Source organism: Lepidochelys kempii, chromosome 4 (genome assembly GCF_965140285.1).
Source record: "Lepidochelys kempii isolate rLepKem1 chromosome 4, rLepKem1.hap1, whole genome shotgun sequence".
NCBI lineage: Eukaryota > Metazoa > Chordata > Testudines > Cheloniidae > Lepidochelys > Lepidochelys kempii.
In genome coordinates, this window is record NC_136383.1 from 28,456,515 (window position 1) to 28,528,603 (window position 72,089).

The following is a 72,089-nucleotide window of genomic DNA, read 5'->3' on the forward strand; positions in this document are numbered from 1 at the left end:
TTAAGAGCAGGTTGGAAACACGTGCCAGTGAGGGTCTAGGTAATACTTAGTGCTGCAATGAATGTATGGGACTGGACTAGACCTCTCTGGAGGTCCTTCCAGTCCTACAATTCTATGATGGAAGTTCACACATCAGGACTATTATTTCAGGCTGTCTGCAGACCAAGGCAAACAACACTTTTGGAAGCCTACCTTTTTGATAACCATGAGGACTAGAAATCTTATTTAAAAAACAGTTTAGATTTGGGAGAATCTGACTCTGCCACTGCATTCACAAATGTGTCAAAAGGGCAATGTGTTTGACACTTCTGCTCTGCAGTGAGTGACTCTTAAGTAAATTAAGTCCTGATGTCTCCAAGAAACAAAATAGAGCTTGTTTTATGTGATCACAATTTATCTTGGACTCCTGTATGATCTTCAGAGAATGGGGTCAGGAGAAAGTCAAGACTCTGGAGAAGGCTAGGTGCATGGTGCATATAAGAGGCTCCTCTGAGAATGGAACATGAGGTCCCTTTAGGGTGACCAGACTCCCAATATTAGGGGCTTCATCTTATATAGGCAACTATGCCTCCCTCCAAAAAAGTGTTCCAATTTTTTGTACTTGCTATCTGGTCACCCTAGGGCCCTTGCAGCAAGAGCTGGGAGGATTCTGGGAATGGTATAAGAAGCCCTCTGTAGGAGGTCAGGTATGATGCTGAGACTTGGCTTATTCATTTTACAAGACCATCAGAATAGTAAAGCCAAAAATACAATTGTATGCCTGCCTCTTTAGGGGGAAGAGCTGTGACTCAAGCAAATATTTAAGAAAGAGTCTGCACTCTTCCAAGATTTTGAAAATGACACCTACTTCAAGCCTTATGTCCATTTCTGTTCTAGGAACAGGGGGTGGTACCTGGATCCTCAAGCACTTAGAGTCATTCTCTCTGGAATTAACTTGATTATCACACTGAGATCCATGGACTACTGTAATTCTCCCAGAACACTTTTAAATGACCCATGAAACTGCTGCTTTTATCCTGGTGGAGTAACTGGTCAGTCTTAAACATTGATGCTTCCTGTCTAAACGTTGATAAAGCCTTTTTTATATAGGTAATTCAGAACAAGGCTGCTTTCTAACTTTGTATTAGATGCTTCTATTTGTGTAAATTCAATCATACTTAGATTTTTGAGGCAAGAACCTCACCCCATTTTGGTGAGGTAGCAAACATATAAGAGGACAAAATCAAACTGCAAACTGACCTGGAGAGATTAGAGCAGTGGAGTTTTCAGGAAATTATGGGAGGTTTACTATTAACAACTGTGATGTCCAGGGAAAAGAAATAACCAGCATAGATACATAATTGAGGAGCATAACCAAACAATCATATCCATTTCAGTGATTTGAGTTTGTTTTCATTATGTTGTCTTTAGTATTGCTCTGTTATTACTTTTCTGTGTACCCAAGGAGTCTAGTTACTGCAGAAGAGATGTGGGCCCAGGAGGGAAAGTGTCCACAAGAAAATCTCAATCTTTAAAAATGTTTCCCAGTATAAAAAAGTTTGAGAAGAACTGGGTTATAGGGCAAACACATTGAAAATAATATTCTGCCTTATAAAATTAAATGTTTTTTAATATGGGACTGATATGTGGCTGTTAAGGGATTTTAGCAAGTGTGGCCCTAAGAAAAAAATGATGTTTTTCTGTGTGATAAATTTTACCCATTCTAAGCATCTTCTTTGCTCCTACTCCTTTTGTTACCCAGATGCTTGCATCAGCACTACACCATATAATCATTATTACTGCGGTCCAAACCACATCTTTCATTAATGTCTCTACATTGTTTTGGGCCATCACTACAGAATACCTTACTGTTACTTATAGCTTGTTGTAATCCTGAAAGTGAATAATTTTGGAGAAATAAGTAAAATTCCAACTATCCATTTTTGAAAAATTTTCACTAATTAACAGTTTTTAGACACTTTTTTAATGTAGAATACTCAAAAATTGTTCTATTTTGAAATCTGAAATCTGATTAGGCATCTTTGAGGATGTCATGCTTTGCTATTTTACAATAAAATGGTTGAGAAATACATTATAAATGAGTGAAAATATAGCATACATCTCTGTAATTTTTCTTGCTCATTTAAGTGTGCAAGAATAGTTATCCTGGTAAACATCTTGTTTTTGTGTGCTATTTCAAAGATCACACATCAAAATAAAAACATATTTGAAAGTGTGATCTCATGTACTTGTGATAAAATAAAAATAACTACTGAGTGGTTTCATGTGTGGTCATTGGTTTGTCATAGATTATCATTTCTGTAAATAAGAATATATTGTCATGTTACGTGAATATACATGATGAAATAAAAAATAGGTAGTTTGTATACTCAATAGTTTTTATTTAAAAGCAATTAAATTAAATACATTATAGTATGTTAATGTAACATGATACTTGAGATTTTAATTCTAAAAAGGCAAGGACATTTAAAGTTATGTTATTAATTTATTTAGAGTTATAAAAAAATAAAAACAGGGCACTGCCCAAGGTTTTAGCTCCCCTGCCATAAATTACAAAAACATATAATAATAAACACTGGAAGAAGAAACTCTCTCCTACCAGTCTGATTTCTCTCAAATCTTTTAGCAATGTTATATATATATATATATATTTATCAGCTTTCAAAATTATCATGAATATTCAGTAACTCTTCGATCTCAACAAGAATAATTAGATTAGTCTTTACTAACGTGCAAGTAAGGGTTTGCAGGTTCTGGCCCTATTATGAAAGCCTGTGCAGAGCTTTGCAATGCTGACATAAAGTAATGAAGATAACACCATATGAAGTAATGGAAAATACTAGTGAGACAAGTTATGATTGCTGTAGGAACAATGAATATGGATTTCCTGATTTACATACATTTAGCATTTCAACCTTAATATATTTGCCCTGATCTGCTGAGGTTGTACTCAAGTGCATTGCAAAATTGGCTCCTTGAGTGTTTTCTGGTCAGAGAATTTCAGGATTTTATTCTAATTGCATTTACACTGATTTTATTCCAATATAAAGCCACTGACTTCAGTTGAGTTATTCCTGATTTAAGAACCAGGCCCAGCGTGTCCAAAGAGTTCCATAGAGCTTTCAGGCCAGATTATGCTCTCAGCTACACCAGCATAAATGTGGAATAAATTCAATTATTTCAGTAGAGTTACTGAAGGTTTACACTAGTGCAACAGAGATCAGAATTTGACCTTGCATTCACACTTGTGTAAATCCAGAATAAACCCATTGAAGTGAAGGGAGTTATACAAATGTAAAACCAATGAGAGATCAGAATCAGGCCCTTTGCCTTTATATCCACCGGTTCCAAATCAGCATTCCTCAGCTTGGTACTTGATTCAGTTTAATGAAGCATTTGTGATATTTAGTATCTTGTTCTGCCTTAATCTAGGATTGTTGCAATTTGGTTTAGAGAGTGAGGATAATTTCATTGGTAGTTTATTCAAATGCTTCTTACCAGGTATCATGGATCCTACAGGCCCGGTGCTCTCAAACAGCTCTGTAATAGCCCCCAGGAGAACTGCCTTCAGAGGTCAATCCTCAAGGGTTGCACGCTTTCTCTGTGGTAAGTCCTGTGGCTTCACTGGCTCTGGGGACTGAACCTCAGAGCCTTCAGCACCCTTCCTTCACACCGTGAGATCCCCTCAGCAAGTCCACCTGAATTGGATACATGGGAGAGAGTTACACACAAAGGGAGCAATGCACCCCAACTTAATCTGGAGTGACTCTCAGCCAGCATTGTAAAAACAGTTTTGTTTTGTTTTTTGGTTTGTTTTTAAAGATATACGGAACATAGCGTAGGAAGCCCTTAGGTTAGCATAGGAAACAGGAAGCTACAGCGAAGTCCAGCTGGGTCTGTACAGAGCCCAGGGCTCTCTCTCAGCCCACAGTCGAGAAGTGTCTCTGCTTCCAGCAACCCACACTATACAATCCCCCACCTGGCCCCTCCTCAGTCCTTTGTTCTTCTTCCTGGGCAAACTTGTCAACTGGCTAGCCACCTTAGTTTTTTGTTCTCCAGCTGGTCCAAACTGGCCGGCTTCCTGAAGAGGCAGTCCATGGTCATTAGTTGATAGGTACCTTTGTCTTCTGTGAGATCACAGATGAGTAACAAGGGGGTTAATCCCGTGCTCAGGGTCAGTGCTGCCAGACCCGGCACTGGGAGTGAGAGCCTGAATCAGGAATCTCTAGAGCACTATTATTAAAATCAACAGCTTAACATAAAATGACTTATCCTAATAGCACAATGCTACTGGTCATACTTATCCAGCAGTTACTTTGAACTGAGTTTAGGTGCGTTGTGGAGATCATATACTCAGGCTTCAACAGAGAAAGCTAATACTTGCTTGAGCTATTATTAGTCCCTGCCATTCAAATCACACTGCACTGCAGGAACTGGCATTCTCACCTTTGATGTCCCATATAATGCTACAATAATTGGCATTTTACTTCACAGGGAACTTTAAAATTAAACAATGGTACATATTATTGGTATGGTACAGTAGGTACTAAGGCATTTTATAAACAGAGCACCTACTTTTAAAATATAACAGTTCCATTGTAATAATCCTGAACAATAGCCAGACTAAATAGTAATATAATCTTGCTCAGGTTTTTCAGGTAGGAATTCTTCCCTTATTATATTCTAAAATAATGTAACAGTAATTTTATAATTTTCTACTTAGAATATATCCATTATTTATATTACAAATAATAACGTACAATAGTTTTTTGCTATAGCCTCTCAGTTATGGAGTTCAGTAAGGAATACTGGATATTTGCAATGAACATTAGTGGAAGTCACTGGATACAAATCCAATGGGACTCATTTTTTCATTTTATAAGAATGTCAGAGATTCTTTTACTTCATATCATCTTAAAAAAATAGGGCTGAAGAACAATTTTTTGTTCTATCATTGGAATGGACCAGTTTGTACTAAATGAACCAGGGGGTTATCTTTTATTTTTCACAAAATATCCTACAGAGGAACTTTCCTATTGTCCCTATGGAAACCATTATCTTCTACTTCAACCTGAACACTGTGCTGTCCTAGAACACTGCGTTACACACTCAGTGAGAACAGGCGTTCGCATGGCACTGTTGTAGCCAGTGTTGCAAGGTATTTATGTGCCAGACGCGCTAAAGATTCCTATGCCTCTTCATGCTTCGGCCATCATTCCAGAGGACATGCTTCCATGCTGATGACGCTCATTAAAAAAATAATGTGTTAATTAAATTTGTGACTGAACTCCTTGGGGGAGAATTGTATGTCTACTGCTCTGTTTTACCTGCATTCTGCCATATATTTCATGTTATAGCTGTGTAGGATGATGACTCAGCAAATGTTCGTTTTAAGAACACTTTCACTGCAAATTTGACAAAATGCAAAGAAGGTACCAATGTGAAATTTCTAAAGATAGCTATAGCACTCGACCCAAGGTTTAAGAATCTGAAGTGCCTTCCAAAATCTGAGAGGGATGAGGCGTGGAGCATGCTTTCAGAAGTCTTAAAAGAGCAACACTCTGATGTGGAAACTACAGAACCCAAACCACCAATAAAGAAAATCAACCTTCTCCTGGTGGCATCTGACTCTGATGATGAAAATGAACATGCATCGGTCCACACTGCTTGGCTCGTTATCGAGCAGAATCCATCATCAGCATGGACGCATGTCCTCTGGAATGGTGGTTGAAGCATGAAGGGACATATGAATCGTTAGCGCATCTGGCATGTAAATATCTTGTGATGCTGGCTACAACAGTGCCATGAGAATGCCTGTTCTCACTTTCAGGCGACACTGTAAACAAGAAGCAGGCAGCATTATCTTCTGCAAATGTAAACAAACTTGTTTGTCTGAGCGATTTGCTGAACAAGAAATAGGACTGATTAGACTTGTAGGGTCTAAAGTTTTACATTATTTGAATTTGAGTGCAGGTTTTTTGGTACATAATTCTACATTTTTAAGTTCAACTTTTATGATAAAGAGATTGCACTACAGTACTTATATTAGGTTAATTGAAAAATACTATTTCTTTTGTTTTTTATAGTGCAAATATTTGTAATAAAAAATAAAGTGAGCACTGTACACTTTTTATTCTGTGCTGTAATTGAAATCAATATATTTGAAAATGTAGACATCAAAAATATTTAAATAAATGGTATACTATTATTAACAGTGTGATTAATTTTTTTAGTCGCTTGACAGCCCTAATAATTATCCCTTCTAACTGATCAATCTTATACTTCTATAATCCTACAACTTAACTCTATTTAACATACAATGACATGACATGTTAATTAAACATAACATCACAATAAATGAATAATAAACTAAAGTCATTACACTACTCAGTATAAATGTTTCCTGCGAAGTGCAGTTCAATATGTTATTTGAGAAGCCTCAGTTGGAATACTGTGCCAGTTCTAGGCACCACACTTTAAGACAGATGTGGAGGAACTGGAGAAAGTCCAGAGGACAACAACATAAATGACAAAAAAGGTTTAGAAACTTGACCTATGAGGAAAGGTTAAAAAACAACTAGGTATGTTTAGTCTTGAGAAAAGAACACTGAGAGGGGACCTGATAACAGTTGTCAAGTATGTTAAGGGCTGTTATAAAGAGGACAGTGATTAAGTGTTCTCCATTTCCACTGAAGATTTGGCAAGAAGAAATTGGTTTAAACTGCAGCAAAGGAGATTTAGATTAGATATAAGGAAAAAAACTTTCTAACTATAAGGATAGTTAGATACTTGAAAAGGTTACCGAGAGGTTGTGGAATCCTTGTCACTGGAGGTTAAAAACAAATTAGACAAACACCTGTCAGGGATGGTCCAGGTATATGTGATCCTGCCTCAGCACGGGGGAGATGGACTAGATGACATTTTGAGGTCCCACCCATCCCTACATTTATATGATTTTAAAATTATCTTTTGGAGGTGTGAGTCTTATTTGTTTTCTGACTTATTTTATTATTCATGTCATTAAAACACGACTATTGGAACAAACTGCCAAACAGCAATTCAGTATCCAAAGTATTTTTTAAAATAAGGTAAGCTTGTTTAGTTATAAATACTCTGTGTCTCTTGAACTAACACTGAATTTATCAGGGAACGTTCTCAAATGTTATGGGCTAAATAACAACACTGCTGCTAATAACATATGTTCGTAAATTAAAGGACATTACTATTTACAACAATATGCATATTTTAGTATTGATTATTCTGGTTCTGTTCTACTAAGCTAAGTATTTGGAATATGCATATTATTATTTCTACTACAGTAGAACCTAGAGATCCTATCCACCATGAGAGCTCCATTGTGTACAAACCCATAGTAAAAGAAGAGTCTTTGCCCCAAAGATCTTACAATGTCATAGGCAAGACAGACAAAAGATAGCAAAAAGAGTTAAAACATACAAGCAGAAGATTGGAAACTGAGATAAACAGATTAAGGGTTTGTCTACATGGGGAAATTTACCAGCGTAATTATTCTGGTATAATTATACAGCTATAGTTATACTGGTATCATTTCCTGTGTGGATGCTCTAATTCCAGAATAAGAGTGCCTCTTTCTGGTTTAGTTTATGTCACCTTGAAAGCAGTATAATCTAACCCAGAAAGAAGCACTCAAAGGGTATGTCTACACTATGAAATTAGGTCGATTTTATATAAGTTGATTTTTAGAAATCGATTTTATACAGTCAATTGTGTATGTCCCCACTAAGCACATTAAGTCGGCAAAGTGTGTCCTCAATACTATGGCTAACATCGACTTACAGAGCGGTGCACTGTGGCTAGCTATCCCATAGTTCCTGCAGTCTCTGCTGCCCATTGGAATTCTGGGTTAAGCTCCCAATGCCTGATGGGACAAAAACATTGACGAGGGTGGTTTTGGGTACATGCTGTCAGTCGCCCCTTCCTCCCTCTGTGAAAGCAATGGCAGACAATCGTTTCAAGCCTTTTTTCCTGGGTTACCCGTGCAGACGCCATATCACGGCAAGCATGGAGCCCGCTCAGCTCACCACTGCTGTTGTGAGCATTGTAAACACCTCACGCATTATCCTGAGTATGTGCAGAACCGGGCTAAGAGATGCCAGCATGAGGACGATTGTGATGAGGACATAGACACAGACATTCCTGAAAGCACGGGCTGTGGCAATTGGGACATCATGGCGGCAGTGGGGCTGGTTGATACAGTGGAACACCGATTCTGGGCCCAGCAAACAAGCAGAGACTGGTGGGACTGCATAGTGTTGCGGGTATGCGATGATACACATGCAAAAGTTTCGCAGCCACTGTGAAAGGCCACTTTCCTTGAATTTTGTGAGTTGCTTTCCCCCACCCTGAAGCACTAGAATACCAAGATGAGAGCTGCCCTGACAGTTGAGAAGCGAGTGGTGATAGCCCTTGCAACACCTGACTGCTTCTGGTCAGTCAGGAATCAATTTGGAGTGGGCAAATCTACTGTGTGGACTGCTGTGATCCAAGTAGCCAATGAAATCACTGACGTTCTGCTATCAAGGGTAGTGACTCTGGGAAATGTGCAGGTCATATTGGATGGCTTTGCTGCAACGGGGTTCCCTAACTGTGGTGGGGCAATAGCTGGAACACATATCCCTATCTTGGCACCGGGCCACCTTGTCAGCCAGTATATAAACTGCAAGGGGTACTTCTCAATGGTGCTCCAAGCACTGGTGGATTACAAGGGATGTTTCATCGACATCAATGTGGGATGTCCAGGAAAGGTGCATGACGCTTGCATCTTTAGGAACTCAGGGCAGTTTGAGCAGTTGCAAGAAGGGACTTACTTCCCAGACCAGAAAATTACCGTTGGGGATGTCGAAATGCCTATAGTTATCCTTCGGGACCCAGCCTACCCCTTGCTCCCGAGGCTCATGAAGCTGTACACAGGCAGCCTGGACAGTAGTAAGGAGCAGTTCAACTATAGGCAGAGCAAGTGCAGAATGGTGGTAGAATGTGCCTTTGGATGTTTAAAAGCTTGCTGGTGCTGTTTGCTGACGAGGTTATACCTCAGCACAATCAACATTCCCATTGTTATTGCTGCTTGCTGTGTGCTCCATGATATCTGTGAGAGTAAGGGGGAGATGTTTATGGCAGGGTGGGAGGTTGAGGAAAATCGCCTGGCGGCCGATTTTGAGCAGCCAGACACCAGGGTGATCAGAAGAGCACAGCTAGGCGTGCTGCGCATGAGAGAAGCTTTGAAAACCAGTTTCATGACTGGCCAGGCTACGATGTGACAGCTGTGTGTGTTTCTCCTTGCTGCAAACCTGCCCCCTTTGTTGATTTTAATTCCCTGTACGCCAACCACCCTCCCCCCTTCAATCACAGCTGGCAAAGGAAATAAAGTAACTATTGTTTTGAAACCATGCATTCTTTCTTTATTAAAAAAAAAGGTAGCCCAGGTGGGGTGGGGTGTGGGAGGAGGGAATGACAAGGCCACATTGCGTATTGCAGCCACACTACCAATCCAAACTGTTTGAATGACAGCCTTCTGCTGCTTGGACCATCCTCTGGAGTGGAGTGGCTGGGTGTCCAAAACCTCCCCCACTGCGTTCTTGGGCATCTGGGTGAGGAGGATATGGAACTTAGGGAGGAGGGCAGGTGGTTATACAATGGATGCAGCAGGGGTCTGTGCTCTTGTTGGCTTTCCTGCATTTCCTCCAGCAGATGCTTCATCATGTCCGTTTGCTCCCCGATTAGCCTCAGCATCGCCTCCTGCCTCTGCTCTTTGTGCTCACTTAATGCTTTCCTGGCCTCTGCCACTAAATGCCTTCATGCATTAAGCTGTGCCCTATCAGTGCGGGAGGACTGCATGAGCTCGGAAAACATGTTATTGCAAGTGTGTTTTTTTTGCCTTCTAATCTGCGATAACCTCAGGGACAGAGATGATAGGGGGAGCATAGAAACATTTCCACCGGGGGGGGGGAAGGAATAAAACGGAGAGTAAAATTTATTATACGTTTCTGAGAACAAAAAGGAGACTCTTTCACAGTGAATCAAGCACAAGAGACAGCACATGTGCTTTAGGTACAAGGTCACATTTTGCCTTTTACACTGAGTGCCTGCCGGTATGGTGACACATCACACACGGCTAGGCAACAGAATTTGGTTTCCTAGCAGCCATGATAAGCCTTTTGGTATGCGGGGTTGGCTTCTTCCACCTTCATAACATGTGGGAATGGTTTCAAACTGCAGTGCCATCCTTTCCCATAGCAAGCAATGCCGGCTCGGTTTCACATTTAAAAAGGGGGGGGCTGCGGTTTTCAGTACACACCTCCCCCCACCCCACTGCACGGCTATTCTCCCTTCACCCCTCCCCCCACCGCGTGGCTATTCTCCGGGATGATCCCTTTTAGCCAACAGCAAACAACCCAGCATGAATAGGGTCCTTTTACTGTTCCCTGACAAAAATTCCCCTATTTCAACCAGGTGGCCATGAATGATATTCTCCTGAGGCTAACACAGAAAGATAAAGACCAAATGTTGCTTGAATGTGACCAAAACCCAGGACCATTCGCTGCCATGCTTTGTGCTGCAATGATTCCAGACTACTTGCCACTGGCTTGGCTTAGTAAAGTGTCCTACTGTGGCAGCCCTCCCCAGAAACCTTCTGCAAAGGCTTTCAGAGTACCTCCAGGAGAGCTTCATGGAGATGTCCCTGGAGGATTCCCGCTCCATCCTGACACGTTAACGGACTTTTCCAGTAGCTGTACTGGTCGTGAACTCATCCCAATTCAGGGCAAATCAAACATCAAACACTATTGCTTTTAAACCCTGTACTGTAGTTACAAATGTGCACTCACCAGAGTTGCCTTCTCCGGCTTCAGGGTTAGGGATCCCGCCTTGGGAGTTGCCTTCTCTGGCTCCAGGGTGACGAAAAGGTTCTGGCTGCTGGAAGAATGAATTCACTGCTTGCCTGCTACACATTCTCCTCCTCCACAAAATCCTCTTCCCTGTTGCGTGAGACTCCCCCCTTGCAGGTGTCCATGGACAGCGGTAGGGTAGCGGTAGGGTCCCCCCCAGAATGCCATGCAACTGATCATAGAAGCAGCATGTATGGGGTTCTGACCCGGAGCAACTATTTGCCTCCTTTGTCTTTTGGTAGGCTTGCCTGAGCTCCTTAACTTTCACGTGGCACTGCTGTGTGTCCCTGTTGTAGCCCCTCTCCACCATATCCTGTGTGATTTTGGCATGCATATATATATTAGCATTTCTTCTTTTCGATCGGAGTTCGGCCTGCACAGATTCTTCTCCCCATCCAGCAATCAGATCCAGTGTCTCCCTTTCAGTCCATGCTGGAGCTTGTTTGCAATTCTGGGGAGACTGCATGTCACCTGTGCTGCTGAGCTCACCACGCTGACCAGACAGGAAATGAAATTCAAAATTTCCCAGGGCTTTTACTGTGTACCTGGCTAGTGCATCGGAGTTCAAAGTGCTGTCCAAAGCGTGTTATACCAATAAAATAAAAACCAGCAGGATCTTATTAAAGGGAAAAAGGCAAAATACCACATTTATTGTGAATACAGAAAGAATCATAGTAAGCAGTTAGTTATAGCTATAACATTCCATTCAATCTCATATTTATTCACACATTCATTCATACAAACACACACACACACACCCACACACACAGGTTCTGCAAGGTTGTTATCATAGCTACCAGCCTTAGAGTTGCTCATGCCAAGCCACTGGCCAGGTGGCCTGGACATGAGGAGGGAGCAGGGCCTTGTCAGATGCTCATCTGATGCTCCTGGAAGTTGGTTTGCAGAATCAGACCCCAAAGTTCTCACTTTCTAGAGTCTATTTTTATAGGAATTTCTTCCTATGCCAGTCTATGGGAATTGCTTCATCATGCTGTTGCTGAATCAATCAGCAGATAGCACATTCCTGACGGCTCCAAGATGTTATCTTGTTCTTTGGTTCTCCCATTCTTGAGGCTGTTGGGTGGATTCCAGTCTGCCCTCCGGGGGCGGAGGGTGTCCTCTGGTTATTTCCACTTGACGCCTTCTTCAGCCGATGGACACTGGATTCTTAGGCTGGCACCTCCCTGATCAGTCAGTTATTATCCACACCAAGCATCCATCCACATACATCCTCTATCTCTATTTTAATCACAATTGTTAATACAACAAAAGGGCGGGGAGTCTCTGGGTGCTGTTTCTGTTGTTAGAGTATTGCTTTGAGTCTCTCTCTCTGTGAATTGCTTTGAGAACAGACTCTGTCTTCGAATGTACTAACACAATTAGCAGCTTGCAAGTTTCACACATAGAGGGAGAGAAACAGTACCAAAAACCAAGAGACCTCTTAATTAGTAATACCCTGGAATTTAAACTCTGGGGAATCAAACTCATTTGTGATTTTAATACAGAACTTCTTTAATATGATCCAACAAGCGGTCATATTGGAGCACTCTGGGATAGATCCCAGAGGCCAATACCGTCGAATTGTGTCTGCACTACCCCAAATTTGACCCAGCAACGTTGATTTTAGCGCTACTCCCCTTGCCGGAGAGGAGTACAGAAGTCGATTTTAAGAGCCCTTTAGGTTGACAGAACAGGATTGGTTGTGCAGACACATTCATTTTAAAATTGATCTAACATGGCTAAATTCGACCTAACCCCATAGTGTAGACCAGGGCTAATAATTCTTGAAAAGCATTCACACGGGAAGTTATACCAGTATAACTACAGCTGTATAATTCTATTGGTAAATTTTTCTTTGTAGGCAAGCCTTAATACCATGATCCTACAAAGAGCTCCATGCAGATAGACTCCTGCATGGAGCCCCATTCACTTACGCCAGGCTCTGAGCCTAAATCTTCCCCCATAAAGTCACACAGGAAGTCTTTGGCAGACCTGGGGACCAAACCCAGATATCCTGAGTCCCAGCTGGGGGAGGGAGGGATAGCTCAGTGGTTTGAGCATTGGCCTGCTAAACCCAGGGTTGTGAGTTCAATCCTTGAGGGGGCCATTTAGGGATCAGGGCAAAAATTGGGGATTGGTCCTGCTTTGAGCAGGGGGTTGGACTAGATGACCTCCTGAGGTCCCTTCCAACCCTGATATTCTATGATTCTATGAGTTCACTACTTCATTCCAAAGACAATCCCTCACCTTCCAACTGAATATAGAATCCCATTCAGACTTTATTTTCTTTATACATTTTTCCATAAGTGCATGACTCCATGCTTTTAAAATAACAAAACCACTCAACACAAATTTGTGTATATGATGTGTATACAGACAGGTGAGAAGCAAAAAGTGCAGTATGTCTAATATCTCTGCAGTGAGTAGAATGCAGAGTACAACAGGACGCAGGAGTTTCAGAGAAACGTTAGCAGTGCTCTCCGTTGATCACAGTCAGCATCAAGAAGAGATAGAGCGAAGAATGGGGGTGGGGGGGAGCAGAAAGGAGAGTAAAGATACAGCATGACAACCCAGTACTGACTTCAGTTTGAGTGTTTTGCTTGATTTGAAGCTGCAAGTGTAGGCCCTGAGAAAGTTCCTTCATCAAAAAGTTGCAGTAGGAAGGTTATACCACAACAAATCTGATTTTTAACCTTTTTCAAACTGTTCTAGCCTTTAGCTCTTTCATTATCTGCATAACAGGATCTTATCCAAAAGCAAAGGAATCATTTTAGGATCTAGCCATAGTCAAAGTGAGAGCTTCAGGTCAGGTAATGAACTCAAGGATACACTCAGAGCACAGGAATAAACTAATCACCTGAAAAAAAAAATGATGGTGATGTGGTGGAAGGTGTTAATGGTGGCCAAAGATGGGAGCTTAGGAAGGACAGTTAACAGGACCCCAAAGGATACAAACAAAATAGGTTTTGCTTGCTTAACACAGGCTGTCCTGTTTAAAAGCATGCTTGGCTCTGCTTTAGCTCTATCTTATGGGTTATTTTAAAATATTGTTTGATGGTCACTTGTCATTGGAAATGAGACACACTGAAGATTAAAGGTGAAAATGACTCTCATGGATGAAACCTGAAAGAATTTCAAAGTGATCTAAAGGTTTATCTTGAATAGGATTTAAAGCTGTGATGTTAGATATTAGCCCTAGTTAAACCCTAGTCAAGACAAGACAGGTTGTACTTTAGTACCTGCTAATCTAATCAAGTTAAATTGCAAGAAGGTGCCTAGGGTTTAACTTGAATAGGCTAATGGCTTGTCTACACTGGCAATGTTAAAGTGCTGGTGCGACAGGGCTTTAATGTGGCTTGTGTAGTCACGGAACAGCACTGGGCTCTTAAAGAAAAGAGCAAAACCCCACCTCCACAAGGAGCACAGCTCTCAGCACTGCCACATTACAGCACGGAAACGTGCAGCGCTCAGGACTGTTTTTTCACATCCAGATCATTAATGAAGGTGTTGAACAAAACTCACCCCAGGACTGATCCCTGGGGCACTCCGCTGGATACCGACTGCCAACTAGACAGCCAGCCGTTGATTGCTACCTGTTGAGCCAAACAATCTAGAAGCAGCGAGATCACGGTCATGGCTGGTTTGTCTTAATTCCATTTTTCTCCTTACATTCGGTTTTTATATTACTCTATCACTGCCCTTAACTATGTCTTTTCTTTCACCAGTTTCATATTATTTTATAAAATAGTATTATCTCGCCTTGCCTATTCCCTTTCTACTTTTGCCTTTTTGCATTTTAACCCCACTTTACTAACGGAATCTACCTCACGCACCTTCCAGACCTTTGCTTACGTTTAAGCCCCCTGCAATATTCTGCACAATTGTGCCAATCCAGTCCCGTGATTTGGGAAAGTGGGGTGGCATTTCTGCCCTCCTTGAGCGCCTCCCGCCCCGTCACACGGCGGGAGCCCGCTGCCCTCTGCGAGGCCTTCCCCGGGGCGGCGCTCGGGGAGCTCACACCCGCGCCCATCCCGGCCCCACGTCGGGCCGCAGTCCTGCTGCAAACGCTCCCCGGGATGCCCCGCTGTACGCAGGCGAGTAGCTCGCGGGCACAACCTCGCTCGTGCGCTTAACGCCCGCTACGTCACCGCAGGAGCCTAGAGCTCGCGGGGCTCAGAGCCGAGCCCCCGGCACGCTGGCGCAAGAGAAGCGCGCGCCGCCCTCAGCGCAGGCGCGTCACTTGCCCAGTGCGCACGCGCACGAGCCTCCAGCCCGCCGCCGGCGGCCCGCGCCGTCCGCACATGCTCAGTAGCGGACACCCCCCATTCCCCCCTGCTTGGAGGAAGGGCACCGTTGTGGCATGACAAGGGAGAGGGCGGGGAGGCCGCCGCGTAGCGCCCGTCCCCCCACGTCGCCATGCCGCTGGAAAGCTTGGCTCGCATCATCAAAGTGCAGCTGCCTGCCTACCTCAAGCGCCTGCCCTTGCCCGAGAGCATCAGCGGCTTCGTCAGGCTGACAGGTACCGCGGGCTGGCCCCCCTCTGCTAGCCCCGCCAGGATCCAGCCTCCCTCCGGCCCTGGCCTTCCCCTATTCCCTCCCCCCCCCAGCCCATTCCTTCCCCTTCCTGCCTCATCCTATTCCCCCCTTCCCCGGCGTCCCCCACCTCTTCCCTTCCCAGCTCCCCATCCAATTCCCCAGCCCTCCCTCCCCATCCCATTGCTTTCCCCTCCCACACCTCCCCTGCCCGGAGCTCCCCTTTCTTGCCCCGATGGGTGTCAGGAAGGAGGAAGTGAACCAGCTAACATAACTGGCAGGAGAGTTGCTGGTCTCCTGCTGGTGGGTGAAAGTTTGCCCTTGTGTGCCTTAGTTTCCCTCTGCCTAAGGGGATGACTGCACTTCTGCCTTGTGTGCTTCACCGTGGCAGACAGAGAAGCAAGTCTGTGGCTAAAATAAAATAACCGCCAGGGGTAAAATATTTACTCTTGCAAAATGTTACTTCCCCCAGATCTAGTGAGAGTTGTTCCTACCAGTCTTAAGAATGACTCTGTTGACTGCCAGGCCAGCCCAGTGCTGCAGTCTCTTCCCTGGATCGAGTGGTGTTCTTTATGCTTCCAGCAACAAGATTTTGCAGTCTGAAAATGGGTAATAAATCTGATTATGTCTGTGGCCGGAATAGACTCTCCAGCTTGCTTCTCTATAGCTATATGGGCTGTGCCTAGCTCATAGGACAGAAAGCAAGTTTTATCATGAGACATGACTTGAAGACCTGCAGGGAGCAGCTGTTTTGAATAAGAAGGGGATGGATGTTTTACAGGTCTTTCCTAACTGTAACCATACTTTGAAATCTTACACATCACTTTAGTAGCTCTCCCTCAGTTCAAATTGTAATCACAGCTTAGCCTGGACTAATTAACCATGTTGTAATTGGTAAGTATAAGACTTGTACTTTTAACCTAAAAAACAAATCCACATTAGGTTAAAAAAAAGTCAAACAGGCTTAACAAGTTTTTATCTGTTCCATAATTACCAACAAAGATTCTTAAACCAGTGTTAAACTGAACCTACTTTGGAAATATCAACTAACATACTTTGTGCCTGATTTTCATTTTCACTGAGGCCCCTTTCCATTTTGACCGATTCTCATTACCCCTTACCATGAGCCTTAGACTAAATTAATATCACGCTTTTTTTAAGGCTCCCCATCTGTAGTTCGGTTACAGCCAAGTTAGGGGACCTGGTTAACTTTGTTTTGTAACTAGCCTAACCCAGTTGCCGAACAAAAAACCCCCACCACCTTGATTTCTTAAGAACAACTGTTTGACAGAGCGCCCTTTAAAAAAAAAAGTTACATACTATTTAAAGTATTTCTCTAAAATGTTATAGAAAGGATTTTCTGCTCACATGGTGACTTTTTTTAAAATAAGTGTCTCCTTAGCAAGGGAAAAAATAGACTGACTACATAAGGGAAATAGGGAAAATAACCATACAAAGTGCTGCCAATTGCACGAAGTGAACTAACTGAAAAGAGATTTTTTCCCCTCCTAACTTTGTCCGTGTTCTCTGTACTTACTACAATTATGGTTTCCAACAGAATTGGTATTTTTTTCAGGTTTGTGTCCCATTAAGATCCCAACTATGTTACAAATTAGAACTATTTGAACCTGGTTTCTAGACTCAGTTGTAGTGGGTTTAAGACCTCAAGTATCATATTGTTTTAGCTAGCACGGTTTATTTGGAGACATAAAAAAAATTAAACTGTTCTGGCAGGGTAAAAGGTCCTTTAAGATGCAGTCAGACTAATTTGTCCATACTGCATCAGCAAGCTGTACCATCTTCATGAGTGTTGGAAAACAGTTTATCTACAACTAGGCTTAAGTACTATTTTCCAGCACATTTACACTGTGTGTTTACTTAGTATCCCATAATATCTCTGGCGATCTTACAGTGGCACAGCTGCATCGATAGAGCTGTGCTGCTGTAAACTCACTAGTGTAGACATGGCCCTAGCCTCTTCATACATTTATGAAACTGAGGAGGTATGAAATCTACCTGTATATTCATACACACCACATCTATCGAAGTGCACAACTGACAGCATAATGGAATACACTACTTTTAATGCTCAATCCTGCAGTTTCAAACATTATAACTATTAAACACGAGCTTTTAAAAACTTAGCAAAGTACTTACTGGTCACTCAGGCTAGTTAGCATACCAACTTTGAAGCTTCAGTCATATGAGTTATTCTGAAAAAGGTAATCAAAACATTTAAGAGTGAGGTGGGGAGCAGAGCTGTTTACTCTCAAATCAGTTAGCTAAAAGGATTTTGTTTAAACTTAGAATAAAATAAATCACCACTTCTGGGAGGGGCCAATCATGTGACATTTCAGTCCCAAAGGTGAATGTTTCAGAAAGCAATGAACATAGGTAGAAGAGGGGATTAGAATGGAAACTGCTGTGTGATTGCTGTAGGAATTTGGGACAGTTTTTTAGCTGAAAAATTCCTAGTCCTACATTCACTAGCTCTGGTACTTAATGATTTAATGAACACTTGAACAATCAGGCATAGTGAAACTATGGATGCAGATACAAAATGTAGTCAGAAATACATAGCTACACGGCTAACATTCCAAATCTGGACACAGGATTCATTTCTGCAGTATTTAATAGGCTGATGTCCATGGTCACACTTAAATGTCTTTTCTCTACGATGTAATGTATACATCATGTTGATAGCACTAAATTGAGAAAAACAGCCAAGAATGCTATGCGTGCAAGGTTGAAGTGTTTCAGTCTTATGGCACACAGTAAACAATGTCTTTTTCAAGAGCATCCTCCTTGAAATAATATGCTCTTGGCTCACAGCCCCTTTTTTCTTAGCAGCAGCTTGACATAACAGCACATGATTGGTAGTATGACTTTGCTTGTGACCCCAATGTTGGATACCATCAGAGATGAAAAGACATGAAAGTATTCTAGGTTAAAGATGCTGAATCTCTCACCACCACCACCTGTTTGCTTGAGAGCATGCACGCTACAGATTGACTGAATTGTGATAAAGGACATTTGAGCAGAGTTTTCTGGGTAGCGTCTTATGGTTGAACTAAGCCTCTTACATTTGCAAGCTTACTAGTCTTCAAAGATTTACACTAGCTTTTGTGGCAGAGCTCCAACCTTGTCCCCGTGGGTCCCATGCTGCCAGGAGGTTTATGCTAGTTTCAGAGGCTCACTGCAACCCTCCACATAGCCCTTCTCTCTCTCTCTAGGGCCAGGGATACAGTCTGCTGAGCCCTTTTCATCATAAGCCAGCAAGGTTATCAGTGAGAGAGCTCCCACAGTCTCTGTTGCTCCTACAGCATCATGCCAAAACAATGTAGCCTCCTGTCCTGACAGGGGCCTGTTTTCTCCTCCCAGGAGGTGTTTCTGTAGTGGTAGGTTGAGGGGAACCTAGGCCCACCCTCTACTCTGGGTTCCAGCCCAGGGACCCTAATGGTAGCAGCTGTTGGCAGCCAACCTTTCACTGCCAGAGTTGCTACATTTCCCCAGGCCACTTCCCCACAGCTCTCCTGATTCTCCCTTACCAATTACTTGAGGATGTCTTTGTTAACCAGCCCTTCAGCCATATTTGCTCTCCTCTACCTGCCTGGGGTGAGCCCTTTTATAGTATCCGAGGGGCCTTAATTAGAGTCAGGTGGTCACATTAGCTTAATGGCCTCACCTGACTCTTTGCAGGTTAATTGGAGTCAGGTGTTCTCATTAGCCTGGAGCAGCCCCTGCTCTGATCAGTCAGGGAACAGAAAACTGTTAATCCAGTGGCCACTATATCTGTCTTCTACTACTCTGCTGTACCCAACTGGCCTGGGTCTATCACACTTTGTAATTTGCAATTCTATTCATAGGAGTTTTGTAGATTTGTGGTAGTGACAAAATGCTTTGCACTTCACCATAGAACCTTGCCATGGCAGCAACATTGGTGCTGAAATGGCAGAGTTCTGCTGATTCGCCCCTTCATGGTATGTATAGGCTTCTGTGATATTGATAATTTAAACTGAAATGACGTTCACCTCCATGTAAACTCTTCTTTAAGGACAGTGCCAGCAGTAAATGCCGGAGCTGTGATACCTTCTGGAAAAGATTAGGGAATTCAGTTCCCACTTATATCAAACTTCATATAAACCTTTACAAATATTTAGCAATTATTTTAGTAACTTAGCAGTTTTATTTGCTGTCTATCAGGTTTTTTAAACTGAGTATGGTAAGGTTGTACCCGCTTACTAGAGAAGGGGAGAGGAGAGAAAAAAAGCTGCCTTTATGCTTCTGTTACGGAGTTACTAGGCAATGCTGTGGAACTACTTTAGACTAAGCCAGTTAGGACTTTGGGGGAGCCTTTTTTTGTGAGCAGACTGTTTTTAGGGCAGGAAGCTTACACAGATTTGACCTTTTTGGGTTTGACCTTTGAGCATTTAGGGTTTTTTTTTGTTTGTTTGTTTTTAAACTGTGCACTTTTTACAGTGAGTTCGCACAGGCGGGGCTCCTGGGGAAGCCAGAGGGCCGTGCCCCTGCCAACTTTGCATTTAGACGTGACTTTTAGTCAGCCAGTAAAACAGAAGGTTTATTAGATGACAGGAACGTGGTTTAAAACAGAGCTTGTAGGTACAGAGACCAGGACCCCTTAGTTAGATCCATTTTGTGGGGCAGGGAGCCCAGAGCCCCCTCTGGCCCTTCCTTCATTTTTTTAAGCGAGCTTTAAACTGAAACTTTTTCGCCCCTCCTCTTGTCTTTTTTCTGGGCCAGGAGGCCACCTGATTTTTTTTGTTTTTCAACAGCTTTAGTTGGCACCTTTGCAGAGAAGGGGCCCAGGCCATTAGTTGCCAGGGGACAGCGTGTTGGCCACTGTTTGTGCAGACACCATTACACTGGCCCTTTAGGGCTTTGCAACAATTACACCCCCTTATTTTACCCCATAGATACTTAAGAAATGCATAGGGGAAACTAAGGCACACATACAGTATTTAGACAAAACATTAAGAACATTCTCATTTTGTCACATCTTCTCCCTAGGAGGAGGGAGTTTGGAAGGGGTGACAAATGACCACCACCTGAATTTTGCTTTTCCATGGAAAGGGCTCTAATGGGAGTGGACAGTGGAGGGTTTTGCCTGTCATCTCTACATTCTAATGGGGTGCCTCAGCTCCTGTGAGAACAGGACAGTTTGGTGACTTACAGAAAGGGTATTTTAATGCTCCTCTCAAACTGACTATGTGAAGGTCTAAAGGCCCCCTCCACTGAAATGTTGGAGGACTTTGATCCAGGGCCCCGAGAACACTGATTGAAACTTTCAGAAAGAAAGAGGGTTTCTTTTTTAAAAACAATGAAGGTTGGAAAATATTTAAACTTTTGCTTTACATCTTTTTAAAAAAATTAAAAAGACCCTTTTGAGTTATCTTTCAAAATTTTTATAAGTCAAAAATCTTAAGTCTTGTTTGGTTTAATAATAAGAATAATAATAAATAATAAAGCAAACAGCAGGGCCTATGAAGAGAGCATCTAAATAGGATACCTAGGAGGGAAGAGAGCACTGGGCTCCTCAACAGAGCATTGCATTTAGACCCTACTCTCTCGGGGAGAGAGGACGGACACCTTTAGTATGTTACAAAATGCTTTTGTAAATTAGATGCTTTAAAGAAAATTAAAGCTATCTGAATGATTGATAGAACATACGGGTACAGTAGAACCTCAGTTATGAACATCTCAGGAATGGAGGTTGTTTGTAACTCTGAAATGTTTATAACTCTGAACAAAATGTTTTGGTGGTTCTTTCAAAAATTTACAACTGAACATTGATTTAATACAGTTTTGAAACTTTACTATGCAGAAGAAAAATGCTGCTTTCCCTTTTTTTTTTTTAGTAGTTACATTTAACATAGTACTGCACTTGCTAATATTTTTTCCTCTCTGCTTCTGCCTGATTGTGTACTTCCAGTTTCAAATGAGGTGTGTGGTTGACTGGTCAGTTCATAACTCTGGTGATCATAACTCTGAGGTTCTTCTGTTCAGCGCTCCAGGGAGTTGTGGGCATGCATATGTGGAATTCAGCACAAAACAAAACTCAGCCTGGTAAATGGAGATGGTTGCATATTGAATATGAAACTGAGCACATAAAAATTAGACCTTAGAAAGCTACATTAATACAACATATTTACTTGGTTTTCTGACATTCTTTTAAGTCTTTGGCTCTGATCTGTGCTGACCGATCCTTTTACCCTTGTAGAGTTACATTCACTTCAGTGGCACTGCACATGGGCAAAAGGGTCTGCCCGCCCAGATCAAATGGCAGGAACCTTAAGTTTTTCAAGCAGCAGCTGTAATGTGGGCATGTTGAATAATCAGTTTTGAAGTACTAAATGTATACAGCAACACACTCTACTACATTGCTTTATGGAATCATTTAATGATGGGACATGTTTGCCTGCTTCTTCCAACAAGCTGCTCAACAAGAATACAGCCAAATCAGTGGTTATATGGTGCCAAAACTGCTCTTGAACTTAGTAATCAGCAGGAATTTTCACTTCATTTTTAGCAGACGCTGCTCTTTGACTAGAGCTCATTTAAAGATACCTTCAAAGTGTTTCCCTAACTCTCGAAAAACTAACCATTTGAAGTGTGAAACTGCCATCTGGTTACTTCTTGAAATATCTCTTCTTTTGTTGAATTTTTCCCCCTGAAGGGCTGCAATTGGAGACTAAGGACTTGTCTGCACTAGGAAGTTGTACCACTTTACAATCCAACAGCAAACCAGAATAGTTATTGTTTCCTGGTTTGTAGAATTTATGTTCTGCACGGTGCTTGCTCTAAGCACTGTGGCAGCTGTAATTCAATAAGTTACTGATTAAGAACTAAAAGATTACTGTATACTAATACAACCATGTTTTGTATAAAGCAGATTAAATATACAAGCATTTTCTAGGACATTTGCTACTCTTTGTATTGTATTACAGTCCGTTTGTTGTTCTCCTGTCCCTAATCTACCTACTTTTCTCTGTGCTTAGGTCATGAGCACCTAGGAGAAGGGTTTGTCCCATCTTGAATGTCTGGGAAACGGCTAGCACTGGTAGCTAGTAGGCGCTAGTGGTTAGTTGTTAGCATTGTAGGTACTACAATAATCAAATCATCCCAACATTTAGATAATTGTTGTAGGTGTGTTTATCATTTTACAAAACATTTGTAGACAAGATCACTGCCTTGAATATTATGCAGTCTAACTCAAAGTATTCACAGAGTAACAACTCAAATTCAAGACAAGGAAGGAGATATTTATAGAACTATCAATTGAATTGTGGTCAGTGAAAGATTACTATACAGCACAGAAGCATAGAGTCAAAATTTTATTTATTACTAATATTTACTACTATAAATTAAAGAGAATGAATGTTCTTTGGCAGCCACAAATGAAAATTTACAAACTTTGATTTAGTTTGTTTCCTGGTTGTGAAAGAAGGGAATTGAGTGACCTTAAATTATGGTATTTAAAGATATTATTTGTACTGAGTGAGCATCTGCCTGGCCATCAATCAAGGTTCAGGGTGCTGTGCTAAGCACCATACTCACTAAGCACGCATTTGTTTGAGTGTCGATCTTGTAGTCTCAAGCAAAAGCAGGCCTGACCCCAGAGTCAGGGTGGGCAGTAAAATAATATTTCGTTATTAGAACTTTTCTTCTTTTGCATCCCTAAGTTTAATTAGGAAAAACTGACCCTGAGAGTCTTAAAGTTCTTGCCTTATCAATCACAGAGAAATGAGGGGGAAAATACATGGTGGAGAGCAGCATCTTACATACAGCTTTGTATTTTAGGCTGATAAAAATCCTGAGCCCCCTCTACCCTAGAAACTGAACCATTTTTTGAGATCTGAGGTCAGTCATGGCCTCTCTCTGACTGCTTGTGTTGACAGGGACAAACTATAATCAATGCAATATACAGAACCAGAATTTACCCTGAAAGTACAAGCATCAAGGGTTAGCAGGGAGGAAGGGAACAGTATTTGGCATTGGGTTTCAGACATGAACTTAGTGTTAAAAAGAAAAGGAGTATTTGTGGCACCTTAGCGACTAACCAATTTATTTGAGCATAAGCTTTCGTGAGCTACAGCTCACTTCGTCGGATGCATTCAGTTGAAAATACAGTGGGGAGATTTATATACATAGAGAACATGAAACAATGGGTGTTACCATACACACTGTAACCAGAGTGATCACTTAAAGTGAGCTATTAGCAGCGGGGGGGGGGGGGGGGACCTTTTATAGAGATAATCAAGGTGGGCCATTTCCAGCAGTTGACAAGAACGTCTGAAGAACAGTGGCGGGTGGGGGAGAGGGATAAACATGGGGAAATAGTTTTACTTTGTGTAATGACCCATCCACTCCCAGTCTTTATTCAAGCCTAAGTTAATTGTATCCGGTTTGCAAATTAAGTCCAATTCAGCAGTCTCTCATTGGAGTCTGTTTTTGAAGTTTTTTTATTGAAGAATTGCCACTTTCAGGTCTGTAATCGAGTGACCAGAGAGATTGAAGTGTTCTCCGACTGGTTTTTGAATGTTATAATTCTTGATGTCTGATTTGTGTCCATTTATTCTTTTACGTAGAGACTGTCCAGTTTGATCAGTGTACATGGCAGAGGGGCATTGCTGGCACATGATGGCATATATCACATTGGTATCTATCAAGTATTCTTACAACTACAATACCCACCTGCTGAAGTGAAGAAACAGATTGACAGAGCCAGAAGAGTACCCAGAAGTCACCTACTACAGGACAGGCCCAACAAAGAAAATAACAGAACGCCACTAGCCATCACCTTCAGCCCCCAACTAAAACCTCTCCAGCACATCTTCAAGGAACTACAACCTATCCTGAGGGATGACCCATCACTCTCACAAATCTTGGGAGAGAGGCCAGTCAGTCCTTGCCTACAGACAGCCCCGCAACCTGAAGCAAATACTCACCAGCAACCACACAACAGAACCACTAACCCAGGAACCTATCCTTGCAACAAAGCCCGTTGCCAACTGTGTCCACATATCTATTCAGGGGACACCATCATAGGGCCTAATCAAATCACCCACACTATCAGAGGCTCGTTCACCTGCACATCTACCAATGTGATATATGCCATCATGTGCCACCAATGTCCCTCTGCCATGTACATTGGCCAAACTGGACAGTCTCTACGTAAAAGAATAAATGGACACAAATCAAACGTCAAGAATTATAACATTCAAAAACCAGTTGGAGAACACTTCAATCTCTCTGGTCCCTCGATTACAGACCTAAAAATGGCAATACTGCAACAAAAAAAACTTCAAAAACAGACTCCAATGAGAGACTGCTGAATTGGACTTAATTTGCAAACTGGATACAATTAACTTAGGCTTGAATAGAGACTGGGAGTGGATGGGTCATTACACAAAGTAAAACTATTTCCCCATGTTTATCCCTCTCCCCCACCCGCCACTGTTCTTCAGACGTTCTTGTCAACTGCTGGAAATGGCCCACCTTGATTATCACTATGAAAAGTTCCCTCCTCCCACCCCTCCTCCAGCTCTCCTGCTGGTAATAGCTCACCTTAAGTGATCACTCTTGTTACAGTCTGTATGGTAACACCCATTGTTTCATGTTCTCTATGTATATAAAGCTCCCCACTGTATTTTCCACTGAATGCATCCGATGAAGTGAGCTGTAGCTCATGAAAGCTTATGCTCAAGTAACTTTGTTAGTCTCTAAGGTGCCACAAATACTCCTTTTCTTTTTGCGAATACAGACTAACGCAGCTGCTACTCTGAAACCTATCTTAGTGTTGTCACACCCTTAGTGTTCAAAAGTTTCCATCTCTCTTATTTTCTTGTCGTGGCTGCCTCTTCCCCCCAGTCCCGTGTGTTTCTTCACAACAGTCATGCTGAAGTGTACAGTACAGTCATGATTATTATGTTTTTTATGCTGGCAGTATAAATATATACAATATATAGACAACCTTTATCTGTACATCAAAATGACGTGCTCATGAGTGAGGTAAGATAAGCATCAAATTCCTTGTAGGAATTATGTACTGATTATACTTTAATTTTTCAGTGGAGGGCCACAGGCACAATTTTTGTGGGCTTTCCATCTAACCTCTATACTAAGGGGGCTATTGGTAACCTAAGTAGCATCCCATACAGGAAGAGGCCATTCTTATGAAGCCTCTTTTACAAATGTTTGAGCCACCTCTGTTCAGAATATATGCTCCTGTAGTTGCTGTGAAAGTGTGTGTGGGGTGAAGGGGATGGGATAGAGAAGTCAGGGGCACATTGAGAAGTAGCCTCCACAGACCACTTGAGTGAATCTCTGACCTTGTCATCTTACATAGTAGGATGACAAGCTGCATGTGGATCTAATAGGGGATTTGGGGTTTCTTAATTTATTATTTAAAACTGTGATCCAACACTGACAGGACTGTGTTCTCCCTGCCCCACCTAACTTGCCGAGTTATCTCGTGGGAATCTGAAAATTAGAGGGTTTTTTTGTGTTTAGAGTGCATGGAAGTGAGAACTCATTGACTGACTGAATCTAAAAACAGGAAGCAGTACAATCATCTGTTAGAAAAAGCCCCCTGCTAGTTAACTTTGAGGCAAACATAATTCAGGAAGTAACTTCTGAATTTGCATAGAGCCTGGAGTCACTGCAAATCCAAATGCAATAGCACGTTGCATGCTGAATGGTGGATAGTTCATACACGTTTAGTGTTTTAACTTACTGATGAGCTGCTCTGTAGCCAGTTAGACTAGAAAGTGGTATAATAATTACAGTAGTAAGTGAGCTCCTACTAGTGCATACGTGATTTAGTTTTTGAAACAGATATTAGAAAGTAATTAAAAAAGGCAACAGAGCTACCTCTACTGCTCAGTTTTAATATGAACACTAGTTTTTGTACTCAAGAACCACTCTGGCTGACACACTCCTTCCACCTGACTTTTTTTCTTTTCTTTTCCAAATGAGAGGGAGAGGACAGAATATTAGCTGTGGATGCTTCAATGTACGCTGTGGCCATTCACTTTAGTTAGGCTGTCAGTGTCAGGGTTCTCTTTCCGTTCACATCTAATAAAGGGTCTTGTTATTGTTAGGGAACTTAAAAAGTGTGAGTATGGAAAAAAAAATGAGTGGACATCTACTTCCCAGAAACTGATAAGGGGAAAAATAGAGAGGGTGGCAACACCCTGGTAAGATGCCTATGCCCCAGCTTCTTGGGCGAGAGTTGGGATTCCTGTCATGTTACTCCTAAACATTCCCCAGGGCCTCCACTTTTTGGATTGGTCTTTGGCTAGCAGAAGTATAAGTTTGAAGATTCACCCCTTTCTGATTGTAGACGGAGAAGGAAACTCTGGTCTCTTCCTTCTTCCCTTCTCTTGTGTTCTTTGGCGGGACAGAGATTTGTCTTTGTTACTCTACCCCCTTCCCACCCTCTATTTTTTGGATTCCCTCATAAATAGCTCCAGTGATTGCCTCTGATGCTCAGCTTTCCCAAGCAATAGCACTATGAAATTGGCTTGATTCTTATGTTTGTGTTGTCTACAGAATTCTGAATAGCATCAGTGAACAGAATATTGTTAATTTTGTTGCATCTGCTTCAGAAAGCTATGTGTAGCTACAGAAGCAATGGAGCTGCTTGTAGGCTCAGAAAGACATTACTGCATGAGCTCAAATTTGAAATGTGTTTTGTAAGCATTGGGGCTAGAAAGTTGTTTTTAAATTAAAGTCCGTCTCTCTCTGCATGTCAGTTTTTCAAGATGTATTAAAGGGTATCCCTGTGGAAGTTCTGTGGCTATAGTTTGTCTCATGAGTCCTAGATAGGAAGCCCAAAACTGTAATCGAGGTGGGGGAGATTGGAGCCAAATGGGTGGAGGTGGCAGAAAAGAAAAAAACTGGTCGCAGTTGGAGCGGATACCGGAAAGGAAAACCTCAGACCACACCCTACCACCGGGGGCAGCCCAAGGCCCCAACTACCCCCCAAGGAACCCTCCAGACACCTTATTGTCCCGCCACACCGTTCTCCAGCAACCCACCTCACCCCAGTGACACGTCAGCTAATGTTTTAAATGTAACACGATGTTTTAAATGTAACGAGCTGGGGCATGTAAAGGCCAACTGCCCCAAGAACCCCAACAGATTACAGTTCATTTCACCAGAATCACACCAGAGGTCCTCAGGCCCAGATACCTCCCAGATACCCTCAGAGCGGAGGGAAACTCTGAGTGTGGGTGGGAAGAAGGTCACCGCGTGGAGGGACACCAGAGCACAAGTGTTGGCTATCCTTAGTGGACCCAAATTTAATGGACCCAGAGATCCAAGTGACAATTCAACCCTTCAAGTCCAACTCTTTCAGTTTGCCTACAGCCAAGTTGCCTGTCCAGTACAAGGGCTGATCAGGAATGTGGACTTTTGCAGTCTATGATGATTATCCCATCCCCATGCTGTTGGGGGAAGACTTGGCCAATCATGTGAAGCTAGCCAAGAGGGTGGGAATGGTCACCCACAGCCAGGCTAAGCAAGCCGTCACGCCTAGCTCTGTTCCGGAAACTTCTACGAGGACCCGGTCAGAGGTGATGGAACTGGACCCCGTGCCAACGTCTGCAACAGCAGTAGTGGATTCAGTCCCAGAGACCCAGGCAGAGTCGGTCCCAGAACTGGAACCAGCGGAACAACCAACACCAGAGGGCCCCACTGATCCTGAACCGGCAGCAGCCGATAACCCTACACAAGAGGCTCAGCCGGAGCCTAAACCCCAACTTAGTGAACCAGCGGAGAGCGGTTCACAGTCAACACAAACAACCCCATCCCCTACATCGCTTCCAGAGGGACCAAGCCTAGGTCCACAATCCAATGAGGAACTGATGTCTCCAGCATCAAGGGAACAGTTCCAGACCGAACAGGAAGCAGATGAAAGCCTCCAGAGAGCTTGGACGGCGGCATGAATTTTGTTTTGATTCTCTGGAAAGCCTCCAGGTCCCTTATATACTGCAGAAGTCATTGGCTAGTGAAGCTAAAAACCCTCCACATTTTGCTACCACAATACAAATAATAAATAGCTTCCTATCCTGGTTGTTACTGGTCTTTTCTCTGTGTTTCCTCTCTGTGTATTTGTAACCAAGTGGGCTGAGACTTTGTTCCTCAGTCATGCCTACTAGATGAGCTAAGTGTTCTGTCTTTGAGCTTGGCTTGAGGTTCTCCGTGCTATATTAAGATGCAAATCACTGTTCAAAAATCTATTTAATGCCATTTGATTCTAATGGCATTTTTAGATGAGGCCCTTCTTCTCTCTGTGTGTTTAGTCTTATTGAGTGTGCTACATGTTTTGTAAGTGCCCTACTTTGGTCTGTAGTGCTCCCATGTGTGCATCTTATCTGTCCTGGAGCTCTGAGTAGATCTTACAGATTTGGGGAGGCCAGGAGACTCACCTTCTCTGCTAGTGGGTCTACTGAATGTGTTGTTTGAAAAATTCTTTCAGAGGAGAGAATCTTTTCTTATGCCAACTGCATTCTTACTAAATGTACCTTCACAAGTTTTAAAAAAATGTATTAAAATCCTTTAAGTGGTGGTTTGATTTCCAAATCTTCATGTTCTGGAACAAAAGCTTTCCATACAGCATTTTGTCGTATGCATAACACCTGCTGCGTCAGCACACAACATGGTTAAGGCATAATTCCTAGCTGCAAAACCTGACCACAGGATCACTTACTTCCTAAGAAAGTTCTTGAGACCTTATTTTCAGGATGCATTGTTTCTGCTATTGGCAATTGAAAGAATAGGTGAGGTGATGCCAGATTATCCCGGAACAGTAGTTGAGTCCACAAGGTACCACTACTTACTTTAATCAGGTACACTTGAAAGGCTTGCTTCTCCGACTAGGTCATTGGTTCTTGCCATACATACTCTGAGCCCAGTCTTTTGAGGTTCGGGGCACCCAACTCCCACTGGGTCAGTCAGAATTGGATGCTCAGCACCTTGCAGGATTAGACCTGATGCAATTCAACTCTGGACAAGCTGACTGGAAAGAGACTTCTCTACTGAAATATTAATGCAGATTTGGATTTTAAACAAAGATTCACTCAGTTCTTCTGCCAATTTCCCTGCTGGAATGAGGGTACTCAAGACTTCATATAGCCATCACATATGCTAATGACAGAACAGGCAAAACTATCAGATACCATTAACTTGGGTTTGAATAGAGACTGGGAGTGGCTGGGTCATTACACATATTGAATCTATTTCCCCATGTTAAGTATCCTCACACCTTCTTGTCAACTGTCTAAATGGGCCATCTTGATTATCACTACAAAAGTTTTTTTCTCCTGCTGATAATAGCTCATCTTAATTAATTAGCCTCTTACAGTTGGTATGGCTACTTCCACCTTTTCATGTTCTCTGTACGTATATATATCTTCTTACTATATGTTCCATTCTATGCATCCGATGAAGTGAGCTGTAGCTCACGAAAGCTTATGCTCAAATAAATTTGTTAGTCTCTAAGGTGCCACAAGTACTCCTTTTCTTTATGCTGTTAACAGTTCCTCTTATATTTGTTAGAAAATGCTCCAAGGCTAATTTGAGTGAGCAGGTAAAGCATTAGGGAGCCTTCATTTAGTGTTAATCATGGTTTGATCTCTCCACTGATTCCCCTTCCTCTACTGCATCAATCTTAAACCACGAGTGAGAGCCTGGCCCCATTGAGATCAATGGGAGTTTTGCTCTAGACTTCCGTGGAGCCAGGATTTTACCCTTTGTTCTGTCTCCAGAAACCTATGTCCTCCTCCTCTATTTTCCAATCTCTCGTCTCATTTCACTAGTCCCCTCCATCTGTTAGCCTCGATTCCCTGCTCATTCTAAATCAAACAGGAAGAGCTGCTGCTGTGCCATTTGAGTGTAACTGATGCTGTTCACAATCCTAGTGCTCTATATAAGTCTAGTGTGTTTTTTAGTTTCAGAATGGCTGCGGTTATTGCCGTTCCTGGGTGTCCTGGCACTACTTGGATATCTGGCTCTTCGTCCATTCTTCTTGCGGAGGAAACAGCAGAAGGATAGCTTGATTAACCTCAAGATCCAGAAGGAAAATCCCAAAGTAGTAAATGAAATAAACATTGAAGATCTGTGCCTCACTAAAGCAGCTTACTGCAGGTGTTGGCGTTCTAAGACGGTAAGGTACTTTATAGCAACGGTATAGGGCTATGGAGTTAACTTTTTATTATTGCCAGTTCTGCTTTCTGTGAATTGGAGCACATTACTCCCACCCTGATGCTGGACGGGTTCATGGGTTCTCTAAGAGTTGTGTAATTCTTTTTCTCCACTCTAAACCTACATATGCAGGAGAGCTTAGACACCTACAAGCCACTTGACTGTCTGTTCTCCGCACAATAAGTAGAGTGGCCACCCTTTAGTCTGGTGCAGTGATTCCCAAACTTTTGTACTAGTGACCCCGTTCACATAGTAAGCCTCTAAGTGCGACCCCCCCCCCAATACATTAAAAATACTTTTTTATATATTTAACACCATTATAAATGCTGGAGGTAAAGTGGGGTTTGGGGTAGAGGCTGACAGCTCACGATCCCCCACATAACCCCCTGAGGGGTCCTGACCCCCAGTTTGAGAACCCCTGGTCTGGTGAAAACTAAAGTAAATTTTGCCTTTCCTTTACGTGTTTTGCTCTATTCCTGGAATAAACCAGGGCTGGACAGAAAACAGTTCCATCTCATGAAAAACTTCCAGATTTTTAAATTCATTTTTGTTCAGAAATTAATTTTTGTTCCACCTCAAACAAGACCTTTCAATTTTTTTAACCCTAAAAGCGATTAACGTGGGACTCACAGGCCAAGTGACTGCCTTCACCAGCAGTCTATTCAGAAGTGGATTTCTCTCATTTTGACCTTATTTCAATCTAGACCTGTGAAACCTTCCCAATGAAGTGTTAAAACTGATACTTTTGTACAAAACGTTTAGAAGAAACAGCATTTTCCAGTGGGGGGAAGGGGGGTTTCATCAAAACTTGACCAACTCTGGAATGAACCTTAAAGTACATTGGGTGCTTCTGGTTTTAGCTGCTCCTCCAGTGGGCTATTTTGTCATGGAGAATGTGTTTTAAAAAAAAAACAAAACTCTTTAATGTTTTAGGCTATTGTACGGAGTTTAATTCTTCAGCAGCAGTGGTCTTCTGACTGACCAGTGCCATATACCTGATGGATGATAGGGATTGCGTGGATGTTGGAAAAGAACAATAGGAGGAAACTTTAAAAAAAATGTTTTCTTTGTAAAATGCTCTTAAGCTCCACCCTGATGCAACATGCTGTCTTTGGCACATTTAAATGCGTACGTATACTTCTGTGCAGAAAAAAGGTATCTAGTCTAAAGCTGCCCAGACTTTAGTACTGAGAGCTACCTTGTCAACTGGCTGGAAGTGAAAGGACTTTTCATTCATCTATTAAATATACAATAATCATAAACTTGTATCCCTGTCTCCTCTTGTATCCCTATCTTATCTGAGAAATTAAGATTAATTGCTACTTATTTATCAATCATTTCTGCAGCTGGGTCACATTGTCCCTTATCCTTTCGCTTTCGGGAAGGAGTGGCAACAGCTCTAATTTATGGGATGAGGTGTTGCATTTGCTTCTTAAGTTATACTCTGAGCATTTCTGACCTATAGACTTTTTTGTTGATGTTTGCGTTGGTGGGGTCTTGATCTCACTCCAACTATATGGATTATCCTCTACACAAACGACCACCACTTGTCTTAGTTGCTTGCTGTATAGTAAATACACTAATCATTCTTGTCTTTTCCAGTTCCCTGTCTGTGATGGCTCTCACAACAAACACAATGAATTGACAGGCGATAATGTGGGTCCACTAATACTCAAGAAGAAAGAAGTATAGAGAATCTCTAATTCATTAAATCATGACTGATGTGAAGTCATTTATATACTTGTAGTTGCAGGACACAATGTATTATGTACGTCTAATGGTTGCTGTAGATTTCCTTTTGGTTTAACCTATAGTTACAGGCAAGTGCTAGACCTAGGTCTGTGATTTGATACTTTGTATGTTCTGAAGAATCATGTCTTATGTAAAACTGTAAAGTAAACATCTTTGTAAATAAGCCTTTTTATCTGAACAGTGACCACTCCCAATCTTACAACTTAATCTTTTCAGGATGAACGTGATGTAATAAAAGCCATACTACTCTTAAATGGCCAGATGTGTATCTTTCCATTGCTTTTATTAGAGGCTGAGATGCTGTTAAGAACGAACGAAGACTGCTTTTCAGGGGAAAAAAAAATCCTGTTTTTGTCCTACTTAGTGGGTCTGATCTTCAGCTGGTGTAACAGCTCCACCACTTCAATTGAACTATTTTAATTCACACCAGCTGAGGATTTGGCCTAATTTATGTGTAAATGACTAACTTCCTTTTACCATACCAGTCCTTCCACCCTGACCTTCTGCACAAAATATATTGTAAGATGGAGCCATATCAGAGGAACAAAAAATTGTTCCAAAAAGAGTATGGAAAAAGAAAATTAATAGCCGACATTACAGTAACATAGGTTGTCTATATTCCGATGGCGGGAGGGAGTACAGATGCCCACATCAGTTGGTCTGTGCAGTAATCCTAGACTGTCTTCAAATTAAGTCACTGTTGAGGTTAGGCAGCAATACTTACAGTGCACCCTTATTTCAGGGCTCTAAACTTAGACTTCAGCAGTTGTGAAGCAGGGACAGGAGTTTGCCCCTTGCAGATAATTCTTATACTCAAGATGATGCACTTTTACCCAATACGAAAGTCCCAGCTCCTTGGATGGAGTAGGATCTGCTGATTAAATCACAGAACTGGATTCAAGGTGTGATCTTTATTCCTGTCTTTACTACTCCATCACACGGCCACCTAGGATAAGTCACAACCTCCCTGTGCCACAGTTTCATTTATCAGTCTTCAATTCTTACTTAGCCAACAATGCTTATCAAAAGTTTTGATCCTTCAGTGAAAGGCACTATAGGTCAGTTTTCAAAGCCTAATTTAACAGATGACAGTGCCACAATCTGCATTCTGTAGAGTTAGACCTTAAGGCCCCCTTTATATTAGTGATTTTTTTTCCACCATTAACAACAATTTAGCTGAACCAGTGCTAGTAATCTTGGAATCCCCTGCTGACTGCCAATACCCTCCTCAATCTCATGTCAACACAGTCCTGAGAAATACTGCATTTAGACAGCAGCTATCTACACTACAGCTTCTCTAATGGTGGACATTTTTTCCAATGTTTCTAATGTAAGCTTAGGCCCTGTCTATAACAGGTTGCATTTCTTGATTTAGTGTGAGGTGCTAAAAGGGCCTGGCTGTAGTAGAATATATGGCATTTTATAGGACAGCGTTTATAAAATGTCAGGACGCTATTGTGTTAACATACTTGGTCTACCAAACCATGTAATGGAACTGGAGTACAGACCTACTGTAAGGTTTTAATACTTTTCCAGAATATAGTTTGGTCTTGTCCTGATAAAGGCAAGATCAAATTGTGTCAGAGTAGTGTGTAGTTAGAACTTAAGATATTTCTAGTGTAGAGGAGCCTTAAGATTACTATGTGTATTGCCCAGCTACTCAGTTAAAAATTACTATTGCGTCAATAGTGGAGAATTATTATATAAAAGTAATAAAATAATTTGAACTGAAATCTTTAAATTAAGATTGGGCTTGAACTAGACTATCGCTTTTAGAGAGACATCTAAATTATTGGGCTTGATCGAAGAATTACTGGGTGAAATTCATGGCCTGTGTTGTTTAAATGGTGTTTTCCACCCTTAAAATCCACAAGCTATCAAAAGAGGCTGGTTAAGTTATACAAGTCCATTTGTAATTTCAGCTTTTATCTAGCAACTCAAAACTTTTGCATTCAAGTAGTTTGATTTACTTATTTGTGAGAAGTACACTGTATGCATCTTTGTAATGAAGATCGGGGTAGAGTGCAAGAAGCACAAAGTTAGTTATTTGCCAAAAATCTGGTTTCAGAGTAGCAGCCATGTTAGTCTGTATTCATAAAAAGAAAAGGAGGACTTGTGGCACCTCAGAGACTAACCAATTTATTTGAGCATAAGCTTTCGTGAGCTACAAGATCTGTTGGTTTTCTCTCAAAAGGCTCACCTGAAGGAGTAGCAAACAACATGCACCTAATGCAATCACACATTAAAATAACTTAAATACATGACAAAGTACTTTTGCCTCTTGGCTGTCAGTTGAGGTTGCTGAAGTATCTTAGATATTTAAACCAGTTACAAGTCTGCCTGCTGAACACGTATGAACTGTTTGTCTTGATTTTTCTTTATAAAGACAGAGCAAGACAGAAGTATTTGACAAGCCACCACTTTGCTGCTTCCATCAGCACGAAGCTTTATTGAGTATTGCACCTGGAACACATGTAGTCAGTGCATATGAAAGCAGTAGTCAGTCATTTCTTTTCTACTTCCTTTTCTGGCTGCTTCTGTTGCCATTTTAATTCAGCAAGATACTAATAAAGTTAAGCTCTGAGGAGACATGACATCCATAAATCTTAATGGATTTTGAAATGCAAGAGACGGGTGAAGTTAAAGCTGCCTCATCTGCCCTGGTTCAAATCCCACTGAAATCAATGGGTAGGCTTCAGTGGGTTTTGGATCAAGCTTGTTAGAGAAGAGACCTTCAAATCAAAAGTATACATGCTTGCATGTATTCCTGAACATGCAAACATGTCATTTGGCTATGCATTTGCAGAACCAAATCTAAAATAAAGAAAGTCCACAATATTTGAAGATAGTCTTTAGACAGTTCTGGTGTGAAAGCATCACTGTTGAAAAACCTAAACCAGGAATGATTTCACATTAGTGTATCAAGTTATCAGAGGGCTTTCTGTTTCAACCTACCACCACCTGGAGGTTGAAATATAAATGCACCAGTGCAACATGAAGGCTAATGGTATCAAATGCATCAGCAGGCTCAGGAAGCCTGTATTGAAGGGGACAACAGTAGCACTGCCCACATTACACCTCTTGTGCTTTTTAGTTTGTTGCAGCTAGATCTCTACAGCTCCAGCTTTGTCCTATTTCTTCAAGACATTTTATAAATTAGAACCATTGGTGTTGCCATCTACCCAGATCCATCTGTTCCTGTACCTGATCCTGCCTCTTGCAGGGACCAGTAGTGGGCTCTTCAGCTGCAGGCAATGCAGACCATAAAATGCTGTTTCTGGGCAGATGGGGGTGGGAGGAAAAATCCTTCTTGACCCTTTGACAAACAGTTTGCATCCCCAAGCACGAGACTAGGATATTCTTATTTTAGCATGCGTAACTACAAACATGAGTTATACATTCTTTAAGTCTACCACACATAAGGGCACACATATAAAGACTGTCCAAGTTATCTTCACAAGGGAACTGATCTTGGACCCCTGAAGTCAATGGGAGCGGGATGAGGATCAGAAGTAATAGATCAAATCTGACACCTTAATGCAAAGATAGGAAAAGCCACCTTTCCGATTTCCTGCTAGAATATTAGGTGGTTAGCTCTGTCCGTTATTACAGTTGTCATATTTGAACATTGTTTGCATTCTCTTCTACTGAGCTTAGATATCTTACAAATGGACTAAATAAAATAATCCTCATAGTAAAATTAAAATTGGTTATTACTAGCAAAATGCTTTTAATTCTAAATAATGTAGTGGCATAGCATGTGATATCTTTAAATATTTAAAAAAAATACAAAGGTTATAAAAATGACTTGTGCTTCTTTGGTAAAAATGTTTTAAACTTTATAAATTTTTTAAAATAAGTTGTATGCTTCATAATCTGTTTCTTGCATCAGTCACCCCCAAAAGCTATCAATCTGACAGAAAAAAAAAAAAAGACAATTCCTTATATTGATATCACCGCCACAACTACAGAGCTTTGTAAATGCCAGAAGTCCACATAGCTGATTGCTGTTTTCCTGTGTTCTGTCCTAAGGTAGCCTGGAACACATATCACCCACTGCAGAATATCAAGAGCACACCACGCTGTCAAAACATCAGTTTTAGGGGTTTTCTTATTCGGCTTCTATAATTTTACCCGCAAATGTTGCTTTTACACTTTCATATAAGAAGTTTGCATCATAAAACTCCATTGTATTTTCTTTTAATTGCGCATTAATTTTGTTTACAGGGAACACAAGATGCCACGGTATGTTGTAAAAGGCTTTACTGACCTAAGCTTGCATGCATTACAAGTGGCTGAGCAATGAGTGAGTTATGCAAATAACTCCAGCAATGTCAATAAAACCTTGATACCACATCACAGCATTATGTACTCTGTAAATGTGAAACTACTGTAGAAATATTGAAAGGATTTTTAAAACTATTATTGGAATTATTTCATTAATCCCTTTGTTGGAAAAACCTATAGTTTTAGCCTGTGCTTGAGGCCAATTCTATTCAGCAAAGCACGTAAGCACATACTAGAATTAAGCATGCACTTAAGTGCTTTGCTGAATGGGGGCATTAGTTACCATGAGTCCAGTTATACAGGAGTCAGAGGGAAAGTGCATGCTTAGAACATGAGCCTATGTTCCACCTTTTATCTCCTTTCATTTCACTTGACACTACTCCTGGGGAATGCCACAAAAAGGCAGAGACATGTCCCTCCACAACGCGCCATGACTGACTTTGTGACATGGTTTTGCAGCAGCAGTTCATACTCTCATGTCCACTGCTGCCAGCCCAATGCCAGTCTCAGATGACCAGCAGCATATCAGGGCCAACAGCTACGTCCTTGCAGAGTGGCAACAACTCTGAGATAGAGAGTCAGGCATGCTGACAGAAGCCCTCACATATATCTACCTGTTTTTAGCCGCAGATGCAGATACTGGACTAGGTTTAATGCACTCCTGACTGGAATGGCCAAGGGGCTGACATAGTTCAGAAATTTGGCTTAGCCCACTCTTCACAGTGTGACTGCGGGGCAGCAATGCAGATGATCAGACATATGGTGAAGGAGTGCACAATCAGAAGACTGGAAAGTGGACTGACTGCAACACCTTGTTGCCCTCAATGATGCAGCAGTTAAATGGATAAACAATCTAGATATCAACTTGTGACACATCCTAAAGAAGAGGGAAAGTGAAATTATAACTCCTACATTTAACAACTATCTTAAGAAATATCCTAAATAGCCTTTTGCCATATTTTAAAAAAAATCATGACTTTGAGGTCCGAATATCTTACTAGGGCTAGAAACAAAGGTTAAATCCCCTTTGGAAAGCAGGTAGTCTCTTCCTCCCCTCCCCCATGACAACGTTTTAAACTCCAGTTTTGCAAGGTCATATTTGTATACCTGTCACTGGTCCAGGATTTAATACAGCCATCATGGGTCAGTTTAGTTTTAGGAAAAACTAACTTTTTTTCTTTGAGGAGGAGGAAACATTTAGCTGGCAGTTTATTTTTATTTTATTTTTTAAATAGACAATATTGGGGCTGAATGTAGCTGCTCAGATATTCAGAAGGTTGGAAGTGGGTCCCCCTAAAGAGAGATAAATTAAGAAAGTGCAGTGAGGTTTGTCAAAGCTGCAGGAGATAAATGCAATTTATCAGATGGCTCTGCAGTTTATCACAGACATCTCCACACAGGTGATGTGCATATTAGAGACTTCAGTACTGATTCTATAGTCGTGATTTGCACTTAAAGCTTAAGGACTATTTCTTAATTACATTAATTCTCCAAATTTGGCACACTAACCCTTTGAGTAAGAACAATTCTATTTGCTACATATCTTTTAAAGTTAAATATTAAGTTGATTTTTCTCTCTCCACTTCCCTGTAAGACGTACAACCTTAACTCCAAGCACAGACATGAACTACAGGAAAAACCACCAAATTTCCTAATTTCATCACTAAATAATACACCTATAAACAACTTCCAAATGTGATAAACAATTATTAAAACTACTGCTATTTAAAAAAACAGACACACACACACAAACATAGCCATCAACTACAAATCCACAGCAAAGACGCTACCCATCTACTAAAAAGCACAACACCAATTCATCATTCCAAACAGTTAGAAAACATGAATTTCTAATAATTTCAAATGTGGTCAGAGTTAAAAGGTCACACATTTTGTGCAAAAGAGAAGAGGAAAGTGTTACGAGGTCATATGGAGGTGGTGAATTGAAACTGTAGACTACATAGTTTAAATGAAAACTTGATTAAGTTTTCTGGCTTTTTTATGGTTGTATTTATGTTATGCGCACTCTAGCAACCTTAACAGGATTTTACTGAAGTTTTTTGTTGTGTTTGAGTATATCACACCCACACATACATGTACACACACACAATGCTATATCTTTTTTTGTTTTGTTTTTAAAGAAAATATTTTTTTCCTTTTTAAACTTAGTGTTAACAACATAAGCGCTGGACATAAAATTGATTAAACCCCTACCAATATTAAGGGGAGCCCAAAATCTCTGGGTACATCAAGAGTATACAGTACTATAAAAACAATTCAGTATTGTTAGTAAAAGCAGGCAGCTGAACACCGATGTGGAGTTCAAATCCAGTGCTCCCTCAATTAAAAAATAATATAGGATGCTCTCTTCCTGAAAGATGCTTTAAGGACTCCATACCTCTGACTGGAGTAGGGGAGCAGCTCTCCGGAGAGCTAGTTCATCAACCACTCTGAAGTTCTACTGGGAAAAGGGGCACTGAGAACAGAACCTCAGGCACTGTTTCACTGCAGCAGGCAATACTACACACCTGATTGAGGGCGTAAGGCTGGTGGCAGGTCCAATGGAAGGAGCAGATTTTGACCTTGATTAGAAAGGAGTGGTTGTTGGAGGCTTGCTTCCAGCTTGAGAAGTGGGGAGGAAAGATACAATTTGTAACAGGTTATTTTGGAAATCAGATCTGAATGAGATTGTATTGAATGTGTGGGAAAGACTGATGCAACAGTAAGAAGCCTAGTGTTTGTATTAAGCAAAATTAAGGAAAAAACCCCACGTGTAAGCCTTTTGCTCCCCCTGGTGAGATATTTCTGAAGGAGAATCAATCAAGATGTACATTTCCAGGTATTACTGCACTTCTAATCCATATGGAACCTGCCTTTCTATTAAGATCCACATCACCCCATGCTAACAAACCTTGATAAGTATATACCTCGCTTGTAAAAACTGTGTGGGAGGGAGAGATACATGCAAATATTTCTTTCTTCTCCTTTTTCCTCTGGTGTGCAGGGCATCCACCAGCTTCCACCGTTCATTTTGGTCTTGTGCTGGTCTGTTCAGGCTTCTGAGTGTCACGCTGATGGATCTGGCTCCTCTCTATTGCTCCATGCAATGTTTCTCTAGGTCACTCTTTTTCTTTCCATAGTTGCACTTGCCATGGCAGTCATGGAAAGCCCAAGACCCTCCAGCCCGGGGCGCTAGCCAGGAGGAGCCAAGCCCTGCATGTGCCAAAGCCCGGCAAACCCTGACACAGGGAAGCCTCTCCACCCCTCAGCTAAGCTCTGGAGTGGTGTCGGGGGGGAGTGATTTCCAGGCTCCACAGCAGCCTCCTTACCCCGGGTCCTGCCCCCAGGGAGCGTGAGGCTGCTCCATCCCCTAGGCATCATCCCTGCTGAGCCACCTCTTTGGCCAGGTTTGCTCGAGTGTCTGGACTGAGTTGTGTGTGTGCAGGAGGAAGCAGAAAATGAAACATCCCTAGTAGGAGCCTTCCCAACCCTAAACAACCCCTCCAGTCAACCCCCATGCCAGCTCCAAACTCAGCCTTCCAGCAAGGAACTCCCACAAGCACCACCCCAATCCCCAGTGCACCCACTCACCACCCAAATGCTCCTGCAGTTTCTTGCTATGACTGAATCACACAATTCTCTGCAGCTACGAAGGACTGCAAGAGACTTGGGTGGATCACAGCACGAAAACACAGGTTTTGGGGTTCCCGATGGGACAAGGTTGACAATCTCCGTCTTAGGTGCAGGATTGTTCCATGCACTGTCCACCAGTTGTCAGGTGCATGTTCCTGTCAAACTTTAAGTGGCTCCAGGGATGGGGCTCTTACATCCTTCCCCAATCTCTAATCTCAACATGAGAAAGTTATTCCTGACGTTCACTCTAAATTTTCTTCTGTTCAAATTTCATCTCATTACTTCCACTTGTACACCTTGAAAAGTTCTTCTTCTGTGGTGTTTACACCCATGCTCATCAACTAACCAAAGACCATTTTCCTATCCCATCAGTCATCATCTAGGCAGCCTACATACTGTGTACATTTATTTCTTGTCATCTTTCCTCATAAGGCTCTATCAACAGTTTAAAATGTTTTGCAGAACATGGGGGCTGCTGTTTTAGGACCAGTAACTGATTGTTACCTATTTCAGTTTCTTTCCGAACAATACAGACGTTGTGTTTACTAAGTAACTAGTAGCAGCAGCTGTGAGACCAATATACTATCCACAGTTTCTTTCCTATGCGGGCCCAGGGATCTCTTCTCCTCCTCCTCCTCCTCCAACACCTTCCTCCTCTTCACAACTGCTTATCTGAGCCTTCTGCAGAAGTCTGGGCCCTGCCAGGCCAATAACCAGCGCTCCAATTGGAGCTGTGATCAGGATTGCCAAGAATGCCACTGTTAACACATCCATTCCATACTTTTCCAGCTGTTCATCCTGATGACCTCTGGCTGTATCTAAGGCAAGGGAACCTATCGCTGCCTACAGAGAAAGAAAAATGTTGTTAAAGAAAACAATGAAATGGAACAACTAACCATTTGCATTTAAAGAGGTAAATGAAGGGTCTAATCCTACACTTGCAGTTCTCTGTGAGTGCACATGCGCACATCCATTGCATTGTTAGCTTGCACACATTCTCACTGCCAGGGGGATGTCTGCTTTTTACTCAAAATAACTGCCATCTATTTACATTTCTAACACTTCCAACACCATAAGATTTAAGCACCATATACAAGGTTAAGGGTTACATCATAAGAATGGCCTTCATTCTTTGTTCTACTTTAAGCTGCCTTTTCAAGGGGGTTTGCCCTTGGTGATTGTCTTCCATGAAGAACATTGCTGAGCCGTCATGTTACTCCATTATGAGGGAAGGCCTAATTAAGCCTACATTTTCAAAAATGACTAGTGACTTTTGGGCGCTACCATTTTTGATGCCCAATTCAACCCTTTTAAGGGGCTTGATTTGTACTTTAACTTGGGCACCCAGAATCACTAGTAATTTTTAAGATTTTCGGTCATGAGTCTTGGAATAGGCCTTAAAAGGTGCAAAACTCAGGCTTGTCTCATCTCTGGGGATTGCAGGTCCCAGAGGCCAGGGCCTTCCAAAGAGACAGCTTTGCCCTCAGCCCCTGGAAACTTCACCTTGGGACTGTCAGCCATGGCATCTCCTGAGGATCACAGCTGCCAGCTTCAATGGTGGACTGTCACAGAGTAGGTTTTAAACAGGTACAGCCCTGTACAAAGCACCTGGAAAACACTTCAGCCCCAACTAATTAACCACATTATGCAAGATAGGCCTATTACACTTGAACTGAAATTGAGGCTCCGGACATTTATTTTGGGTCCAAACTGATATTGGACACACATGCTTTTTACAGTTATATGCTTTTCAGCCTAGGGCCTCTGCTGTAAAACAGTTTGTTTTACCACCCACAGTAAGCTTTATAGATGGTTAGACTTTCCTCATGACAACCAAACCTCTCTGGAAGGGATGGAAGGAGAGGTGCATTCCCTTGTTTGATAGTTTGCTTCCTGGCTGCTTAGAAAGCTACAGTGAAGTCCAAGTTCAGGGCCAGATGCATATTTAGCCTAGCTTTTCTGCTGCTCAAATGATGTCACTACGTACTTTCACTTTTAAAGGGCAGATGAAGGAAAGCACGGGTTGGAAAAGCAGCACTCAGAGGAATCTAGTCCTGACTGCTGAGGTATCATGTGTCTCTGCTCAACTAGGAAACAAGCTATAGGATGGCAGAATGAAAGACACAGAAAATGCCTAGAGGATGAAGGAGACAGAAAGGTTTGAAACAACCTATAGAACCACCATTCACCTTACTTTGCCATCTCTCTCCATCTCCTAGATTGTCAAAGGGGATTTCTACTCACTGTAATCAGTTTCTTTTTTTAAAATGTCCACCTATCTAGTCTGCCAATATGTTTTTTTTCTGGTCTGTTTATTCATTTCTGTTTGCAAGTGACCAGGTCACTGAGACCAGAATCAGTGGCATGAGAGGACAGGAGTGCAGGACCTGTGTGGCGGTACTGGAACACCTTCTCCAATTAACCAATATCCTTCTTGAGTTGTAGGCACCAGAACTGGGCACAGTATCCCAGCAGTGGTCACACAAGTGTCAAATATCAAGTTCAAATAATCCCTCTGCTCCTACACGAGATTCCCCAATGGATAATAGGGCTCCTCATGCATTTTACAAAGACATACAGCAGCGACCCTACGTCCACGCACTTGAAATTTCAAGTAGTAAAAAGCCCTTGCCGTTGTGTCTAAACTGTGAAATGTACGTTTATTTAATGTGTTATACTTATATAGGTGTCTGCCCTGGAGGATCACATAAGCACTTTCCAAACATAAAATGCAAATAATACATAACCTTCTATTTAGCCATTCCTTTGATAGGCCTGAAAGCACTTAATGAGGATAGCCTCTGACTGAACTTGATCTTGCAGAACATCACAAGATGCAAGACTTCAGCAGGACCTGAGGACCCTCGATTGATTTCAGTGGGAATTATGGCATCTTGCAGGAGGCATTTACCCTTCTTAGCTTTGGCCCAGTATCCATGTGATGCAGGTAAGTATTTTACAGATGGGGAAAGTGAGGCACAGAGAAGTTTAGTGATTTGCCCAAGGTCACAGAGTAAGACCTTGGCAAAGCTTGACTGCAAGTAGTCCCCAGTTTTAACCACTTGGTCATGCTGCCTCTCCAAAATGAAGCTGAAGAACACAAGTGGAATTTCTGAGCCAACTTGTGGCCTCTGTCCTATTGACAAGAAAGTGATGTTCTGCTCTAACAGTATGTAGAGAGACTGAAAACTCTGTTGCCAGCCTGGGAAGGGAGCCACAGGATACTGGAGAGGAAACTTAAGCTATGTCTACACTGCCCTGGAGCTTGAACCACAGGGGCGTGAACAGCAGCATGCACCCAAGTATTGTGTTGCAACTCCCCTGCCCATTTCAATACGGAAACCCAGAATTCATTATTTCAGAGTCCCACACAGATCAGTTAATGGTCCTAACCCTTCTCTCACTTACACCCGCACAAATCAGTAATAAGTCTACTGTGGTCAATGAATTTTGACTGGTTTAAAACGGGTGTGAGAGAAGAATCAGCCACAGTGTCTTCTATGATCCTGTCATTCCTCCTCTTGCATACTCTACCTGGACAGTCGCTTTGGGGATCCATGCCAATGAGACAAATATTTTCTCCTTGAAGTTAAAGCCAGCAAAAGACACCATCAGGAATGTGGCAATGATTCGTACTATTAAGGCAATACCCAGTGTGGCAACACAAAGCCCTACAGCAGAGAGAAAAAGAACTTCTTGAAATGGCGGGCATATTTGAGGAAGAACGAGCTTTGAAAATTGCTGATTAACAACATTTCTGTGTCAATTTTTTTAAAATTAGAAAAACAAGGTACAGACTATTAGAAATGACCCAATACCGTATGTTTAGAGGTATTTTATAAAGCTAGATTTTTAGTGAATCAGTAATAATGTGGTGTCTTAAAGTGTGGAGGATATACTTCAGACAACAAGGACCAATGCAGCAGATAATGCAAGACGTTATCTTGAAAGAGCCATTGTCACTTAAAACCACTTGCGATGCGAGTGTGCATTTGTGAAAATGATGTTTTCAGCATACAGGGCCCAATCTGGCACTCCTCTCTCAGGCAAAACTATCACAGAAGTCAAGTGTTTTGCTGGGGTAAGGAGCTTCAGATTTCCCCATAATGTAGTACTTTGCTTAGAATTAACTCTGCAGTATTGACTGGAAAACTCAGACTTTATTCAGAACTTGAGGAGATGTAGGCAGGACTTGAGCAACCCACCACTGGCAAACTCTATTTGCTATAGAAGTAAGATGCTCACAAGAGGATTTGCTGCAGTATGTCTAGGGCAGATAAAACAAAGGAAACAAACTTGTATAGCTATGCCATAACCTATAGGCCAATAGTCACTACAAGCTGTTCTGTAGTGATTCCTTTGGCAGGATAGCTAGCAAAAACTCTAGTCAAAACTATTTGTCTTCCGAGTAGTCTTACCGACAGTTTCAGGCCTGAGAGACAAAACGGATATTTCTGCTCCAATTAAACCAAAGAGAAAGGGTTGAAAGATGTCCCATGCGACTGCAACAATTTCTTCCACAGCCGCCTATAAAGAAAGGGGTGCAATCTGTAAAGTTACAAAAATTGGACCTTGTGGCCTCAACATTTGATTTCATCACAAAATAAAATGAGATTGACTGAGATATTGTTCTGTGTCCATTTTTGTCTGCATTGTATTGCAAAATTAATATTTTTAAAAAGGAAAAAAAAATGATGCAATGGGGTTGCCAAGATGCAGACATAGTCCATTATGATTTGAAGGCAAAATTATTTTGGTAAAGCAAAATTGCACTATGCCTGTACAAGTCATAATTCTAGCAATTACCTTCCTTTTACTAAACAGAGGGAGCGAAAGTGTGTTTGTACTGCTCAGCCCTTTGCCATGTGCTTTCTTATACAAAGAAGGGTTTTGCAGCTAGAGGAACAGGGAAAAGACTCTGTACTGGAAATTAATTTGATGTTTCACTCACGACAGTACATATTGTACTATTAGCAGGATATTGTGCATCTGCAGGAAGAAACACCAAGTCCCTGTTTCCTTATATCTTTACATTTCCAGAGACTTGTTTCTTCAACACAGCCAGAGAAGATCTTGTATCTCAGCGAGCTTTTCTCTCTGTGTATATGTCTCATATAACTGCATCTAAACTTACATGCACATATATAAATCACTTTCAAACTACATAGCCCCGAGATGCTGAAGATAAAAACTGCCAGATGGGATCACTATTAAGGCACATCAGCGTTTACGCCTAATGTCTTTGCCAGTGTGTCCATTTAAACATTCCACAGTGATAGCTGAAGGGTTTTACAGGTGTTCTCCATTATTATCCTATGCATACTGACTAGTGGCAAACGCAACCACATTTGTAAGGCACCAATCTGCAGAAATACTTTATTTAATAAAACTCTTTTTAAATGACTGAAATAAAGGGAAGCGCTCTTTAAGAAATATATCCACCATGCACTAATAAGTTGATTCTAGCTTCTCTCACATGAGCATGGGCATTGCCTTATAGCCAGGTGACCTTACTCCTGCCCTTAAGAGGTTCTGGTCAACACCCTCCAGACATCCAAGATCACAATCTGACCCTGTGTATTTAAAGTGACTTCAGCTGGCTATGAGGCATGGTATCTAAATATTCACCTTTTCACTGGACCATCCCATGCCTGCAATGAAGGCCAAGACCAGTGTGCAGAGTCCTCCTGATCCTGGGAAACCAAAGTACAGGCTGCCAAAAACAGCAAACATGGACAGGCCCAACACAAAGTATGCTCTCTTCCATACAAGAGATGCCTAGAACCAGGGAAAGGAATAAACAAAAGTACATTTTTATTTAAAAAGATTGGAAAAAAGCTTACTTAGATTCATTAAAACAGCAATAAGAAACCGCACCAAGATGGAGGAACCAGAGCTTCCAGGAATGATGAAAGCTATGTTTTGTTTGTTTATTTTCTTTTTTACTTCTATTCCTATGGAACTTTAATTTCAGATGTTCAATATTTCCTTTGTTCTATCCATCAGAAATCTGTGTGTGCAAAGGGTTTTTGTACCATAGGATTCTAAACATGAAGTTCTATACAAACAATCTTACTTAATGGCAACCACTGAGTTAGCAGCATTTAATCATCTGGTTGTTTCCGTAATGTGTTCTTCATGTCAATAATCAAGAGACAAAGGATGAAATCCTGGCTCCAGGTGAGTCAATGGGCGTTTTGCCATTGACTTCAATGGGGCAAGGATGTTACCCAATATCTTTTGGGCTATTTTATAATCTCATATTCCTCTAGTCCAAAGGCATTATGCAAACTGTAAACAAATTTCTGTCTACTTAATCTTAGAGCCAACTACAGAGGTCTTATGTATTTTAAAATAATGTAATCTTAATTTTTATTGAAGGAAACAAATACACAATACTCTTGAATGTTAAAATATTATTAAGAGTATAAGAAACCAGTTAAACCCAGGAAACTCAGCACTATCATTGTCACTTTGCTCTTAGTTCAGCATATTGTGCCCATTGCAAGCAACTCACATAAAAAGGAATGTTCTCTTGTACATAAGTGAAGCACATCAATCTAATTGATGTTCACATTATTGGCTGAAATCGGGGCCAGATTCTATTCCTGCTGAGCGTGAAAACTCCCAGTGAGGTCTAAGGGTCTAAACTCCCAGAACACTGGAGGATTATGAAATCACACATCATTACCCTAACAGCAAACAAGTAATCCATTATAACAAATAATAAAAATTCACAGGATTCACAACCGTTGGTGCTAGACACATTCCATTCTCTATGAAGTCATATCCATACCCATTTAGAGTTAGGAAATGGATTGTATAGTTCTCCTGCTAACCAGTCTCTACTCTTAGCGAGATACCTTAGGTGGTATCTTTTTAGAAAAGTTTTTGGGTTTTTTTACCTGATCATTACTTGGAAAATATTGAATAAATACTCCTAGAAGCCCACCAGCTACTATGCCAACTGCAACCTCCAGGACCCCTCGGAGGACATTGTAAAGCGTGGAACCTGTTCGTGAACAGTAAGAGAAGAGGGCTTAGACACAAGTATTTATGCACAACCCCTCTGATACCATCCACTAGTCACCATCCCTTCTTCAAGAAAAAATACAGAAAGAAGCAACCAAAATGTTGGACAAGAAATAAGGGGATTAGCGTAGCCCCCAGATTCACGGTAATGTTGTAGTTTTAAACTATATGGTGAGAGCTTCTGCTCTTCTGCACAGAGGCGAGAAAAGGAACAAGAATTCAAGGGCTCACATGCTATGCATGGGGATGGAAGTATGCTGAACCGCATGCTCTCTCTGCAAGATTGCAGATATTCATCTGCATATGGTTGAGACTTTGGTCTTTTCTGTGGGGGTAGATCAACCCCAAGGTAGGGGCAGAGCTGAACATGGGAGGCCTCCCTCAGGCCCCTTGGAGGAAATCAGTGTGGGAATTAACAGTGCTCAACGACGACATTGATTTTCCCTTCTGCTTTCTAAGAAAGAGATTCACGTGCAATCTGAATGGAGAGAATCATTGGCAGCATGGCTTCTGAGTGAGCAGTGCTGTCAGGGGAAGGCACAGAAGAGGATCAGCACTGACACGCCAGGTCTTCTCACAGGTGCCCCACAATCTGACATGATGTCCCCATGAACCCTTGGATACCATGTTATTTCTATATGACATATTCTGCCTCCTATGTGTGGCTGTAAACGCTTCCCCACGATGGATGGTATCTGGAGCTCTGAGTTCATACTGGGAAGATTTAGAGACGTTTTCACCTTGTAGGGTTTTTTTGGGCAGGGAAGAATTTCACCTACACAGTATGGAAGTCACATGCATGTCCTAAGAAAGTTAAGTTACTTTTTGAAACACAAAATTACTAAAATATTTGATTTGCAAACACTTTCACCAGATCAGCCGTTTGTTGATTTCTAGCTACAAATATTGATGATATAGTATTTCTTAGGCCATGTCTACACTACAAAATTAAGTCAACCTAACTTACATCGGCATACAGCCGCCACAGTAATTACATCACTTGTGCGTCTCTACACTTTGCTCCTTGTGTCGGTGGTGCACGTCCTCACCTGGTATCAATTGTACTTTCAGGGGCATTGTGGGACAGCTCCTGAAAGCCAGTAACAGTCAACGTAAATAACACAGCGTCTACATGGCCACTATATAGATTTATCTACCTCGACTTTGACGCTATGCCACTCATGGAGATAGAGTTATTAAGTTGGCATAGTGTGACACTTACGTCGGCAGGAGCAATATTTAAGTGTAGGCACTTGCATAGTTAGGTAGATGCAAGCTGCCTTACATCAATCTAACTCTGTAGTGTAGACCAGACCTTAATGTTGGCTTATGTTTCCCCTTCACCGCTAAACCTCCTCACTTGAACAAGTCACTATTCTTGTTGCCACTTAAACAGGCTGCCACTTAGAGATGCATTCAAAAATTAGTTCAGTTTATAAAGCACCCAAATTGGGTTCATCAAAAGCGCTTAGTGCTGACTTAACTCTGCTCCCATTGAAGTGAGAGTTCTACCACTGACCTTGATGGGAGCAGAATTAGGCTAATGCCGAGTGCTCGGAAAATCCCACTCCTAATTCACAGCCCTAAAACATGACTTCAGGTTTGTGCTCTAACTCTGCCTCATTTACTAGTGAAGATAAACCTTAAGAGACAACCTGATTTATGACAGTGGCCTGGTTAACAGGTTTTCTCATGGGATGAGCAACAGGGAGAAAGGGAAACGTACACAATCCTTATAGGGATGAGATGGCCATATAGGCAATCCTTACCCTATCATCAACAATCAGCAGCTGCAAATGATGACAGGTGGTAGGAAATTTAACACAGTGTGCAGCAAATTAGTGACAGTGACAAGAATAAGAGCAACCCACTTCCAACACGCCACTTGGAAACTCTTCCCCTAAGACAGTCAGAGAGGCTTTCAGGGCACAAAGTTTGCAATTATAATCTGGGAAGTTTTCTATTGTATTAATCAACTGAGACATTTCCCCACCAATACTTGTTTTGGTGAAAACCAGTTATTTGATTTTTTTTAAAAACACAGATTTGACTTTTTTTGTAAATATCACAGTTTGTCTAATATCTGCAAAGAAGAAGATGATCCACCCAAATGACTCTCTAACTTTACATGGGAAGCAAGAGTGAGGGAAAATGCTGATGGAATTGCTCGTCACACCTACGTGTTCAGAATTAATAAAAATAATGGGGACAGAGAGTCTTAATAACTTCCTGAAGGTTACACAGCCAGTCAGTGGAGGAACTCGGAATAAAACTCAGGTTTCCCAGGTCCCAGCACATACTAATATGCTTTACTGCATATCTCATTAGCATCAGCCACTTGCTCTGCACATGGGTAATTTCACACATAATTATTATCTGAGTCTCCAGTATATAAACCGAGCCCCTATAGATTTATCACTAATTGACCATAACAGATGGCAGATTCCTTATCATATTTTTGTATTTGCCCTGGATTTTGCCATCGATGGATTAGGTAGTGTACCTGAAGAGAAGGCCATGCCCAAGCATGTGTTGAAGCCTGTGATGGCCAGGATGTCATCAACGCTGCCAGCAGCCATTAGCAAGGTCGGGACACCCTTTTCAACACCATACCCTCCTGCTTGCAAGATCAGCATAGAGGGGACCACAACAGCAGGAGAGACAGCACCTAGAACAAAACTAAACACACAGAATTTCATTCATCCCTTCTTAAAAATAAAATACTCAACTGGAAAATCCCCTTTTAATTACGTCTGTGTAAACCTACAGTCCACTTTTGTCACGTGTCCAAGTGGGTGACATTAAAATAAGGGGCTTGATGGAACAAGATGAACAAACTCTCTGTCACCACAAGGAGTAGAGGACATATCCAATTCTAACGGCATGGCTACGCTATAGGTGGCTCTTTAAGGGGAAATTCTGAACTCCAGTATTTCTACGTCCTAACAGAATGCCTGCTACAACATTTCTTTTTGCTCCTAAATGCCCTCTGCATTCCAGACAAAGCCCCCAGGATTCTACCACCCCATTGTTCTTTTGTTTATGTTAACTCTTCACGCTCAAGGGCCCACATCACAACCAGCATCCCTGCCAGTCTAATGCAGTGAGGCTAGATTCCCTTCCTTGCCTATGAACACCTTCCCCTCAAACCAGCCATAGGGCATGGTATAGCTTTCACAGCATTACACCACTGCAAAACACACAGGCAACTAGTACTGAACCCATGTCTTCTGCCTGGCAGTGCATGAATGATGCACTGGGCTAGCTGTAGCATTCTTTAGTTCAAGGGAAGATCCTAGCAGGGAGATAGGCAGCATCAGCTAGAATTAAGCCATTTTGAATTTTTACAGAGGAGAAAAGAGAGTAAATTACCCTAATATAAATCCCCATTGCCATGGCAAATGCATCAGAAAGTGTGCAAGAACAGCAGCTGCGCATGTCTCAGTGAGGCAGGGACCGAAAGAAAGCCTTAAACAGACGGCCTTTAACTTCTTCAGAGCCTGAAATAGAAATATATTTACACATTAACAACATAACCCTTCAATTTCATAAAGAGGAACGCAGCTAAAGATCTGCTCTGGTTTATTACTGAAGTCCCAGTGACATGGTATCATACAGTACAGTCTATTGTAAAAGCTAGGACTTAGGACATTTAGTGGGTTGAGCCCATCTTTGAATTAGTCCTAGCTTTGGTCTCCTTTGGTCTGAAAATGACCACATCACGGAGGGAAAAGAATTCAAATGCTGAACTTGACAGCCCAACTGTGTGTAATGATGTGCCCAAACACAATGTTTAAAAGCCCTCTTGAATGTCTTGATAAAGAATAGGATGCTACATTGAAAAACCGACATTTTAGAGTGTAACAATAGAAATGATGCAACCTGAGATTTTCTGGGACTGACTATAAGTGAGTATTCTCAAGAAAAATCTTGTGTCATGTCATGATGGACACTTCCTATCCAGATCTTATCTTGACTAGGAAAAGTGTCTGAGTTTACATAGGCTTAGCTAACACGTGCAAGTTACGCCTGACATATCCTCTACTTCTGTTCAAGTGTAGGAACAGGACAACACCTTATAGCTTGATTTTAGCTGGTCAAGTTGTAAACCAGGCAGGAGCCCCCCTTTTTTATTCCCCTCTTTTATTAGCATTGGAGATATCAAGTTTCGTAGTGGCTGGGGACGGGATCATAGAAATATCATGGGATCTATTATTTATTAGGACCGATGTCTGCTATCTTTTCATCTAGGACAGCTGGACTCTTCTTTACAGTTAATATCCTCACATAAAAGAATAAAAAAATATTACTTGTAGGGTTTCCTTTCACCAGAGTGTCTTATCATAAAGGAGATTCTCTTCTCTTCAGTGTCCTGGATCCCTGCATTGTTTATTTTACTTTTTTCTCCCTTTGACTGATCTCTTAGCAGGACAATAGACTTTACAGGAAAACTTACTACACAAATGGAACAATTTACACAACTTGGCAAATCAAGATAAAGTGCATGTAACTGAGCTATCTGGCTCACAAAACAGAAATAATTTTATTTATTTAGTGGGGAAAAAAATATCACAAAATGGAACGCTCACCAATCCTATATATCCGGCTGAGAGGGTACAGATATTCTTAACCTTCACTAATATAAGAACAATATCGTATTGTATTTTAAACCACTTCTAACAGAAACAAGGCTATAAAATGCAAAACTTATGAGATTTAATAGTTTGGTACAGTATTGATTTCAAGCAAACAGCTGATCAAATATTTTGATACTGTTAGTGGGTTGTTTGTTTGTATGTTTTTACACCAGAAACATTAGATACTGTACCTTTGGATCAAGGCCAAGCCCAGCTCGGACCAAGATAATGGAAAGGGCAATATTTCTCAGCGCTGCAGACCACTTTGGATTTATCTGGACTATGTCACTGATGAATGGGGTATTTCGGATGAGAAAACCTGCAAGCAACATCCCTAAAAAGAAAGCAAGCAAGTATTTCTTGATTGAGTTGTTATTATTGTATTTCAGTAGCGTCTAGAGTGAAGTCAGAATTTTGTGTGGAAAACTTCAATGAGAAAATTAGGATCTGCTATGCTGGGACAGGAATACGTCTCTCAAGTGTTAGTGGCCTACTTGACAGATGTTACTCTAGAACCAGAGAGATTAAAATTGAAAAATTAGAGGACAGGAAGCAAAGAGGAAACTGAGGAGGAAATTAAGAGGTAAAGGGTATTGGAAGTGATGTGGTTTGACTGACTCATACCAAACTGGTGGTAGATAATATTGTTATTGGTGAAATGTTGGCGGATATGTCCTATATTAAATGTAAATTTGTCATCAACAGTAAACTAAGTGAAATTTTAGTCAGCACATAAATTTAAGAAGTTCTGTCTGAGGTGGTCATAGCTACGTAATTTGATGGCTCTTGCAAAAATGTTTTTTTCTAATTTTTCTAATTTCCAAAGGGAATTAGCAGTTCCACTGATCAACAATGCCCCATTTAGGCCTTTTTTACATTACTGTTATTACTTGCATTTCCGTAGTGCCTAGAAGCCTCAACCAACAATGAGCCCCCAGTGTACCAGGTGCTGTACAAACACATAGGCCCTATTTTCACTAAATATTTTTGTTGTGCTGTAATTCACTGATTATTAAGTAACTCAAGTTGGCTAACATTCTCAGTCCGGTGCCCTATCCAGTAGATCATACTGCCGCCCTGTCAGGGGGTCAGTGCTGTCAATATGAGTTTTATAATCGTATCTTATGTCCTGCAATCATGTGCTGAGAAATAGGATTAATAAAAGCAAAGAAATCTAAAGTCATGCATCGTATGAAATTAAGAAGTGAGATACACAAAACAATCAGATGGGCAGCAGGACCTGATTTAAAACCCTGTTTTTCTTAAACAAGCAAACCCACTGAGCACACATGGTACTGGTGACAGACATCAGAATTAAGACCTGCCATCCAAGTGCAGCCCATTCTAGACTACATAGCCCACCATGAACGTAGGCAGCTTTATGTCTTTCATAGAATCTCAGGGTTGGAAGGGACCTCAGGAGGTCATCTAGTCCAGCCCCCTGCTCAAAGCAGGACCAATCCAAAAACTAAATGCTTAAGTGCTGCATTTTTTTTTTAACAGAAGAAAGGAAGCTTCTGCTGCTCATTGGGGGGTAGTTTAATTACGTTGATGGGAGAGCTCTCTCCCGTTGGCATAAGGCGGCTACACATGAGATCTTACAGTGTTCAGGTGCATCAATATTCCTGTGCTCCTGTAAGGTCTCTCGTGTAGACATAGTCTTTGACAAGTACTCAACAGCCAGGAGCTTCCATTGGTCAATGGGAGCTGAGCTTGTCTGAAAATCTGACCCCTTATCCATGTGCCTAAAGGGGAGTGATTGGGTGCAGACTGAGCTCCTTTGAAAATCTGGCCTAAAATATATAGTATGTGTAAAAATTAAATCACAGATTTTTAAAATTCTTATGAATGCAACAGTCACATGGGAGCAAACAGCTGAAGTTCCTCCTATCTTCTATTTGAGCCACAAGGAAAATTCAACCTTTTGCAAATGCTTGTTTTGCAGTCTCCAGTTAGATGGTTTTGCTACTTGAAGTGCTTTGCGAAAAAGGTATTTTTAAACACAGGCTTATCTTAGGGCCTGAACCGGCAAACATAATTTTGTAGCAGAGCTTAACATTTATCTTACGAAATATAAAATCATAAGAAGATTTTTTGGGGGGGGGTCAATACTGTGCTCATGTTGCTCACAGACTGCCTGCTGTGCACCGACAGGCCTTGGCTATGGCTTGTATTTGACCTGGAACAAGTCTACCTGATAGCTACTGTTTGTTCTTCTTCCCACGCCCTCTAGGAGAAACAAAGGCAGCACCAAGATGTATTTGTGCTTCACTGTGCAATGACAGCAGCCTATGGGTTGGCACACTGGCTACAGTTTCTCTGTGTTTCTTTTGCCATGTTAGGGTCACAGGACCTGCATAACTATGGGGTTCATAGCCCCTTAAGACCATCTCTATTGCGATACTCTCCTTTAATCTATGCAGGGCTGGCATAAAGACCCCCTTCACAGCACAGAGAAGATCTGCAATATGCCCCCATGTAGTTGATCTGCTGGCAATTGCACCACCCAGCCTCACTGTAAGGGTTAAGTAGTAGGAAGTCATCTGCATTGGACCGAATTCCTTCTAAAAGGGATAAATCAAAGGCAAGGACGTCCATGAATGAATACAGGCCCTTGTATTTTTATCACCATTTTTCATGCGAAAACAAAGAACATTTAATATTCCCTTCTCCCTCCTTGATTCCTAGAGTTTTTCAGATTTTCCTCAAATATTAGGAACCTTAAGCATGAAGATTGTCAAAAGCATCTCATCAGGCATGTGCTATCCTGCTTATGCTTCTGTTCTTCAGCATTACCCACCTGACAAGTAGTTTTGTTCCCAAATCATAACTTTTGAGCAAAGGAGTAGTTTACAAAAAGTAAGAAGAACTGATATGGTCAGAAACAGTAGCTCAAACTTGCTTTAAAAATAAAAAGGGGTTGACTTTGCAAAATTTTCTTTCTCCTTTCTCTTATCCATTTGAATCTCTTCCTACTTGTGAATCCAAATTCTTGCAAAACAAGTTCACTGTCTAAAGGTTGCTATACCTAATGCTATATGCCACTTCATACAACATTGCACTTCTATCAATGCAGTTCTATCAAAACTGAAACACTTCATGAAATTGTATTGATTTCACCGACATTTAGAAAAAAAAACAAAACAAAAAATTCAGACAAAACATCCCATTTCACAACATCTCATTTTTACATCTTTGGAATGAAACTTTTCAATTTTTTGTTTTGAAACCACATTTTGTTTTGAAGTTTTTGTTATTCTGTATTATATTATATAAAGGAAAAAAGTCATAATGGAAAGAAAACGTTTTGATCAACCCAAAAAGGAATTTTTTTTTGGAATTTTTCTTCCTGGAGAATTTTGAAATGTTTGGGTTTCATTATACTTCGAAACTAAGGCACATTTTAAAATCATTTGTGATAGGGGATTGTTGAGTCACAGGTGGGAAAATCTGAGCCCAGATCAGCAACCATGGTGACAAGCTTGAGTCAAGACAGACAAAGGGGGAAGAAACAGTCTGCTGGGGGAGGTGGGGGAAGGAAAGAGATTCTTAAAGTACTAGAAACTTCCTTTTGGAGATATATGCAAGACAGCTTAATAGTAACACTCTTTGTATTATGAATTCATTATTATCCTGAAACCTGGTGGCCTAGGGGTATGGATCTCACTTTCAGTCCCAGAAATCCTACATTCAAATTCCAGGGTAGCCACAGTGGCAGGAATGAAAGTTATAGAAGGGATATTAAACCTTGTGCATTATGGCTTACAGCCAATCTTTATTAGAGATGAGGATGAGACTGGTGTGTGGGCAGATTACCCCACACCTTCCTATGAAGTATTTGGTATTGGCTACTGTCTGAAGCAGGACACTGGACTAAAGGGACATTGGGTCTGATCCTGTATTTCAATTCCTATGTTCCTAAGCAAAACTATGCAAGAATAAAAAGAGAAAGAATATATCACACAATACTTACCGAGAAGAGGAGGTAAAGGAGGAAGTGTTGGTATTCTAATGAGCCCAAAAATTTTACCTCCAATGACAGAAAAAAAAAAGAGAAACAGAATTCCAAATATGTTCCCGCCCGGAAGACACTCACTGCCTGTGATGGACCACACCACAGCCCAAACAAGTATTACTGTTGTAACTGGAAGAAGACAGGAAAAATATATTTAATAATCTCTAAGGAATAGCTTAGTTCACTTTAGAGTTACATTTGTAAATGCTTTTTTGGGGGGAGGGAAAGTATTATCTGCTTGATTTTAGAAATAAAACATTTAATGTCAGTTTAGTTACAACAATCTTTGATGTTCTTTGAGCTGGAGCTCTGATTTTGTTGGTGCTAAAATATGACATTAAGTCATAATAGTGTATGCACTAGGTTATGATGCACTTAGGACCCTTTGTTTTCAGTTTTTATTTTATTTATTTTTTCCTGGGAATTTATCAGTGTTTATTACCACAAAAAAAACAAAAACAAAAAAAACCAAACAAACAGGTGAAAATCAGTGCAAAAATTATTAATTATTTTTCTGGGTAAATATCGGGATTTATTTTGGTGGATGGAAAGACAGGGGAGAAAAGTATTCAGTAGATTAATGCTTTGAATTCCGTTCATCAATGTGGTTTGCTGCAGAGCTAAAACAGAACTCAGAACACAACGCCACCTCTGAGTTTAAGAAAACAATACATCTCTAATCCCTAAATACAACTTTTCATTTGAATAAACAGTTTACTGTTGTAGACTTAGAATTATTAGCCTATAAATATTTATATGTAATAATTGAGCCACACCGTTTGCAGTGCATACACTCAACTGCATCCTTTTCTCCTGCTTTTGTTTTTTTAAAACTTTTGAATACTTCTTTGTGTTCTGAAACATATTCTGACAGAGACTTTCATTTTCTTCCCATTTTAGTATGTCGGATCTTTAGATCGTGATCTGCTAACAGCTTGAAATGTTACGTGGTGGGCATGAGATTCATCAGTATGTTCAGATGGGCACACACTTCGGAGCTTGTGTGCGTGCCTGTTGGTTTATTGTGTGTATCTTCTAGACTAATACATAACCTTACTTCAACAGGCAACTTTGCCTATACACACAGACTAATGTATTATCATAATACATATATCTCATGCAGTGTATTATATTTTCCTAATAAAACAAGTTATTTTTTATATATTTGAATGATACAAAAGTAGGGTGAAAATTGGAAACAACTGAATAATACCTTTTGTAAAACTTGGGAATTTTTTGGTAAAAATCAGTTTAAACTGAAAACAAAGAGGCTTAACTGTACCGCAAGGTGCTGAGCGAGCATCTGTCCCTGATACAGAGAAGCACTTAAGTATGTGCTTAAATTTAAGCAGGTGAGTAATCCTATTAACACACATCTTGCCTGTATTGTGACGTCTTCAGCTGCTTGATGAATGCACCAGTAATCTCCTACCATACACTCTGGCATGGCTTACTGCTGTTAGAGTATAGCTCAAGTTTCATTTTGAAAGAATAAAAGAAAATTGCAGCGGGGTAGTTTTATGCACTGGATTCTTCCACGATGAAAACAATCCCTAGCAATGGGGTATGCACAGGGGGTCTCCACACAACCTAACGCAGGGCAGAGAGTTTCCCCTGATACATCAGTCAAGCAGGAGAAAATACAGATAGTTCATAACCTGAAGGTATCTTGTTCTTCCAGGCTCGCAGCTCTGATCTGCAATCAGCCGGGGAGAGCAAGCAAGCATGGACACAAACAGAAGATGGAAGAGGAGAAAAAAAAAAATCGCAGAATGATCCATCCCTGCCCTCTTGCACCATCTCCACACAAGCATTCAGGGAAGTTACTGCATTTTAGAGTTGGAGATTCTTCTTCTTGTGACAAGGCCCAGGCAGCCAGGAGAAGGAGGCAGTGGGGTAATAAATGTATGAGCCTGTGAATCCAGAGTGGCAAAGCATAGGATAGAAGGCTCTCACATACATGAGTGCCTTCATTTGGGAAGCTCTGCAATCCTTGGCCAGCCCGGAATTTTTATCTTGGACTTCTATAACAGGCCAACCTTTCTATTGAATGGGTCAATCTGCCTTGGGGCCAGGATCCTAGGCTTGCAAAATCTTAGGTATGTAGTGCTGGACTGAGTCCTAAGTAACAGAAGAAGGTTCTTCTGCAAACTAGTGTATTCATGACCTAATTTCAACACAAGCCATTTATTTTGCCAGAAATGTAATGATTTATAATCTTCTTTACAGTTCATTTGTGGGTGAGAACATTCAAACAGGATGAAGAGCTCATGTTTCTGATGAAAACAATTTCTAATATGAAGATAAACCATAAGACAGAAGGAGCTGGGGGTGGGGCAGGAAAGGCACTAAAAATGCAAGTCCTTGTTCTACATAAAAATTCTTCCATCAGTGCACCTAAAGATTTGCCTGACAGGTCAAAAGTAACAGTCCCTTCATGTTTCTTTACTGTTTACAGAAAAGCTGTCAGCTACCACATCTAGAAAATGAAATGTTGGCGTGTCTACTCTTATGTCAGAGAATTAAACATTTTGCATAGCCTGTCCCTTACATACCATTTGTCACTGTTCGGGCAAGGAGGCCTTGAGGAGGACAAGCAAATATTTGCCTCAGTTTCCTTGGAGGCTTTGACTCTGTCAGCGGTTCCTGAAGTTGCCTTGCACGGTTGTGCAATAGAGCAGTTTCTTCCGTTTGTGCATTTCCATCTGCACCTTTGCAGTCCAAGATAGTTACCTCCTGAGTTAAAAAACAATAGAGCTTTCTCTGAAGCAGCATTGCGTACATTTGCAATGAGCTACCCAAGGACTACGTTTACTAGAACATTGCTAACTGTAGATCAGGGCTTCTCGATAAATTTTTACATAGCGTGGAGTCCAGTTTAAGAGAGATTTGCTTGTGGACCAGCTGCCCTTCCATTCTGCCACCTGCCAGTCCCAGTCACATTTGCATAACATCTATGTGGCAACTACAGAAATTTACTACATGGAAAAACCAACATTAGGAGTGTAGGTCATATTTTCAAGCTGTTTTTTAATGCAATTTTAGCAGCTGAAAAAACAAGTAAGAGGCAGCAGCTGCTGCCCAGTAAACTGCCTGTGGTCCACTGTTTGAGAATTACTGCAGTAATCTTAACTCTACCTGAAAGATTTCTGTGTGGGTGATGGGTCTTTGTAATATGTAAATTAATTCACCTGACACTTTAAACTGAAGTCAGGACCACTGATTTCTGGCAGCTAAACCCACAAAGGAAACACTTTATAGAATATACAGTAAATGTCAGAAAGGCCCAAATTGAGGGGGTACAAGTTCCCCTTGTAAAAATCTTCAGTATTTTAATGAAGTTGGAGAAAGGAGAGCTGCCCTGGGTAACCCTGTACTAGGAGAGGCCTGAATACAGATACAAATGCAATTACCTGAGTTTTCTGATTCATGGGAATTGTGCCATTTCCCACCTGTACAGACAGCTCTGGGTCTTCATTCTCCTCCACAATATCCTCCTTCACCATGTTGACAAACCTACAACAACAAAGATTTTGAAGAATAAGCAGAAGCAAATCACACCACGTATATTCGCCTGTTTCAAGACTTTTTTAAAGTCATATTTCTTTCTTTCCCCATACAAAAGAGAAAGCCTCATAGACACCAATAACTCTGTACATTACATATTAGAAAGTATGTAATGAAGCTTGTGTCCATGAGCATCTAGTTTATATCTATTTATTCTGTTAAAAAAATTACATTAGAAGAACATTGTTGAAGTTGCAAAGTCAAGACCTCAGAAGTGGAAAGAGTCAGAACTATGTTTGTCTGTGCAACCTTAAGTCATCCCCCTTGTGTGTATGATTCTGATAAGTAATTCTCCCCCCAACTCCCCCGCCCCACAGGACCAAGAGGAGGAAGATAATCAGATTTTCCTGTGTCCTGTCTGGACTTCTAGTTCTGCATGAATCACGAGTATATGATGCAGGGGGCTCAGTGGGTCCTGCAAACATGCGCAGTGCAACTGGAGCTTTCAGAAAGTTAAAATCAAGCATCAAACTATTTTTAATAAAGCGTAGCTACAAATGGTGCTTTTCCACAGCCTAACACTTGGCCAAATTTTGGTTGTATTTCAAGGGGGTAGTGAAGGGAACTTCTGCCAACTGTTAAGTTCCCTACCCCAAACCATGTCAGAGCTATTTAACAAAAAAGTCCTTAAGAATGACAGAAACCCATCTGAATTAAGATCTCAACTATCTATTGATCTGTCTGGGTTTTTATACTGTCCTCATCAAATGTGGCATCTGAGCATCTTAATACAGTAGTTACCTAATTACCAACAAACCAGCCTGCAGGATTTCTTAATTTTCTGCAGCACTCATTTTAGTAAGCATGCCATCTCATGCACCTCTCGGAACAGCCACCAGTCAATAGGCTGGCACAGTTAGCTTTTGTGGGGGGTGGAACATTCCATTAGGATGTTCTCTCCTTCAAAACAAACAACAAAAAGAGGACACGGACTCTGATAGGAGCGACGAGAATTCTCCCAGTACTTTCAACAAAAACAGACGGTTCAAAATAACCTTGTCCGCTCTCTCAGTCTCTGCTGGTATCTTGACACCTTCCCCCCCTAACCCAAGAAGGGGTGGGTGGGAAGGTGTCTCTGCATCACTGATGGAATGCAGTAGATATCATCACCCCACTCCAACCTTCAGTGTCCAACAGCCAGTCTGTTGGGGTTGCTCCTTAATCACTTAGGAGGAATTCCAGTTCAGCTAAGCAGCACGCTACCTCCCTTCTCAGAGGCTGAAGACACTTGCCTCAAGGGTCATTTGGTCCCCTGCAATTCCAGAGAAGAAGACGACAAACTCAGGCAGCATAAACGTGTGCTTGTTTGCACTGTGTTTTAGGGCAGGGGCTGGCAACCTTTCAGAAATGGTGTGCCGAGTCTTCATTTATTCACTCTAATTGAAGGTTTCGCATGCCAGTACTACATTTTAATGTTTTTAGATGGTCTCTTTCTATAAGTCGATAATATATAACTAAACTATTGTTGTATGTAAAGTAAATTAGGTTTTTAAAATGTTTAAGAAGCTTCATTTAAAATTAAATGAAAGTGCAGAGCCCCCTGGACCGGTGGCCAGGACCCGGACAGCGTGCGTGCCACTGAAAATCAGCTCGCGTGCTGCCTTTGGCACACGTGCCATAGGTTGCCTACCCCTGTTTTAGGGTAAAGGTAGGAACATGACGGAGCATGGCTCTCCCATCGCACCCCATGTGAAGCCCAGTCCTGCCAGAGGACCTTTTCCGATGAAGTGGGAGACCTATCACGGAGCTCTGATCCCCTCTTTTACACCCCTCTCCCTGGCGAGGTTCTGTGGGCTGAAGTCTCTTTCTACTTAGCCCTTAAACATGGATATAATAATTAAAAGCCCAGTCCTGATCCCACTGAAGTTAGTGAGAGATATGTCAGTGCATTCACTGGAAGCAAAATCAGGCTCTAATGCACATTTACCCTATTTTCAGTTATCTAAACCAACGGGCGTTCCACACACATCTGAAGATAAGGTTTGAATCAAATTGTTTGCTAACATTGGTCTCCAGCACACTGAAACTGTACCCACTCTCTGTTAACAGCTACTTTCTGCACGTCAGCCCTTGGGGCGTGAATGGCAGTTTCTAGAAATCTATCAAATTGTTTTGGCTGAATTTCTGTCTCAGTCGAAGTGCCACTCAACTCAAAACTCCGGCTGGGCTGGAACGCAGACCTTTGAGCCAAGAATTAGCCTTCCTCATGGTACAACGCTATAAATGAGTTTGTAACTCCCAGACTCATCCATCAACTCTCATTTGTCATGTTAACAACCCTGGGAAGACTGACTTGATGAACAAAGACAGATTGTTCTATTACTTTATTAGGAAACTGGGTGTTTGTGTTGAACTAGTCAAATAGGAAACCTACTTCAAAGGCAGCAAAGACGTACCTGAAAATATATGCAGTTTTTATATGCCTTAAAATAAAATAACATTTTTGCTGCACCTTTGTTTTCTTTTTCCTTTTGTTTCCATATTAACCCATCTTTTTTTAGTTTAGGATGCCGGCTTCCTCCAGCGTCAGCATTTGTGTCACTTTCTTTGGTCTCTGTCTGTAGACCTGAGTTGTTGTGGACTCTTTGCATAATTGATGTTTCTGTTTTTATTCTTATATTGGGTGAAATATTAGCCCCACTGAAGTCAATGGCAAAACTTCCATTGATTTAAATGGTGCTAGGATTTAATCCACTAGTTTTAATGTTAAATTAGAGAATATTAAGTAATAGCATTTTTGGAAATAGGTAAACTTTACCAATTCCTCCCCTCCTCTCCCCTTTGATAATTTCCACCATCACTCTTCAGTGACGGAATTTACTAATATTGCTATTTTCCCCTAAGGCAGCTTAAAGGCTCTGTATTCAGAGAGAAAAGAAGACATTGGCACTGTGATTAAGGCCTCAACCTGGCAAGGTGGGTTGTATGCATGGGCTCCTGAGTCCAAGGCAGCCCTGTGTACTTTGCAGGAGCAGGACTTAAATTACCATTAGACAACATGTAGATGCCCTAACTAACGTTAGCGATGACCCCGGAACAGTTTCTAGCAGACAGGAGTCCACCTCCCGATGACTCTGTTACAACATGCCAGGCTGACAGTGCTCTCAGGGGAGAAGCCAAGAATTGATGGGACAAGGAGACTGAATTACTACTTAGAGGTGATCCCTCCAAACTGGAACCGAGGCACAATGGATTGCTCCCCAGGCTCCCTGGCTCTCAATCCAGTATTAAATTAAAGTACAAGGCATTCCCTAGTATGGAGGCACGATTTCAAAACCAAATTAGGCTCCTTCAGTTCAGTCTCGGGCACTGAATGAATGAGCCATTGCCAGAAATCACAGAAGCAGGATCCAGGCGCACACCGTCTGGTCTTGAGAGCAGCGCCTCTCTGATCCAGTCCCCCTCTGGGACACACAGTCCCTCTGGTGAGGGGTGCACGACCCCAGCATTGCATCCGGGAAGGGGGAAGAGAGGGAGGGACGGTTGCCGCGGGCAGCCTTTACCAGCGCGGCTGCCCCGGCCGCTGTCAAGCCAGAGAAAGCAGCAGACAACTCACAGCCATGAACCAGCCTCGCTCAGGGCCGGAATAAAAACCCACTCACCCCCGGAGAAGGCAGCCAGGCAAAGGCACCGTCCCCAGCCGCTCTGCTGAGCCGGGTACGTCCCCCCCCCCTCCGCTCAGCCCGAGGGGCGCCCCCAGCCCGCTGCAAACACCTACCTGGGAGCCCGCCGCAGCTCCTGCCGCCCACTGATGCCGGGGCGGCCCACGCGGGCAGGACTAGCGAGGGGCCGGGCACACGACGGTCCCCGCCGGCCGCGGCTCCTCCTCCTCTCTGGGCCGGTCCCAGCGGCGGGGGACCAGCCAGCAGGCGGGGGGGCGAGGGAGGCGGAGACCCAGAGCTGGTGCCTGAAGCCCCCCACCTCACCCCGCCGCTGCAGGGCTGGTCGGATAACGGGCCCTGCCCAGCCCCGCCCGGAAGAGGCGGAGACAAAGCCGCGGACGGGTGAGGCCCGGCTGGCAGCTGCGAGGCGTCCTGCCCCCGCAGCATCCCCCAGGGACCAGCCGCTGGACGGGAGGCCGTGGCTCTCTCTCACCCGGCTAACCAGCTGACGGGTTCTCTCCTCCCAACCCCAGCCCTGTGTCTGCCGGAATGGGAGTCAGGCCTCTGGGAGGGGATGCGCGGGAAATGCACATGTAACCCACCTGCGTACGGTACAGCGAGGGGGCTAAGCCCAAAGAAAGGGACAGAAGCGGGGGTTGGGGGGAGAAGAGAGGGCGTTTTAGTTGAACCCTGCAGGGCGTCAGTGGGAATGCAGGAGAATGAAATAACGGCAGGCAAGGATCTTAGACTCAGACTACCAGAGTTGGAAGGGACCTCAGGAGATCATCTAGTCCAACCCCCTGCTCAAAGCTCAAAACACCTTACAGAGACTGTAAAAGCGACAAAGAGTCCTGGGGCACCTCATAGACTAACAGACATATTGGAGCATGAGCTTTCGTGGGTGAATGCATAATGCCCCCGCCAAAATGGGAATTCACCCACGAAAGCTGATGCTCCAATACGTCTGTTAGCCTATGAGGCGCCCCAGGACTCGTTGCCGCTTTTACAGATCCAGACTAACACAGCTAGCCTTTACAGAGACTGGCTAGCAGACCCTCACCTCCACTCGGTGTGACGGAGTGAGACACAGGAGTTCTGTGACTGTCTCAAAATCACACAGCAAATTAGGTGTCAAACGGCTGGGAAGCTCAGCTAGATTTTAAAAAGAAAATAGGTTACAACCGGGCTGTTCGTCACTCTCATGGAAAAATTAAGGCAGGTCATGCATTTTCTGTCACCCTTGACTTTTGCTTAAATCAAGTTTTCCATGGAAAGCGTCTGTGGAACACGGAACATTCCGACTAGTCAATTTTGGGTCTAAACTTCTGGGTTTTCTGTTCTGATGAAAAGTCAAAATTTTCCATGGGGGGAAAATGTCTGCATAGCTCCATAAAAATATAAACATAGCTCAGGTTTAAGTGATGAATTTTGGAACAGGCATGCATCCATGTAAGCCTAGAAAACTTCAGATTTCATAATATATTTCATATTGGTGGTGACTATCTTATCTGTGAAAGATACTTCTAGCAAAGACAAGGGACTGGGACTTGGACTATCTGGATACAATTCCAAGTTCTGCCACCAGGTTCTCATATGACCACTCTCTCTACCTCAGTTCATCATTGGTCAAATGGGGATACTACTACTTCTCTACCGCACAGGAGTGCTTCCAGGATAAATTCATTAATATGCAGCTGGTTTCAGCTACTACAACACCAGGTGGCCTAAGGACATTGACTGAGAACTCCAAGAGTTCAATGACCTCTGCATTTGTCAACAGAAAAAAAAAAAAACCACACACACGAAACTTAGATTTTTTATTTTCAGATTGGGCAACATGAGCTTCCACAATGCTGAGCTAAAACAGGAAGCTCACTCCTCTTCTCACACATTATGCCATGACCGCTATCACAGCACAAGGACTTCGGCCTTGATGATAAATTCATAAACGGTTGAAACACTGTTTTGCCATACTGAATTTGCAACAGTTGGGTTCAGATCAGTGAAGTCTAACCCAGTCACTTTGGTCTAGGTTGGTTTTTTGCCCTAATTTTAACCAGTCCCCCTTAAGAGGTCTTTTTAATTGGAGACTGGAGGAAGATCTGTCAAAACCCCACTTCATCTGTACGCTATATCCACACAAGCCAATGGGGTTGTTTTGTGTCAAATATTTCAAATATCTGCTGTGCAGAAGATCAACCATGATTATAGAAAGTATAAACCTCCTGTCCCCCACCTGCCTACTAAGCATTACCTATTTTCCAATTAGATCGAAGATCAAATAGTATATTACCGCAGTATGTCCCTTTGGCAGCCATTCCTATCTTAATGCAGGTATGACTCCATGCGTATAAATCCCTTCCCACCAAATTCCCAGTCAAAATACCTGGTTTTTGAGACAGTGATCTTTACGCACTGCCAGCTGGCACCATGCAGGGGAACTATCTGAGTCTTAATGACTAAGGAACCTAACCTTAAAATTTAAGGGGAAAAATATCAAGTGAATTTAGTGCTTATAAGAGATGCCACTTCAACATACTGAATTCCTCTAACTTTAATTGGACCTGCACATTGCTCAGCACCTTTCAAAAATCAGGTCTCTTATTTTGGTGCATGAGTAAAGATTAAAAGGAGACGTAGGCAATCATCACATCCACATACCAACACCCTCCCCCCATAGATTTGTATCGGTGCATAGCCATGCTTTCTGGAGATTCCTTTTCAAACCTTTGCAGCAGCAATTTTTCTTTAATAATTACAGAGCAATTATTTCTTAAGCAGCCACATTTATAGGCATTCATAGCTGAAATAGTGTAATGGCAGGGTCGATTTTTTTTACTTCGATTGTAAGCTCTTTGGGGCGGAGAGTATCTTTTTGTTCTGTGTTTGTACAGCACGTAGCACAATGGGGTCCTGGTCCATAATTAGTGCTCCTACGTGCTTCCCCCCCCCACAAATCATAATAAATAATAACTCAGCTACAATGGAATGAGTGTCATTTTTGCAATGTGACTGAACTGGCTGTTTTTAGTAGTATTTTACCATGCATTCCACTGGCCTTTCATAATCAAGGAAGTTTCATGCCAGTAGGTTCAAGCACGAGAAAACCTAATTTTGGCATAACATCCATTTTTTACCCTTGACAATATCTCCATGATCAGTGGCAGAATCAATTAATTCAACCTTTAGTCCTTGTACAACTAACTCACTGTGTTCAGTAAATTGTAAAAGCAAATTTACTGCACTGAGTTTCTTGTGGTTTTTCTTCCTAAAGCGATTAACACAAAGTTCTGCCATTGCATAGTAACATGGGTGTTTTGTTGAGGGCCAGCAGGGGATAGGATACAGGGAAGGTATAGAATGCTCTACCGTGGGTAGTAACGCAGCCAAGCCTGTTTTTTGGAAACTAAGCCATGGCAGTAATGAAACAGTTCTTCTCTTTGCTGCTAACATCAACTAGCTCACTTGGGTTCCAGTAACACATATTTAATGTAATTAGTGGAGAAAATGTTTTACTGATGGCAAAATCATATCATGAGTCTGTATACTAACACACCACAGGACCCTTGTCTTTTAACACTGCTTCAGGTTCATTCCCATCATTTCTGCTACATGTAAAGTTTGTCCCACAGCCTTTTAAGGTATTTGGAATACATTTACTTTTCCTCTCTAATGTCTCAGGAACTATGAGCTGCTTTCTAGCAGCTCTTAGGGTTGTACAACATGTTATTAATGATGGTGAACAGGAAAAGGGAATAGATTTAAATCTTTGGAAAATGAGAGATGGGTTCTAGCATTTGATTTGCAAGAATTAATATGCCATTGCAAGAAATAAGAGCCCATTACCCCCAGAAACACTTTGGTCTGCATTTCATGTAGTTCAGACTTTTAAATCTGCATATTCCCACGGACTCTGCTTTGGGCTGCTGTTGCACAGTTCAGGTCCAGCTCAGCAGGCTCAAATGCAGCCTTTTCCCATTTCCTCCATTGCCCAAGGCTACTAGGAAATCCAAACAAGAATGTTTCACTTCCAAATGAGACAGATGCCAAGAGTAAGTGGCATCTAACTCTTTCCATTGAGACTCACATATTGTTCTACATATAATATTGTTGGCACACCTTAAACATCCAATTGCTGTTCTTCGTGTAGTTGAGCTTCCACAAAAAACAAAGTTGAATGATGCGTGCTTTATTGCTACTGTGTAAAGTATGCAAAAGAAAATCAGACAAAGTAATTTAGAAAAAGAGGTACTGCATGGCTGTGCAAATACACTGACTTTTATTTGAAGGTCAATCATTTTAGTCATTAAAATGGTGCAAATTATATTAACAGAGAAATGTGATAATCTCTTCATTATTTGCCTTTTGTACTATGAATTTCCATTGAAAACTTCAGATGAAAGTTTTGTAAGTCACAAGCTCCAGCCTCCATCAATGATAAGCTCATTGCCAGTCATGTAGGCAGACTGAAATCATAAGAGGAAGAGTAACTATCATTTATTACTAATAAACAGAGGAAAAGGCTAACAATTATTGCAGTTAATTTAACAAAAACATTTCCTCTATCTACAAACAGTCCTTTAATCTCCACAAATACAACAGTGGCTCTGAAAATTTCAAAGGATTTAGAACCTTAAAAACTAAAAGCTTTTAGCCACCACAGTGGGCAGTTGCAAAGTAACAAATCATTATCACGCGGCTTTAGGAATTCTGACTCTTACAGATGGTTGGCACAAATGTGTCATGGAGGGACCACATGAATGCTCAGAAGGTGGAGTTATGACATTTGGCCTGCAGCCATATCACTTGGCACTGAGAAATCATTAATTCTCATAGGCTAAGCAGGGTCTGACCTGGTTAGTAAGTTAGAGGAGAGATCTACAAGAAAAACCCAGATGGTGGAAGAAGTGGTGTTGCTGGTTGAGTAGGAGGTGCTCTTTCCTCTGGATCAATACCAAACCATATTGAGTTCAGATCGAATACTTAAGTCCTGACCACATATGGGCAAATATCCTATTAATAATAAGTTCTACCAATAATATCAGACTGATAGGATTAGTCTCGTGTGGCCAATATGAACCTTTAGAAAGTGACAATTGATAGAAATATTGGGACCCAAACACTTTCCTCAAGCGATTCTGTGGGACTCAGAAAGATTGTCCTAACTACTGGGTAATTTCCATGGCATCTAGTCCTATTACGTGTGCTGTTAAACTAGTGTTGGTGCTATTTGTGGCCAGGTTTGGGTCCACTATGTGGCCTGTGCCACTACTATATCCTCTGGAGGTAGCCTCTCTAGACAGGGGAGGGTTTGTAGTGCAGATATTTGTAGCAGAACGACATGTTCCTGCATCTTCATTTTACACCATCACTTGCTGGTGACTTTGATTGTTTTGAGGATGATTATGGCCCCAAAGCTATAATTATTATTTGTCCGTCCCTGAGAGATCTAACTGTCTCACCCAAACATTTTGTTGTTGCGTACTGTATTCAGGTTACAGATCCACTGACTCTACTGTATTGAAGGTGCACTTGTGGGGGCAATGGGAAAGGACTCCATACCTCCCAGAACTGTGCTGTGCACAGCCAGTTTGTTCAGAATTCATGCAAGGTCCAGAATATGGTCCTCCGTAAATAATGACTTAACCTTCACTTTCATGGCCCGGAATTAGTTCACTGTTTGTATCCTGGGCTAGACTCAAAGTATGTCAGTCTTCTATTACTGCAGTAATCTGCCTCCAACGCTGTGTAAGGGCCTGCAAAATAGCCTCCCTCTACTGAGAAGCCACAAGATGGGGTGGGATTCTGTGGGTCACAACAGATTTTGTTGTACAGTACTTACTTCATCAGAGGCCAGATATACAAAGATGTGGGCCACTTCTTCAGCAGTAGCCATCCTACCAGTCTTCTGTCTAGCCAGAAAGTCTTTCAGGGCCTAGAGATACCAGAACATTTCATGCTTCACCGCTACACACTGAAATATGTAGCCAGGATGACTTTGTGCTACATTAAAAAGCTATGTGGTCAGATGGCCACAACCTCATAACATGATTACTGTGCAGATAGTACATATGATGCCCAAAGAAAACACTGGCCGGGTGACTTAGGGTACATCTTCACAGGGATAAAAAGCCTGAGTCAGCTGACAGAGGTTCACAGGGCTTGGGCTCCGGGGTTGAAACACTGCTGTACAGACTTTTGGGCTTGGGCTAGAGTCTCAGCTCCAGGACACTGTGAGCCCGTCGTCTGACCTGGACCAGCTATGGCTGTGGGTCTTTTATCCCTGTGCAGACAATACCATTAGTGGTCTAAGCTTCAGAGTTGCAACACACCTCAGGACCCTGGAACCAGAGGTTTAAATTCCAGTAAGGTCGACTCAGCCGTTTCTGCTTCTGCAGCAGACAGAATTCTGTGCAGAGGTCTTGCAGATGAGAACCTAAGAACTCAGCTAAGTGTTTGCCAAAATCTTCCTCTTCTTCACTGTTGTGTAGTTTACTGCACATCAGTTTGTTGCTGCCATATGCCCAAGAAGTGGTTGTATTGTACTGGCGCTGTAGACCTAGTATATGACTGTAAAATATTTGGGAAGGCCACAGGATGAAATGCACTGTGGTTTTCTTTAGCATAGTGTCATGGAAGGACCTGCTGATGCCACTCTGGGCACCAGGTGACCAAGCAGCCAAAGCACAATCACTGCTGTTGCTAGTCTTGAATGCTGAGATTTAGGCAGAAATGCTATTCAATTTTTCCCAAATTCTTTAACATAATTTATATTTGTGCATGAACACAGCTAAGTAGCCTGCTTACCTGTTCTGGGTGAGGCCTGGCTTGGATTCTCTCCCGTAGAGATGGAGTGTCAACAGTTCCTAAGCAATGTTCAAAATTTAAAATAAATACTCCACTGCACCGAACATGAGCAGTCATGACAAAGGACTTCATCACCGTTAATCCTATTATTTATATACTGCTATGGCTGTATATGACTTCATAACAAGATTGGGATAAAGTTTTCAAAAGAGTCTAAAAGATTCAGGACTCCAAATCCCACTAACTTTCAATGAGAGAGGGACTCTTGAGTGGCTGAGAGTCATTTCTGAAAATGGAACTTACTAGCCTAAGTCACAGAAGTGCTTTTGAAAAAATGTTACCCACAGCTAGCAAAGAAATGAGCAACATCCGTTCCGCAGTGTGTTTACAGTCTAAGCATATGAATGGAAATAGCAAAATGTTAAAACTGCCTCACTATTCCAGATAGTGACAAAGAGAATCTTTATACTGATAGTAATCTACGCAAGAGGACACAAGATGATTTATTACCATCAAGTATTTTTCTGGCAGCTCACTTTCTTAAGCAATTTTACTGTGCTGATCATCACCAGGGATAGGTGATGCAGCTTTGTTTGATGCCACTGAACGTTCACAAATGAGAATACAAATCAATAGTTCAAAAAGAGATTGCGGCATTCTCTTGGCTTAGAGAGATACTATCGTCGTACAACGTGGACTTCTAGTTACCGATCCCAGAGTATCCTCCCATTCCATTGCAGTGACTAGGCACCTATGCGGAGAAACATCAGCACAAGACATGGGGTTTCACTTTGAACGGGGGGGGGGGGGGTTGTTTAAGGTGACCACTATCTTGAGATTAGCTTTTAATTGCAAAGAGTTTCGGAAATGGTCCTTGATTTGTGTAGTATTTTATTTCTCCCCAATGTTGTTGTGAGTGGGGAGGAATGGAATTCAGTGGGAAATCAGTGTTGTGATGAAGTAGCCAGGCAATACTTGAGAACTCTCTGAGAACACCTTCAACCTTTATATTCTAGGCATGTGCTTCATCTCTAGTCAGAGATGATTCTTGGCTTGTGCAAGCGGTTGTATAGATATAAATTCTTAATTCTGCCAGGTTTCAAACACTCCCCATTGAGATCTTCTGCAGCAGCAGGACTAGCTTTCTCCCTTGGCATTAGCAAAGAAATTAGTTTTTGCTCAGCTTCTCATGTAACGCTGACAGACCCTGGTTGTTGGCAGGCAGGATCTAACCTGGGGCCTCTGGAGCTTAGTGCATGAGTCTCTACTACATGAGCTAAAAGCCAGCTGGCTGTTAGCTAAGGCTGTAGAGCAGATTCATTTTATCTCTCTCTCTCTCTCTCTCTAAGGGGTCTCAGTGCCACTAGATGGGACAGAACACCACACCCAGGAGGTGAGTGGGTTATACTCTCACTTACATAATTCAGGTGTTCTTTGATGTGGGTTTGTTGCTCAGCTTTAATGGGCCTCTGTTCCACACAGGCACAGAGAGGAAAACATTCCACAGAATTACCAGTGCTTTGATTTCGCCAATTAAAAATAATTTTAAGGGGGAAGCAGTCCTCCAAGATTGCCTCATTCCTCCTTTCTGTTGTCCCTCTCCCCCAAAATACCACTCCCATCCCATTATGCAGTCCTATCCCCTGTGTCAAGGAGGAAGGATGAAGCACCTTCTTGAATCTGTGTTGGTTTCTTCAGTTGGCTATACAAGCACTTTCGACCAATGTAAGGTGCTCCTTCCACACCAAGGACTGAACATGCTGCCTCTCCTAGGCTCTAGTAAGTGTCTTATCTGTTTGTTAATTGTTAAAAGGTGATGCTGGTGGGATGTGAAGAACCATGCACAATTCATGGTGTGCAAAGAGTTCTGCAGGTTTTCTGATTTCTCACCCAGAGTTTCACCCAAAGTCCTATATGAACAAACCCCCAAAGCTCAACAGGAAACTCAGATGAAACCGCGAAGTTTATGCCTGTTTTCAAGTTGAAAAGACATTTAGTTTTGCATGGCTGCAGTGGAAACCCCAAACTGGCCTAAGGTCACTCAAAACAGTACCAGTATTTTACAAATCGTTTGTGA

General features: G+C 41.9%; 3 protein-coding genes across 5 annotated transcripts in view; 1 reads left to right on the plus strand and 2 right to left on the minus strand.

Moving 5' to 3' along the window:
- Window positions 1-15,212: 15,212 nt before the first annotated feature.
- Window positions 15,213-32,686, plus strand: CISD2 (CDGSH iron sulfur domain 2). Its single transcript, XM_073340822.1, has 3 exons — window positions 15,213-15,441; window positions 30,428-30,642; window positions 32,283-32,686. The coding sequence occupies exons 1-3, from the start codon at window positions 15,339-15,341 to the stop codon at window positions 32,370-32,372; spliced, it is 408 nt and encodes a 135-aa protein (XP_073196923.1). The 5' UTR covers window positions 15,213-15,338; the 3' UTR covers window positions 32,373-32,686.
- Window positions 32,687-40,740: 8,054 nt separating this feature from the next.
- Window positions 40,741-72,089, minus strand: part of SLC9B2 (solute carrier family 9 member B2) — a 32,228-nt gene continuing 879 nt past the window's right edge. The window contains exons 2-13 of one of the 2 annotated variants that reach the window (XM_073340818.2): window positions 70,013-70,071; window positions 59,450-59,552; window positions 58,592-58,772; window positions 55,995-56,165; window positions 52,213-52,355; window positions 50,757-50,884; window positions 49,888-50,063; window positions 47,258-47,364; window positions 45,981-46,130; window positions 44,771-44,879; window positions 43,887-44,023; window positions 40,741-41,195 (exon numbers count right to left, since the gene is read on the minus strand). In XM_073340818.2, the coding sequence (XP_073196919.2) occupies window positions 40,953-41,195; window positions 43,887-44,023; window positions 44,771-44,879; window positions 45,981-46,130; window positions 47,258-47,364; window positions 49,888-50,063; window positions 50,757-50,884; window positions 52,213-52,355; window positions 55,995-56,165; window positions 58,592-58,772; window positions 59,450-59,542 (1,638 nt within the window). In that variant the 5' untranslated portion in view covers window positions 59,543-59,552; window positions 70,013-70,071 and the 3' untranslated portion in view covers window positions 40,741-40,952. Of the gene's footprint in view, window positions 41,196-43,886; window positions 44,024-44,770; window positions 44,880-45,980; window positions 46,131-47,257; window positions 47,365-49,887; window positions 50,064-50,756; window positions 50,885-52,212; window positions 52,356-55,994; window positions 56,166-58,591; window positions 58,773-59,449; window positions 59,553-63,321; window positions 63,573-70,012; window positions 70,072-72,089 lie in introns of those variants that run through there. The other variant, XM_073340817.2, reaches the window with a different exon arrangement.
- The window catches only part of BDH2 (3-hydroxybutyrate dehydrogenase 2), a 19,172-nt gene continuing 14,550 nt past the window's right edge, over window positions 67,468-72,089 (minus strand). For both annotated transcript variants that reach the window (XM_073340820.2, XM_073340821.2), the window contains 3 exons: window positions 70,013-70,071; window positions 69,048-69,140; window positions 67,468-67,671 (listed from right to left, as the gene is read on the minus strand). In XM_073340820.2, the coding sequence (XP_073196921.1) occupies window positions 67,618-67,671; window positions 69,048-69,140; window positions 70,013-70,071 (206 nt within the window). In that variant the 3' untranslated portion in view covers window positions 67,468-67,617. The remainder of the gene's footprint in view (window positions 67,672-69,047; window positions 69,141-70,012; window positions 70,072-72,089) is intronic.

What these genes read in the sequence shown, in the direction of transcription:
- CISD2 (XM_073340822.1), top strand. Translation starts at nt 15,339, where the DNA reads ATGCCGCTGGAAAGCTTGGCTCGCATCATCAAAGTGCAGCTGCCTGCC. An exon ending in CGGCTTCGTCAGGCTGACAG is followed by an intron (nt 15,442 to 30,427) that starts GTACCGCGGGCT and finishes TGTGTTTTTTAG; the next exon opens with TTTCAGAATGGCTGCGGTTA. An exon ending in GGTGTTGGCGTTCTAAGACG is followed by an intron (nt 30,643 to 32,282) that starts GTAAGGTACTTT and finishes TGTCTTTTCCAG; the next exon opens with TTCCCTGTCTGTGATGGCTC.